Below are 71,364 nucleotides of genomic sequence, written 5' to 3'. Positions count from 1 at the left end.
TCCTTCGCCAGTCCTCATCAAGCCATCATGTCCACTATGTCATCAGGCCATCATGTCCACTATGTCATCAGGCCATCATGTCCACTATGTCATCAGGCCATCATGTCCACTATGTCATCATGTCCACTATGTCATCAAGCCATCATGTCCAATATGTCATCATGTCCACTATGTCATCATGTCCAATATGTCATCATGTCCACTATGTCATCATGTCCAATATGTCATCATGTCCAATATGTCATCATGTCCACTATGTCATCAAGCCATCATGTCCACTATGTCCACTATGTCATCAAGCCATCATGTCCAATATATGCTGTCATCTAAATGAAACAGGGTGACCACTAGATCTACAAATAGAAAAAGAAAAACAACAAGAATTGAAACCATCAAGGGACTTCAGTGCTATAGCATTGAATATCCGTATGTCAACAGATAACAATGTGAGTCTCTGCGGCTTTATCATCCAGTAAGAATTCACCCAGACACAATTAAATAAATGCACACAAGTAAACATCTCAGATGTTTTGTAAGTAATATGAAACTTTTATTAGCCATTCTTCCTTGCACAAAAACCTAACCTGGGGCGACAGGGTAGCCTAGTGGTTAGAGCGTTAGACTAGTAACTGAAAGGTTGCAAGATTGAATCCTCGAGCTGAATCTGCATTCTGCCTATGAACAAGGCAGTTTCCCCACTGTTCCTAGGCCATCATAGAAAATAAGAATTTGTTCTTAACTGACTTACCTAGTTAAATAAAAATAAATCAATAAAAATAAAAAACTCCACCAGCAATGTAATGAATGGTGTGTTCATACCAGCTGTTGATTGACATGTGGTATTGACCAGCCTCGAGATCAAAAGTCAAGTTGTCAATCACTGTAACAGCTGTAGTCTACAGCATGTCCATCTGTTGAGCCATGGAGAATGACAGACTGGCATCGTAGAATGGGCAACCATCTTATACAGTAATAACTAGGATAATCGACACTTGTTTTGACAACGGTCAATATGGCCAGCCAGTGGAAGCATAAGTAAAACTTAGGGCTCTATTTCGGTCTGGCGTTAAGGCGGTGCTAGTGTCAAACGCACGTTAGTTTGCAATTTCGTCATATACAAACTGGTGCACTGGCATTTTCCAGCCCTAACGCCAGGTTCAGAGGGGTTGGAAATATTTTGTAGGCGTGTCCTTAAAAACAAAGTACTAATTTCAGGAATATTTAAGACCAACCAAAAGCTGATTTTAGCGGTAACGTAGTTGGTGATGGAATTAATTCTGACAGTGGAAACACAGCCTATCCAGCCGTGATGCACACTGCCCATATGCACATGGAACAAGAGTAGCCTTATGTGCTTTTGGTGCCTGTATACTTTGTATTTAAAAACATTAAAAACAAATGTTTTTTCCCAATTCATTTTATTTGGTTAAAAACCAAGCATAGCCTCCCCTCCTCTCAATGAAGGCTTCTTTTTTTTGTGCTGCCCAATGCAATAGTGAAGTAGTCAAGACTGTCAATAAAGGGTTTGGCTCCTGAGACCACTTGGAAATAAATCTTATTCACCAAAGCTTTATTAAAATATAGTTTGACAGGAGTAAAACAGTGACCTGACATTCCCTTTTTGTCTATGCATTGTAGGCAGGCCTACATTATTTTAGCCATGCAGTTCCCATTTTGGATGCGCGTAAAACCCTCCATAGTCTGCATTGTTTTAATATTATATGCCCACAGGGAGAAATGATGATGCCTGTAAGTGTGACATAACCTATTTAAAACAAGTTGTTGTTTCATTTTGATTAGAATTTGATTCAAATTATTCATTCTCTTTTTAGGCCTTATCATTAATACATTTCATCTTGCTTATTGACAATGTTTGGCATCTCCATGCACGGCCATAATGCAATTTACAGTAGGCATGGCCCCTATATAAGTGTGATTACTATTGAAGCCATTCAATTACTTAGGACAATGTGGACTGTAAATGGGTTTCAGTTAACGTATTTAGCAAAGATAGGTTTACATTTTATTTAGTTTCTGTAAGCCAAACTATAAAGGGCAAACATTGGAATTGGAGTTGATTCCAAGGCAATACACAACTTGAATCAACCACATATTTTGCTATGGAGCACATTCTGATTGGCTAGTAAGGGGCCAAGCCTCGACACACCCCACAACTTATTTATTCATCAAAACACAGCCCTTTCGTGCCAATACTAGCAAATTCGCCGATAATTGTAACAGCGAAAAAAGCAAAAATATCTGACACACCCCTGAACCTATAACGCTACCGCCTGCGCTTAGATTTAACATAGCGTTAGATTTGATAAAATAGAGCCCTTAGTAAGTTAAGTTTGCAATTAAGAAAATAATGACCTCCATAGATTTTCAAGATGAGAGGAGCCTCAACATGGCTACTTGGTAGTGCTCTACAGAGGGCAGGAGCAGCAGGGAGTTTATATAATTGACTTGAAATTGGTCTCCTATGGCAATGAAACATTGTTCCTAGCGATAACTGATTGGAGGAGTGAGTCATGTTTTCCTTTTTGAAAAAGACCTATCTAGTAGGTTTATTACCATTAAATCAGCATATTAGGGCATAATGCAGGGTTTAGGAAGATAACAAGATATATTTTCTAATGCATAGATCTTTTTTGCTTTGACACTTTGCTGTGTGATACAGTAATATGTCTGTAGGTTTTTTATTGTGTGCCTCGCCCCGTGATTTGAGGCTATATTCTACAACAGATTTATGGGGAACTTAAAACTATTCATAAAGTACAAATACTTAATTCCGTGGTTAAAATATTGATTACATTAAACATTAAGTGACACAAATGTAACGTTAGATGTTTACATGCCCTGCTAGAAGGATTAAGATCATACACAGTAATAGTTATAGAACATAACATGCTATCACAATGGACCAAGTACATCCACTGGATGACATGATTGGATGCTAAATTATAATCAATATCTCATGCACTCCCTTTTCATCAATATGTTGAGGACAAGCTGCGAGAACACAGCAGAGGTCCATGCATTGCTCCCAAGATAGAAGACCATTTTGAGAACCACTTCTTCTACTCCATCAGCTAGGCCTAAAAGAAGGGACCACGTTATGATCCTCCTTTACATTTATGCTGCGGAAGCCAATGACATGTTTTTTTATTTACTAGGGCCTAAAACATTTTAAATGAGGCATAACCAAATCTAATGGTATTCAATCTGGGGTACTACTAATGATAATGATAATAGTCTATCCATATTAGAATTTGTTTTACCACTATTTCAATTTTTGATCCCTTTCATCCTACAGAGGGGTACTTCCACAAAATCATGACTATTGTGATGTTTCTTCCTGCAGCATTAAGCAAAATTATGTATATTTAATTGAGTGGACTGGACCCTAAAAACATTTTCAGTAAGGCTGTGTTTGTCTTCAAGGCATTATAAATGTGCTTAAAGAAAGTGTTACCTTTTTTCTTCTCATTCCAATGTAGTAATGTCGACTTGAAGTTTGACCCAGTCTTTTCTTTCCTCAGCTCTGAGGATGTGAGGAGTGTTGAGGGGAACGGTAAAGCAGTCTGTCTGTGGAGTGAATGACGTTACTCATGATAAATTCATAGGAGTGACAGGGCTGAGTGACTCTCCTGCCGTGGGTTAATTTGTCAAGAGGCCTTCTGAAGCTATGAGCCGTGGCAGTGTGACAAAGCAGAATGTCATCCATTTCATCCACTCTGCAAGGGAGAAATAGACCATGAAATGGCTGACTGTTTTTGGATGGCCTTATACATAGCACAGCATATGATATGCTTACCAAATCATCATGTCCCTTTAGAGTAGTAGGAACCATGGTCTCCTCTTTCCCATTGATTTATTCCTCAGTTGAATTCCCCTTTGACTACCAGTTGTTGATGATGAGCCTTGGTCTCGTTTGAAGTATCTCTGTGTGTGTATGTGTGTACATCCATTTATGTATGTTTAAGTGTGGATATTGAGAAATAACAAAAATGAAACGAACACAACTTGTTGGACTAACCTTAACTGTAACACCAGCTTCTCAGATGGCCATCAGATGGGGTGTCTAAATGCACTGCCACAGTCGTCTCGGTAGCCAATGAGAATACAGAGGAGAGCGGTGGAACAGGGTCTCTCCATTAGTCCACATCAAAGGGACGAGGACTCACTCAATCCCTGCCATTCATCTTCCAAGAGTTCAGTGAGGATTCAGAGCAGTGTGCAGGCCAGTGTGTACCCTTTGAGGAAATTAGACAGTGGAAGGCTGTGATCAGGTGGAAAACTTCAAATTGAATGCAAAATTGAATATAATAACTTTTTGTTGAATACAGCCAAGGTCCTATGAATAGTCCGTTTGGATGGGACTCCTCCAATAATTATATGAAGGCAATAAATACAGCAGCTCATTGTATTCAGACCATCCACTTGCACAGTCTTTTGGGTACGCGTATTACTCAGGAACTGTGTGACTCAACACGTGTTTATTTCTGTAGAAAATACTATCCAGGCTTTTCATACAGTGTGAATTTGTCCCAAAAAAGGTTTGCGTTACGATGGCATTCAAATGCCAAAGCACACCTCCAGTAGCCTTTCAAGCTTGTAATCGAGTTAGCGTAGATATAATCGTATTATCACATGCTCTGTTCTGGGATTAATTTGCATACATAGTTGTTTTGACATACATCACACGTAGGATACATAAACTAGGGCCCTGTGTTTTGGATTATCATGTCACAGGATCTAAATTGTAACCTTTATTTTTCAAGCCTTTAACGTAAATGAGAATTACACCAAAAATGAAAGCAATTGTCTAAGGATGGTGCTGGAACATTTGCCATAAAAAGAAAAGGGGACAGTTTGTTGAACAAGCTTTAAATAACAATTTTAAATCCAGGTCACGTGACATGATTGTCTAAAACACAGGGCCCTATATAACATATACACATATCTAATTTTGCATGATTCAATTTTGTGTTCGAACACAACACTTTCCACCCACCCCGAAGCACCACTTCCGCCTACTCAAAACACAGCAGTTGACTGTGATTATCTACTGATTATGTATTTTGCATGCTATCCGCGAAGCAGCTGGAGAGTTTGGGGAAGAGGAGAGGCATTAAGGGCTTGGCGACTCTGGGACCCCTGCTGAGATGAGAGGGAAGTGTGGAGACGGGCTAACCAATCCACTGTGCTAGAACAGGACTGCTCAGTCGCTCGGGGGTTCTCTCTCTCTCCCCCTCCCTCACCTGCCCCATGATAATCATGGGATTGGGCTTCATTCGCCCACTTCCTCCGGCACCGCCCCCAGAGTCCCTCCACCCCCCCTCATATTATTAATCTATCTGCAGAAACTAAGGAGATGCGCACACCATCCATCACAATGTACAAATTCTCAGCGCACCGATTCAGCGTCAGACCTAATTAAAAAACCTTTTCCAACTTGCTTTCTTAGAGATAATTAGACTCATCTCACCAGGACACCTCGCTCACCCAAAGATCCATTTCTTTCTTCAAGGCAGGCTCTGAGAGGAGAAAGAGCGGGTCTTTAACCACTTTCCTTCAGGGGACGAGTCAATAATTAAAGATATCTTGAAAAAAGACGGTCTGATAAAAATAGACTAATATCTTCAATTCGTGCACTGCAACCCACTGGGCACGGACTGGTTTAATCAACGTTGTTCTTAATCTAATTGAATTGTTCAATGTATTTTTACGTGTAAAATACATTGGATTTGAAAATAGTCATCAACTGTTGTTTTGAGGGTCAAATTTCAACCACAGGATTATGCCATCATGTTGACCACATTTCAACATAGACAAAACTTGTAAAAAATATATTGAATTTGTACCTTTAAACAACGTCAGATTTTCAACATTGTATACACTATGAGAATAGAAAAAAAACAACAGGCTGGGTGGCACCTCATACTGGAGAATTGATCTATCTACAGCTACCATTTGGTCTCCCATCCAGAGTTTTAACCAAGCCCTGCATGGCTATGATATTTGTCTATGACTATTACCAATGTGAAATATTGTTGAGAGAACTCCACTTAAAAACTATATAGATTCACTGATGCTATCCAAGTAATTCCAAAGGGTAGGTTTAAAAGGGCAAATCAAATGTGACCATTCATTATCATTCATATATCATAATTAAATGATTTAGGCCTATACAGCATTTGGGTAGTCATCAACAGATATTGTTTCAATTCAACCCAGAATTCAACAAAAATTGATTTGAAAAGAGTTTCAAGCTCTGTTTGATTTTGATCCAACATTTCATTTGTTAACATCTCCACAAGTTAATAGACTATTTATTTTATTTCAAAAGTGATATTGAATTGTGTTTGGTTGTCAACGCAACCAAATATCAACATGCACTTTAAATAACATTTGATTTAGTCCTATTCTATAACTTAAATGTTTTATTTGTAGGCAAACTGGAAATAAAGCCAGACTAAGTCAGTAGCACAGATTGAACAATCCAAACAGAATATAAATCTCCTTCAAATGTTGATGTTTGGTTGCACTGACAACCAAACACAATTCAACATCACTTTTGAAATACAATAAATAGCCGATTAACTTGTGATGAGATAACAAATTATATGTTGGATTCATGATTGCATCTCAAACAAAAATACAAGTTAAAGAATGGGATGAAGCCTGTGGCTCAGACGGAACTATCTAAGCAGTAGATATGTCTCCTGTTGATACACTACATGAACAAAAATATGTGGACACCTGCTCGTCGAACATCTCATTCCAAATTCATGGGCATTAACTTGGAGTTGGTCAACCGTTTGCTGCTATAACAGCCTCCATTCTTCTGGGAAGGCTTTCCACTAGATGTTGGAACATTGCTGCGGGAAATTGCTTCCATTCAGCCACAAGAGCATTAGTGAGGTCGGGCACTGATGTTGGGCGAATAGCCCTGACACGTTCCAATTCATCCCAAAGGTATTTGATAGGGTTGAGGTCAGGGCTCTGTGCAAGCCAGTCAAGTTCTTCCACACCGATCTCAACAAACCATTTCTGAATGGACCTTGCTTTGTGCACAAGGGCATTGTCATGCTGAAACAGGAAAGAGCCTTCTCCAAACTGTTTCCACAAAGTTGGAAGCACAGAATCTTCTAGAATATCATTGTATGCTGTAGAGTTAAGATTTCTCCTCACTGGAACTAAGGGGCCTAGTCTGAACCATTAAAAACAGCCCCAGACCATTATTCGTCCTCCACCAAACTTTAAAAGTGTCACAAAGCATTCAAGCAGGTAACGTTCTCCTGGCATCCGACAAATCCATATTCGTCTGTCGGACTGACAGATGCTGAAGTGTGATTCATCCCTCCAAAGAGCGCATTTCCACTGATCCAGAGTCCGATGGCGGATGCCAGGAGAGTGTTGCAATCGAGGACAGACGATTTTTACACGCTACGTGCTTCAGCACTCAGTGTTTCTGTGAGCTTGTGTGACCTACCACTTCACGGCTGACCCATTGTTGCACCTAGATGTTTCTACTTGACAATAACAGGACATACAGTTGACCGGGGCAGATCTAGCAGGGCAGAAATCTGACAAAATGACGGTGCCACGCATCCAATGATAGTGCTACATTGAAAGTCACTGAGCTATTCAGTAAGGCCATTATACTGGCAATGTTACTCTATGGAGATTGCATGGCTGTGTGCTCAATTTTATACACCTGTCAGCAACGGGTGTGGCTGAAATAGTCGAATCAACCAATTTGAAGAGGTGTCCACATACCTTTGTATATATAGTGTATTTGGTTCTGTTGTCAACCAACACAATTCAATATTACTTTAGTAATACAGTAAATAGCCTAAAACCCCCTAGAGTTGCCATCTGCACCCACGTGTCAATCTAATTAATATAATAATACAAAAATACATCAAATCTGTCTGTTTAAGCGAGAGATATGTTTTTTTGTGTATGGGCTGTGTCTCGACCCACCGCATCTGCCTATGGGCTACGTCTATCTATTCCTAAGTATTTCCACTCATAAACAGAGAAATATACACTGCGTGTACAAACATTAGAAACACCTTCCTAATGTTGAGTTGCACCGCCTTTTGCCTTCAGAATAGCCTCAATTCATTGGGGCATGGACTTTACAAGGTGTCAAAAGCGTTCCACAGGGATGCTGGCCCTTGTTGACTCCAAAGCTTCCCAGACTTGTGCCAAGTTGGCTGGATGTCCTTTGGGTGATGGAACATTCTTGATACACACAGGAAACTGTTGAGTGTGAAAACCACAGCAGCGTTGCAGTTCTTGACACACTCAAACTGGTGCGCCTGGAACCTATTACCATACCCTGTTCAAAGGCACTTAAATATTTTGGCTTGCCCATTCACCCTCTGAATGGTACACACACACACACACACACACACACCTCTATTTGGGGAGTTTATCCCATTCTTCTCTGCAGATCCTGTCAAGCTCTGTCAGGTTTGATGGAATGCATTGCTGCATAGCTATTTTCAGGTCTCTCCAGAGATATTCGATCGGGTTCAAGTCCGGGCTCTGGCTGGGCCATTCAAGGACATTCAAAGACTTGTCCCGAAGCCACTCCTGCGTTGTCTTGGCTGTGTGCTTAGGGTTGTTGTCCTGTTGGAAGGTGAACCTTAGCCCCAGTCTGAGTTCCTGAGCGATCTGGAGCAGGTTTTCACAGAGAGGCTGCTGCGTACATACAGACTTGAAATCATTGGCCACTTTAATAAATGGAACACTAGTCACATTAATATTGCCACTTTAATCATGTTTACATATCCTGCATTACTCATCTCATATGTATATACTGTATTCTATACTATCTATTGTATCTTAGCCTATGTGCTCTGAAATTGCTCATCCATATATTTATATATTCTTATTCCATTCCTTTACTTATATTTGGGTGTATTAGATGCTGATGGAAATATTACATATTACTTGTTAGATATTGCTCCACTGTTGGAACTAGAAGCACAAGCATTTCGCTACAGTCGCAATAACATCTGCTAACCATGATTTCTCAGTTTGGCCAGGTGGCCAGCTCTATGAAGAGTCTTGGTGGTTCCAAACTTTTTCCATTTAAGAATGATGGAGGGCACTGTATTCTTTGCGACCTCCAATGCTGCAGCCATTTTTTTGTACCCTTCCCCAGATCTGTGCCTCGACACTATCCTGCCTCGGAGCTCTAAATCAAATCACATTTTATTTGTCACATACACATGGTTAGCAGATGTTAATGCGAGTGTAGCGAAATGCTTGTGCTTCTAGATCCGACAATGCAGTAATATCCAACGAGTAATCTAAACTAACAATTTCACAACAACTACTTTATACACATAAAGGAATGAATAAGAATATGTACATGAAAAAAAATATCCTTCGACCTCATGGCTTGGTTTTTGCTTTGACATGCACTGTCAACTGTGGGACCTTTTATAGACAATTGTGGACCTTTCCAAATCATGTCCAATCATTGGAATTTACCAAAGGTGGACTCCAATCAAGTTGTAGGAATATTTCAAGGATGAAACAGGATGCACCGGAGCTCAATAACGAGTCTCATAGCAAAGGGTCTTATGTAAATAAGGTATTTCTGTTTTGAATACATTTGCTAAAATTTCAACAAACCTGTTTCGCTTTGTCATTATGGGGTATAGTGTGTAGATTGCTGAGGATTTTATATTTTTATTTAATCCATTGTAGAATAAAGCTGTAATGTAACAAAATGTGGAAAAAGTCAGAGGTCTAAACACTTTTCGAAGACACTGTAGGACAGAAACGTTTATTATTTGACTATGTTTGCCATGTATTAAATCATTATTCAAAGCGTTTGTATGGGCTAATAGCAGTAAGTCCAAATTCAATGTTTCATCCAATATTACTAATAGCTAACTGATCCTTGGTATGACCATCTTATAACAATTCCATATGTTAACCCCAGTCCCGTGTTCTTAGACCTCATTATGGCTATCTTACAAACTAATGTAACAGTCAACCTTAAAATGAGTAACATATCCACTGTAACTATAAATGTCTTCTTATGAAATCATATAAATGCTGCATGTTCAATATAGCGTGCATAGGTCATCATAGGTCTGTGAAAATCTTCACAATTGCTGTAATAATCTGCGAAGAATCTCAAACAGCATTGATCACTTGCACCATGTACCTTAAATGTAATCTCAACCGCAACACAGGTTTTTTTTATTTTATTTTATTTAACCTTTATTTAACCAGGCAAGTCAGTTAAGAACACATTCTTATTTTCAATGACGGCCTGGGAACAGTGGGTTAACTGCCTGTTCAGGGGCAGAACGACAGATTTGTACCTTGTCAGCTCGGGGGTTTGAACTCACAACCTTCCGGTTACTAGCCCAATGCTCTAACCACTAGGCTACGCTGCCGCCCCGCTCATGTGGTTGTGCTATTAGATGAACAGTGATATCACAATTTGTTGTGTAAATAAACAAAATATCTGACATTGTATTCCCATTTGAACTTTGCTGTGCTTTTAAATGGTTGAAAGTGCAGTGATAGACATTTTGGGCGACAACTTAACCAAAAATCATAATTTTTCCATTGGAATTTGGTTGTGCTTTTAGATGGTTGAAAGCATAGTAATAACACATTGGAAATTCAACTGACTTTTGGATGTCTTTTTGAGTCGGTGAATATAGCTTGTAATCTGATTGATCAACGTCTCAACCAAATACTACCCAATTATCCACGTTGAAAGGACGTAGTGTGCCCAGTGGGTAGTAAATTACTTCATTGGGAGGGAGACGGAGTGAGGTTATTATCTTTTTTCGAAGAAGAAGAACGTTAGGCTATATTAATGTTTCGGCTTCTGGGGTCAAGCGCTTGAGGCATTGATATTAATTAATTCATTACAGCGCTGTGAGGAGTCCATTTACAATGCGTCCTGGCAAGTACAACTCAAACTAGTATGAAATGAAGGCTATGAGAGCTATAAGGGGCCAGAGAGCTTGAGTCAGCCTGCTATGAGACAGCTGTGAGGGCTGAATAATTGAAGAGTGCAGACCAGCTCCAAAACACAAGGCCGTGTCCTCCCAGCTGTTTCCCAAGCTGAAGCTGACACTTCAACACTCATCAGCCATGTGCAGTTAACAGGGTCCATCTGTTATTGGAATAATGAACATTGTCTTTAAGCGTGGGGAAATTAATCATTATTGTGTTAATGTCTGACGATACTGGTGATGGAGAAGGTGATAGCGATGGTTTTGGTGATGATGATGCTAGTAGTTTTAATGATGATATGAGGATAATGTTAGCAATGGTTTTGATGATGATGATGATGATGGTAGTAGTAGTAGTGGTGATTTGAGTAGAAAGTAGCCAACTAGGGATGGTAAAGGTTAATCATTCTCAGAACTATTCAATCACTCAATAAAGTAACTTACATATGTCTAGGACAACAACAAAAACATTATTGATAGTTGCATGTACAATAATTGTTGACAGCTCACCATAAACAGATGCCAAATTGAAAACTCATCATTTTAACAGGCCACCGATGAAAGGCATCGAAAGAGCATAACCTCAAAAATCAATACGCATTCGGCCTTTCATTACATAAGTGACATTTGTTTTCATTTCAGAGATATATATTTATCCCACTTATATCCTTGGTCCCAGAGCAAATTCATTTAGTAATGATTACCTGATTCCGTTAAAAACAATTTCCATTCACTTGTTACCCAAGTTGTTGACAAGGACACAACAAGGCTTACATTTCAGCACTTTTTGGCTCGAATCAGCATCTGATGTCATGGTCCGTGTATGGATGCATCAATTCAGGGACGGCCTGGGACCAGAATCAGCGTGGGCATTTCTAACACACTGGCCCATTTTTTTGGGGGGGGGGAGGCCTCCACACAGTCCTGTTTTTCTCCTCGAAGCCAAATAATTATCATTTTGCAACAACAACAAAAAAACAATTTAGATTGGTCCACTGGGCTAAGGATGGACTGGCACTACAGAAACTTAAAATAGGTCCTTACGGGCCACTGCTATCGCTCCAGCTTTTCAACTGAAAATGGACCAGTCTGTCTGGCATTTGCCAGAATTTACCCAAGGCCATCCCTGTATCAATTTCCCATAAGCCCACCAGCGTCTGTCTGCAGCAATGACCGATACCGTGGCTATTTTAATATTTGCAAACATAACAATGCTGCACAATCTGAGGATAGAAAACTGTTCAAGTTTAAATTTGAGCAGGTGTAGCATTCGCTTGACATTATATCCATGCAATTGCCATTATCACATGTTTAAAAAATATTATAATAAAGTTTTTATTGTATAGACTGCACATTTCAGCTGAAGTAAGAGCACAATGCCCGGAGAGTGGTAATGATGCCCTGACTTACTGCAGCTGCTTGTCTTGTTACAGTAAATAAGAGTTCACTTGTCATATCTGCTCTTGTAAGTCGCTCTGGATAAAAGCGTCAGCTAAATTATTCAAATGTAAATGTAATGATGGTTTGACAAAGCAAACATATTTCTCTGTCCACACTTCCATGTGTTGCTATCATGTCTGGACATGTACCTATAACAAGAAGCAGCCAATGAATAAATGAATGTTCTGGAACCAGTCTGGTTCACATTGCCTGTCTAAGGCTGTAACGCGCGAGGAGTAGCCTATTAGCCCTGGCTTTTGATTCCAGACCCACTTTAGGGAGATACTTCCAAAGCTTTGCCGTGCTGAAATGCTGCCCTGCTTTCAAAAGACCCCCTGCTGCTCTTGGCAGAGCGAAGAATCTCTGTGCTAGATAAATTAAAACCTATCCCAATGGTCTCATGGCATTAAACAAAGGCTTCATCACCCTTTCTCAAAGAGCTCCACTAATGAGGACTGTTGTGTGCATCCATCAAACCAAAACAAAAAATATATTTTATTTTTTTATATATTTTGTAACATTTTGTTTTTACATTAGGATTTTGACTACCAAAGGTAGTCAGTCACAGAGGTGGTTTTATAAAGTCTTTAATTGACTTTAAGCAGTTAGTGGTGTTATAGACAAATGGAACCAAATTGTGTTCAATTTGTAGATTAGGGTTTATGTACTTTGTACCCTTTTCAGACTGCCAGAGTAATTATCAATTTGATTCTTTCCTACTTACTTTCTATTTACTTTACATGTCAATAAGTCTGCTGTTTGGAATGTAATTTTACTTGTGAAAATGTGATTGTTTTATCAATTGTATTTTTATGCTTTAAAGACTCTTGTAAGATTAATCTGAATGAGGAGTAAATGAGATCTTAATAATAAAATAGGTACCCAAATTGCTTTGAGTCATTACTGCTTCTGTAGGTTCTAAGTATTTTACAATTAAATGGGCAATTTACAAAAGGTATTTTCAAGGCCACACATCTTTTCAAAGCATATCCTCATATTGAAGACTATAGTCCCCCAGGGGTGATAGGATTGATTACACTGTGCAGTGCTCTCTTAGCCTAATTAAAGATGTTAGAAGAAGTCTCTCAGGGGGAAATTAACTCCACTATTTGAACCAAATGTCATGGCATCCCTGGGATGTGTACGACAACATCCTGTTGTAACTCTAGTAAATCTAATGTTTACCCCATTTTGTTAATACATAAGGCCTACTGTAATACACTATATTGTGTACTCTGTGTGATCAGGGTTAAATGTAAACCAAACCTGTGATCTTGGAGATCTTGGTTTTTGGATCATTTTGGGAGATAATGCTGGAAATTATTGTACTTAGTTGATACATAGTTTTAGGTACTAGAAAACATCTGTTTTACTGCGAAAGATATAGCATCTGTGTTTAAATACCTTATTGAGATCAATATCAGCTGTCCCAGGATATCACAGTATTCCGATGTACAGGAAATGATGTATACAACAATTGTGTTTCGTTCAATACTGTAATACATCTACATTTACACCAGGGAAACACCAGGAAAACATTAGCATAGCTGCTGCTTTCTAAATCAGTCCTCACAGTGTTTTTAACAGAGAACCAGATGGTGGGGAACAAAAATGTATTCAATTACATCGATTCCTCAACAGGTGCCAGTCAAAACGCTGTCACTGATCACTTTGATGACGACAGAACACAGGAATTAAAGTGGTTATTTTACTCTCATTGTTTGGAGTGACACATGCAGCGCTTTTCGACAAACAAATCAATTTCCTCACAACAGCTTCATTTGAATCCAAGTCAATAACACTTTTTTCTACAATACTCTCAGCGGTTCTGGGACCTTTTCTATTGCCATGGAATAAATGTCCCTTTAATTGAATTGGTTTTGGTGCTCTTAAATCTTTAGAACACAAATGAATGTATGCTGTCGGTTGTTAAGTTTCCATCTCCACCCAGGAGTGAAAGGAGGTGTCCAATACTGATTGGGAGCTATTGCCCACTAAACAATTGAAATTAGGAATTTGGTGTACAGATTGACCATCTAATTCAAACGCAATTAATCTAGTTCGTACAATTTATTTTAATTAACTGCAAATATCATTCTGCATGTTTACCTCAAAGAAAAATGTAATGTGGTCAGTAATCAGAAAACAAGATCTAATTAATTTGGTATTTGATTGACTGAATTGATTCCCTGAAGTGTACCTTACAACACAAACACATTTAATACAGACTGGCATTGCTAAGCCATTTTATATCATGTGGAAATAACCTCTAGGAAAGGTGTTTATAATTTATAGGCCGAGTCTGTGTATATAACATCTAGGATAGTTGTTTAAATTGTATAGTGTGAGTCAATATTTACATCGGTAATATCACCTGGTTGTACCTTTGCGTATTTTGGTACTGCACCTTTTATGTTTTTGAACACTTCTTCTTTGTGTACACATGAAAACAAGATAAATTGGATTTTGTCTGGTGTTGTCAAAGTCTAAAGAGCTGCAACGGAATTCAAAGCAGGTAAAGAAATAAGATTGCAGTGGAGAGAAAAGGAGACTTCAATTGATACTGCTTTATTTTTCCTAGGAAATATCTTCTGAATATGAAATGACTATCAATGTTAGATTGAGCTGATCATAGCCCACATACTTCACTCAGCTATGTGCATTTGCATGGTTACAATGTATGGCTGCAATTCCAACATGTAAAATAGTGGCCTCCCACCACGTTCACCTCTTTCAGATCAGTGGACTGTTGAAGATAGGATAGGCACAGTTACCTGAAACGTGTTTAGATCCACAATGTTTGCTTGCTACCTTAGTGCTAGCTACAGGAAATGTAACACTTCATGCCAATAGTATCACAAACAAACCTATTTGCTCTCATGGGGTTACTATCTCATTGTTTCATTAAAGTGGGATCATGACACAGGCATGGCAGAGGCTTTTGTGTTGACACTAGTCACCTAACAGCTTTCTGTAAAGATTGGTGCTCCCCCTAGCACATCATTACCATTTAGAGTAAACAGTTCATCAGTGACTCCATCGAAAGCATAACACCACACCCCGGGTAGTCGCCGCGACCTCCGCTGATACAACTAGTGTCTTATCACAGCTGCACAGGCGGTAGAGAAAAGAACAGGCAAAGGAAGGTACTTCATACGGTTGCCAAAGCTAGGATAGAGGCTCTTCCTGCTCTCTTGTGTGTGAAGAGGAATTTAAAATCTCAAGAGGAATACCTGAGGTTTTGTGATACTTACCAATGGAATTCCTCTTCTTCCTCTTCTTGAAATAGCATTCAAACTGCTTTGAATTTGTCTTGGGATGCACCTTTTGCCAAATGTTGATCTGGTACACTGAAGATTTTGGGAGAAAAGCTTTAGAAGAAGTAATCTGGTGTAAAGTACAAAATATCATCAAAAGTTTTGAATTGTTTTCCATTCATGTTCATTCACAAGCACTATTTCCAAAAATAAACAAAATATAAATGACTTGATCTTTTCGCACGTGAGTAACAAGAACAGTAATTCCTGTGGATCAATCAATGCTGTTGATTCAAAGGATTTTTACAATCATTGTTCATCATGTAGGGTAATAGGATAGAGAGGTTCCACTTCAGCCCCATCCACTGGATCTATAGGTCATTACATTGTGTTGGATGTACTGTACACTCTAGTCTGAGCCAAAATAACATACTTCACATCTTGTTCTCATAGCATACATTCTGAATCTTTAATAATTATTGATCAATCAGCTACTGATGCATGATTGATATTGGCTCTGAGTACCTTAACGTTCTAGTCAGAAGAAGAAAAAGACAGCACAGTCTGAATTTACCTTTCAGTTCACAAAATGTTGGTCCTTCCACTGGCAGATTCCAAGTAGCCATTCTAGTCCACCTTGGCATCTGCCTTGTATCAATTGCAATGTTAAGCAGTTCACATTCACCCGTTGTGACAGCAGCAACCTCTGAGAAACAACACACTAGGCCATTCCAAGAGTCAGTCAATGCAACTGGAGAGTACACAACAAAATACATTACACACAGCATTAACAGCCTTAAGTTATATATATCTTGCCTCTAAGCCAGTCTCTGAATGCATTACTAGATTGTACACAACTGCTGACAGAGCTGAAAAAGAGGTCATTGCAAATGTTGAATCTCTATGGATATTGTGAGCGTTATAAGTTTGAGGTACATACATAAGCCCACAATAGAATGATAATTAAATGCTTTGAACAGTTTTGCTCATGCCCCTTTTGAGTAATCTGCTTCTTTACATTCCATTCCTTATTGCATGATGTGAAATTACTTTTAAAGGTATATATCGTTTATATATTTTTAAAGATTTTGGCTGATTAAAAAACACCATAAGACTAAGAGAAATGTTGATTTGCCTTGCATAATAAATATTGATGGACCCATCCCTCCCCTGTTAAACATTTTGTTTGAAATGTGACAAAGCGTTGCCTGTCCTAGCCTGTGTCCAGAAACAAACCTTTGAGTCTGTCTCAGTTCTTAAATGCTTCAACCAAAAGCAAACATTGAGATCTGCTTGAGTAGCCTCGAATGCAAGGCTATTGGAAGGATTTAACGCTTCAAATCGCAATGAAAAGCACTAGGAAATATCCATACATAAGGTTCCTAAGCTTCTTGAAAAGGGTGCTAGACTGAGCAGAAATGCACCTAATCCACTGATGTTATTGTAGTTTCCTAAAGGAACATTTCAAGTTAAATGTTTTGTCTTTGAGTGCATTTTGTTTGCTTATATTTGAGTGAATGTTTGTTTAAAAAACAGTGCCAAATTAAAGTTTATAATGACTCTGATATTACAAATAAAATACAATTTGATATTCAACTCATAATAGAAAATGTTTCTCATGGATTTCTTTTAAAAAAAAGTGTTGGACAAAGTATGAGTGTAGCTAGCATTATCTTGGTGCTCCAGTTGAGCCATTTTAGAATACATTTGTTAAATATACATATTTAAGTTTACTTATCAGGTTTTTAGTGCATTTTTTTCACTGAGACTGTGAACTAGATTGATATAAAAATGAAAAAATAAGCTATTGGTTTGCTCTTCACAAGTGCTTCACTTTTTAAATGAGTTAGAAATTGGCCAACTTTTGGTAATACAGCAATGGACATTTGACTTATTGTAAATATTAACTTTCAAGCTAGGTAATATGTCAAATACACATTGTTGAAAAAAATACAAACAGATATACTTAATGTTTATACAGAGTTTGGATTGATTTAAAATCATCTAACTTTTTTCTCCAATTCTATATCTGAAATAAAGATAAAATGTTAGTTTTCATTGAAATGTGTGAAGAAAATACTTTTCATTCGTAAGTTGCAGAAATACAAGAAATTATTATCTGTACTTCATCCAAATCGGCAAAGAAATACAACAAAGAGACTGCCAAGTTGGCCACTGAACTCTGAATAAATCATTTGTGTAATTACCCCCGCAATTAGGATTTTATTGGCATTGTTTGACAGATAAAAATGTGGAAAAGTGCCTACCATCCTTATTATCGTCACGTCACCTTCACCAAATAGCTATATCATTTCTTGTGGGAATACTTCAATAATCAATGCTTTGTTTATTTGCATTTTAATTCCATTGAAGGCAGATCTGTTGTGCTCCACGCTTATTCCAATGCCAGCCGTTTAAAAGAACGTTTTTTTCTTCTTTTGGTCGGGCAGCTGCTATCGCTGTTTACCTAGCTGGCGTCTTACTCCATTTGCTTGCTTTGAAACACTGCTGGTCTTTTATCGGACCTTTAAAATCGCTACCCATGAATCTCTTCACTGCGCATGTGTTGCAAAGCCAGGTCTCTTGACAAATCTCTCTGTTACCATCTGTTTCACATTCAATGATTTTGCTCCAAATGGAACCAACTGACTTTGGTGTTGCTTAGAGTTTTTTCAAAAAAAAAAAAAGTTTATTCCGAGCTATATTTAATCATCTGAAGAGTGGCTAATCATGGACCTCTTCTTAGTCCCTATGGTCATGAGCCAAATTGGGAGGATTTAACATGTTTTAAATAGAAACATTAACTATTTGCAAAGTTCCTTTCAAGAAAAAAAGTGTAGTTAATGATCTCGCTCTCAAGTTTTTCATGACATGAGCTGAACCCTATCATGATTTTTCTTTTGCGCTATTATCGCCTGTTATCTCACCTCAATTGTGATCCCATGGTCCTTTACAAAGTGCATGCTGCAAAGGTATTTACATGTGAAGTTGTAAAAAAAAAAGTTACATGAAAAACAGTGGTACACCACTACCACCACCTCGATAACTTGTGGCTTTTAGGGTCCATATAAAATTCATGAGTTGGTGATTTGCGCAACTTTTTTTGTTGTATTAGCCAACACTGTAAAGGCAGAGCAATAAAACACATCATTATTAGGCCTTGCAATTCAATTTGACAAGTTTGACAAGTTCAGTGTCTCAACCATAAACTGCTATAGTGTGCTATTAATTAACGCTATTAATAGATTATTCAGGCCAATCAACTAATGGTTCAGTCAACAACTGATAAAAAAAGATGAATCAGTTGAATCATAAATGTTTAACCAGTGCCTTTAACATGACCATTCAATAACGATTAGATCATTAGCTCCCTTCAAACCCCACAAGTAAAATGTATGTCACATATGAAGTCAACAGTTGACTGACAAGAGGGCTAATTATTGCTTACTCGGGCTACAGCACAAAACAAAGGTGAGGATCACTAACTCCTTGTATCGGATTCATTGGTATTAGTAATCAACGAATAGGGAAAATAAATAAATCACCCATTTGAATTGACCGATAGCCCAAATGATTTCACATGCTATAAGCATGCATAATATTTAATGTCTTCTTATGAGACTATAGACTCATACAGTATGTGCACGTGGTGTCCTTTCTCACTGTCTTTTATGCTGACATGCAACATTTATTCATAGGATTGAGCTGTGATGCTTATTCTACACAACTATAGTGACATTGTTTATTGAAAAGCTGTGGAGGACATCGTGAAAATTGCATCACAAAGGGCATGTGTGATTGACGAAGTTATATCCTATAAGGGCAATCCTTTTAGCCTCTGCTCTTTCATTTTGATCAATAACACAGAAAAAGTTATACTCTATATTTCTCTCTTCATTGTTCCCCAACAGACACCTTGTAACAATCATGGTATGTCATGCCATGTTTAAGGACTAACCAATGAATAAAATATCAGTGAAAATTGCATTTTCCAAATGAATAATGTAAAGGATGACACACTACTAAGGTTCACTTCTCAAGGTTAGACTTGATTGTTTTGTTACTTTCCCTGTGTAGCCTGTGCTTTTGTCTTCTTTTGTTTGAGATGAGAAGATCAAATTAAATCCACTGTTTTCAGTTCTAGCAAAACGTTGAATCCAATATCTCCCGCAACTAACATTAATCGTGAACCTATTTTAAATGGATGGAGTCAGTCAATTTCTATTTCACAGATTTATTGCTAGGTTGTGAATGAGTTGTGAATGAGTTAACATGTGTGATCTGAATTTAGATAAGTGTTGGCATAATGAGCGCAGCAAACATGGTATTTTTTATTGTTCACTTTATCAAGTCCCATACAATTGCAGAAAAGCAATGCAGAGCATGAAGCTGTATTTCAACATATGCATTGCACTGAAAAGATACACTGGCCCTTTAATGAAAAGCCTGCCCACTAGTCATGTGCCAAAACAAGGAAGTCGAAAAATGAACTTTCATTCTTAATGAAATTCTTCATGAAAGCTAGGTTTATTTTTAACCAACTAATTTCAAAACGCCTAGTATATTTTCGAAATACTGTGTACCGTTAAAAAAATCACTTGCAATAACATGTTCTGGGAAAAAATTGCAGTTGAAACTGAAAGCTAACGTTATTTATTTTGCAAAACTTTTGTCAAAATGCATCTGTGTTTTATATTGATGTTTTTGTTGCCATTTGGTCACGCAACATTGCCTCTTGTTATAAACACATGGCAATTCGAGCATGCTACAGCGGCAGGTAACTACATTATATCATTTTGTTCTTATTGTTGCAAATAAGTTATACATTTGTAAGAAAGACATTCATGAAGTTAGCTAGCTAGATCTGTCCTGCCAGCCCAAGAGATGAATGTGGCCCTCTAAAATATTTCGATTTTATTTTCTGAGTTGATGTGGACAATCCAAGCTGTCGAAATATCACCAGTTGGCATACTAATCCTTGGCAACTGGGGGGGATCATTGACCAAATGGTTCTTTGGCAACCTAGGCCTATTCCTTTTTATGGGCAATCCCTTGAGATGGTCATGTTATCTGGCAGGATTGGGACTGTACCGTCTGGCACTCTGATAATATGTGACCAAAATCATGTCTAAATACTGTGAAAAAGTTAAATATTGTGTGCTTCTCGGTTCTACCTCTGCTACATATTTTGTGTGTTGCATGGGAACCAACATATTATTTTATGTACAAATGATGCTCTTGGGACCCATTCATGTTGAATTGGTGAATCAGGAGGCACATCCATTTATTTTTTATAAAGCATATTTTCATGTGTAGACTTATTCCTAGAATGTAGCAAGACTGCAATATTCTTACTAAGTCAAACACTCATCTGTCTGTCTGTGACTCTCTCTCTTAAAGCGTGGAGTGCTCTGCAGGCTGGGGGCTCTGTGCTGGATGCCGTGGAGAAGGGCTGTGCCCGCTGCGAGGCTGACCAGTGTGATGGCAGTGTGGGGTTTGGAGGGAGCCCAGATGAGAGAGGAGAGACCACCCTGGATGCCATGATCATGAACGGGCAAGTCATACCCACTAACTAGTCAGTAGAGTAGGGCTTAGGGGTGTCTAAAACCAATTGATCCCATTTCAGTCAATACAATGTTTAATTAAGTTTTTTTATTTTATTTTATTTAACCTTTATTTAACCAGGTAGGCTAGTTGAGAACACCTTTATTTAACCAGGTAGGCTAGTTGAGAACACCTTTATTTAACCAGGTAGGCTAGTTGAGAACACCTTTATTTAACCAGGTAGGCTAGTTGAGAACACCTTTATTTAACCAGGTAGGCTAGTTGAGAACAAGTTCTCATTTGCAACTGCGACCTGGCCAAGATAAAGCATAGCAGTGTGAGCATACAACAAAGAGTTACACATGGAGTAAACAATTAACAAGTCAATAACACAGTAGAAAACAAAGGGGGGGGGTCTATATACAATGTGTGCAAAAGGCATGAGGAGGTAGGCGGATAATTACAATTTTGCAGATTAACACTGGAGTGATAAATGATCAGATGGTCATGTACAGGTAGAGATATTGGTGTGCAAAAGAGCAGAAAAGTAAATAAATAAAAACAGTATGGGGATGAGGTAGGTGAAAATGGGTGGGCTATTTACCAATAGACTATGTACAGCTGCAGCGATCGGTTAGCTGCTCAGATAGCTGATGTTTGAAGTTGGTGAGGGAGATAAAAGTCTCCAACTTCAGCGATTTTTGCAATTCGTTCCAGTCACAGGCAGCAGAGTACTGGAACGAAAGGCGGCCAAATGAGGTGTTGGCTTTATAGTGGGACATGACATTTTTTGGGAATATTATTAATATTCTTCATTAAAGGCTTCCTGGTTTTGTGTTGATGCAGTAATACAATGGAGGTGGGCGCTGTAGGAGACCTACGCAGAATCAAGAATGCAATTGGGGTGGCCAGAGCCGTGATGGAACGCACCGACCACACACTACTGGTGGGCGAGTCAGGTATTGCAGGATTCAAAATAGGCTTTTATTTGCTAAGGGGACAGACACAGCAAAAACATGACTCCTTTTGCATGTAACTCATCACATATCTTTTAACATACAGTAGCCTCCTACAGCTAACCATTCCATCATATACAGTTAGTAGTACATTGTATTGCTGTTTGCTGCTTTTGACCCTATATTGTTATTTTTAACCCCACTACCATGTTCAACACAGCATCAGTCTTTGCTGAGAACATGGGCTTCACTGCAGAAGACCTTACAACCAACAAATCTATCAGCATTTTCACACAGTGGTTGAAGGACAACTGCCAACCCAATTATCGCAAGGTGTGTGTTTTCTAATATAGCTTTGGTCTGTCATTATCTTGTATGGAAGATGCATGCAGGCTTCCATAATCATATTGATTTATACTGTACTGAAAAAATGTAAGGATATCACCATGTTTGAAAAAGTAATGAATTAAATGGACATCCATGTTATGAATAATGCATTAGGGGACGTATGAAAGAGACTATTGTTTATCCCAACATGCTGTTACCATTGGCACAACCAAAGCCCTGTAGACAATACAATGCTTATGCATATTGGGCTACCGGCTGCTTAAATTACTATTGAGCTGGGTAACCATAGCCAAAAGATTACGGTGCTTAGGTAGTGTGCTGGTCGAAGTAGAAAATATCTTCATTAAATTGGAAGCCTTCTCTTTGCTTTACTGCAAGTCGCTCTGGATAAGAGCATCTGCTAAATGACAACAAAAAAAAAAGTAATAAAAAAAATATCCTTTACAGAACTGTGGATATAATCACAAACAACCTAATGTGTTATTTGTCTATGGCTGCTGTGATAGAACAGTCTTAACCCAAATTGATGTTGACTAATCCTTCCCCTTTAATATCAACAGAACGTTTCCCCAGATCCTTCACAATACTGTGGACCATACAAACCTGGAGCCACACTGAGGCAAAAGAGAAAACGACAGATTGATATACATGCACATGACACTATTGGTATAGTTCATTAAATTAATGAATTGTTTTGTAGAAGTCGATAGTCAACTTTGATCTTCAGATCAGAATTGTACATTTAATATTGTGTACCTTTTCCTGACATTAGGGATGATTGTGATTGGTAAAGATGGCCAAGTTGCAGCAGGAACATCAACCAATGGAGCGAACCACAAGGTCCCGGGGTATGCATGTCTTGTTTAAAATTAAAGTGCCTTCAGAAAGTATTCAGACCCCTTGACTTTTGTTACGTTTACAGCCTTATTGTAAAATTGATTATTGTTTTTTTCCTTAATCTACTCAGAATACCCCATAGTTACAAAGCAAAAACAGGTTTTTAGAAATGTTTGCTAATTTATTAAAAATGAAACAACTTAAATATCACATTTACATAAGTATTCAGACCCTTTAAGCCATACTTTGTTGAAGCACTTTTGGCAGCGATTACAGCCTCGAGTCTTCTTGGGTATGATGCTACAAGCTTGGTACACCTGTATTTGGGGAGTTTCTCCCATTCTTCTCTGCAGATACTCTCAAGCTCTGTCAGGTTGGATGGAGAGTGTTGATGCACAGCTATTTTCAGGTCTCTCCAGAGATGTTCAAATCGGGTTCATGTCCGGGCCACTCAAGGACATTCAGATACTTGTCCCGAAGCCACTCCTGCATTGTCTTGGCTGTGTGCTTAGGGTCGTTGTCCTGTTGAAAGGTGAATCTCCAACCCAGTCTGAGATCCTGAGCGCTCTGGAGCAGGTTTTCATCAAGGATCGCTCTGTACTTAGCTCCGTTCATATTTGTCTCAATCCTGACTAGTCTCCCAGACTGAAAAACATACCCATAGAATGTTGCTGCCACCACCATGCTTCACCGTAGGGATGGTGCCACGTTTCCTCCAGACGTGACGCTTGGAAAGAGTACAATCTTGGTTTCATCCGACCAGAGAATCTTGTTTCTCATGGTCTGAGAGTATTTAGGTGCCTTTAGGCAAACTACAAGCGGCTTGTCATGTGCCTTTTACTGAAAAGTGGCCTCCATCTGGCCACTACCATAAAAGCCTGATTGGTGGAGTGCTGCAGAGATGGTTGTCCTTCTGGAAGGTTCTCCCATCTCCACAGAAGAACTCTAGAGCTCTGTCAGAGTGACCATCACGTTCTAGGTCTCCTCCCCCGATTGCTCAGTTTGACCAGGTGGCCAGCTCTAGGAAGAGTCTTGATTCTTCCAAACTTCTTCCATTTGAGAATCATGGAGGCCACTGTGTTCTTGGGGACCTTCAATGCTGCAGAAATGTTTTCACACCCTTTCCCAGACCTGTGTCTCAACACAATCCTGTCTCGGAGCTCTATGGACAATTCCTTCGACCACATGGTTTGGTTTTTGCTCTGACATGCACTGTCAACTGTTGGACCTTATATAGACAGGTGTGTGCCTTTCCAAATCATGTCCAATCGTTTGAATTTACCACAGGTGGACTCCAATCAAGTTGTAGAAACATCTCAAGGATGATCAATGGAAACATTTGCAAAAATGTCAAACCGGTTTTTGCTTTGTCATTATGGGGTATTGTGTGTAGATTGCTGAGGATTATATATTTTTAATACATTTTAGAATAAGGCTGTAACATAACAAATGTGGAAAAAGTCAAGGGTCTGGTACACTGGTACAGTACTAGTCAAAAGTTTGGACACACACACACACAAAAAAAGCAGCCTTTCAGCTCAGGGGATTTTAGATTTTTTTTAAGAGAAAAAAAAAGTTTGGACACAACAACTCATTCAAGGATTTTCTTTATTTGTACTATTTTCTACATTGTAGAATAATAGTGAAGACATCAAAACTATGAAATAACACATATGCAATCATGTAGTAACCAAAAAAAGTGTCAAATCTAAATATTTTATATTTGAGATTCTTCAAAGTAGCCACCCTTTGACTTGGTGACAGCTTTGCACACTCTTGGCAGTCCACAATGTAGAAAACCCTTGAATGAGTAGGTGTCCAAACTTAGCTGGTACTGTATATAATGAATATAGACGATGAGTATACCTGTACATCTCCTTGATTTGTCCTGTAGGCGTGTAGGGGACTCTCCCATCGCTGGAGCAGGGTCCTATGCCGACAGCACCGCAGGTGGTGCGGCAGCAACGGGAGATGGAGATGTCATGATGCGCTTCCTACCTAGGTATCCATCCAGGCTTCTAGCACAGAGATGTTCGGAAGGATGTAACGTTAAAGAACGTTCAGATAGAAACATATGGTGTAGACAAAATATGATCGTTATAGAAGTGTCAGCTCACTAGCACAGTCAGTGTAGTCAGCTCAGCTATCACCATTGAGACCGTGTCTGTTCCTCGACCTAGGTTGGGCAAAACTAAACATGGCGGTGTTCGCCTTAGCAATCTCACTAGGATAAAGACCACCTCCATTCCTGTCATTACTGAAAGAGATCATGATACCTCACATCTCAAAATAGGGCTACTTAATGTTAGATCCCTTACTTCAAAGGCAATTATAGTCAATGAACTAATCACTGATCATAATCTTGATGTGATTGGCCTGACTGAAACATGGCTTAAGCCTGATGAATTTACTGTTTTAAATGAGGCCTCACCTCCTGGCTACACTAGTGACCATATCCCCCGTGCATCCCGCAAAGGCGGAGGTGTTGCTAACATTTACGATAGCAAATTTCAATTTACAAAAACAAAATGAAATTTTCGTCTTTTGAGCTTCTAGTCATGAAATCTATGCAGCCTACTCAATCACTTTTTATAGCTACTTTTTACAGGCCTCCTGGGCCATATACAGTGTTTCTCACTGAGTTCCCTGAATTCCTATCGGACCTTGTAGTCATAGCAGATAATATTCTAATCTTTGGTGACTTTAATATTCACATGGAAAAGTCCACAGACCCACTCCAAAAGGCTTTCGGAGCCATCATCGACTCAGTGGGTTTTGTCCAACATGTCTCTGGACCCACTCACTGTCACAGTCATACACTGGACCTAGTTTTGTCCCATGGAATAAATGTGGTGGATCTTAATGTTTTTCCTCATAATCCTGGACTATCGGACCACCATTTTATTACGTTTGCAATTGCAACAAATAATCTGCTCAGACGCCAACCAAGGAACATCAAAAGTCGTGCTATAAATTCACAGACAACACAAAGATTCCTTGATGCCCTTCCAGACTCCCTCTGCCTACCCAAGGACGCCAGAGGACAAAAATCAGTTAACCACCTAACTGAGGATCTCAATTTAACCTTGCGCAATACCCTAGATGCAGTTGCACCCCTAAAAACAAAAAAAATGTCTCATAAGAAACTAGCTCCCTGGTACACAGAAAATACCCGAGCTCTGAAGCAAGCTTCCAGAAAATTGGAACGGAAATGGCGCCACACCAAACTGGAAGTCTTCCGACTAGCTTGGAAGGACGGTACCGTGCAGTACCGTAAAGCCCTTACTGCTGCTCGATCATCCTATTTTTCTAACTTAATTGAGGAAAATAAGAACAATCCGAAATTCCTTTTTGATACTGTCGCAAAGCTAACTAAAAAGCAGCATTCCCCAAGAGAGGATGACTTTCACTTTAGCAGTGATAAATTCATGAACTTCTTTGAGGAAAAGATTATGATTATTAGAAAGCAAATTACGGACTCCTCTTTAAACCTGCGTATTCCTCCAAACCTCAGTTGTCCTGAGTCTGCACAACTCTGCCAGGACCTAGGATCAAGAGAGACGCTCAAGTGTTTTAGTACTATATCTCTTGACACAATGATGAAAATAATCATGGCTCTAAACCTTCAAGCTGCATACTGGACCCTATTCCAACTAAACTACAGAAAGAGCTGCTTCCTGTGCTTGGCCCTCCTATGTTGAACATAATAAACGGCTCTCTATCCACTGGATGTGTACCAAACTCACTAAAAGTGGCAGTAATAAAGCCTCTCTTGAAAAAGCCAAACCTTGACCCAGAAAATATAAAAAACTATCGGCCTATATCGAATCTTCCATTCCTCTCAAAAATTTTAGAGAAGGCTGTTGCGCAGCAACTCACTGCCTTCCTGAAGACAAACAATGTATACGAAATGCTTCAGTCTGGTTTTAGACCCCATCATAGCACTGAGATGGCACTTGTGAAGGTGGTAAATGACATTTTAATGGCATCGGACCGAGGCTCTGCATCTGTCCTCGTGCTCCTAGACCTTAGTGCTGCTTTTGATACCATCGATCACCACATTCTTTTGGAGAGATTGGAAACCCAAATTGGTCTACACGGACATGTTCTGGCCTGGTTTAGATCTTATCTGTCGGAAAGATATCAGTTTGTCTCTGTGAATGGTTTGTCCTCTGACAAATCAACTGTAAATTTCGGTGTTCCTCAAGGTTCCATTTTAGGACCACTATTGTTTTCACTATATATTTTACCTCTTGGGGATGTTATTCGAAAACATAATGTAAACTTTCACTGCTATGCGGATGACACACAGCTGTACATTTCAATGAAACATGGTGAAGCCCCAAAATTGCCCTCGCTAGAAGCATGTGTTTCAGACATAAGGAAGTGGATGGCTGCAAACTTTCTACTATTAAACTCGGACAAAACAGAGATGCTTGTTCTAGGTCCCAAGAAACAAAGAGATCTTCTGTTGAATCTGACAATTAATCTTAATGGTTGTACAGTCGTCTCAAATAAAACTGTGAAGGACCTCGGCGTTACTCTGGACCCTGATCTCTCTTTTGAAGAACATATCAAGACCATTTCGAGGACAGCTTTTTTCCATCTACGTAACATTGCAAAAATCAGAAACTTTCTGTCCAAAAATGATGCAGAAAAATTAATCCATGCTTTTGTCACTTCTAGGTTAGACTACTGCAATGCTCTATTTTCCGGCGACCCGGATAAAGCACTAAATAAACTTCAGTTAGTGCTAAATACGGCTGCTAGAATCCTGACTAGAACCAAAAAATTTGATCATATTACTCCAGTGCTAGCCTCTCTACACTGGCTTCCTGTCAAAGCAAGGGCTGATTTCAAGGTTTTACTGCTAACCTACAAAGCATTACATGGGTTTGCGCCTACCTATCTCTCTGATTTGGTCCTGCCGTACATACCTACACGTACGCTACGGTCACAAGACGCAGGCCTCCTAATTGTCCCTAGAATTTCTAAGCAAACAGCTGGAGGCAGGGCTTTCTCCTATAGAGCTCCATTTTTATGGAACGGTCTGCCTACCCATGTCAGAGACGCAAACTCGGTCTCAACCTTTAAGTCTTTACTGAAGACTCATCTCTTCAGTGGGTCATATGATTGAGTGTAGTCTGGCCCAGGAGTGGGAAGGTGAACGGAAAGGCTCTGGAGCAACGAACCGCCCTTGCTGTCTCTGCCTGGCCGGTTCCCCTCTTTCCACTGGGATTCTCTGCTTCTAACCCTATTACAGGGGCTGAGTCACTGGCTTGCTGGGGCTCTCTCATGCCGTCCCTGGAGGGGGTGCGTCACCTGAGTGGGTTGATTCACTGTTGTGGTCATCCTGTCTGGGTTGGCGCCCCCCCCCTTGGGTTGTGCCGTGGCGGAGATCTTTGTGGGCTATACTCAGCCTTGTCTCAGGATGGTAAGTTGGTGGTTGAAGATATCCCTCTAGTGGTGTGGGGGCTGTGCTTTGGCAAAGTGGGTGGGGTTATATCCTTCCTGTTTGGCCCTGTCCGGGGGTGTCCTCAGATGGGGCCACAGTGTCTCCTGACCCCTCCTGTCTCAGCCTCCAGTATTTATGCTGCAGTAGTTTATGTGTCGGGGGGCTGGGGTCAGTTTGTTATATCTGGAGTACTTCTCCTGTCCTATTCGGTGTCCTGTGTGAATCTAAGTGTGCGTTCTCTAATTCTCTCCTTCTCTCTTTCTTTCTCTCGGAGGACCTGAGCCCTAGGACCATGCCCCAGGACTACCTGACATGATGACTCCTTGCTGTCCCCAGTCCACCTGGCCATGCTGCTGTTCCAGTTTCAACTGACCTGAGCCCTAGGACCATGCCCCAGGACTACCTGACATGATGACTCCTTGCTGTCCCCAGTCCACCTGGCCATGCTGCTGCTCCAGTTTCAACTTCCACCTGACTGTGCTGCTGCTCCAGTTTCAACTGTTCTGCCTTATTATTATTCGACCATGCTAATCATTTATGAACATTTGAACATCTTGGCCATGTTCTGTTATAATCTCCACCCGGCACAGCCAGAAGAGGACTGGCCACCCCACATAGCCTGGTTCCTCTCTAGGTTTCTTCCTAGGTATTGGCCTTTCTAGGGAGTTTTTCCTAGCCACCGTGCTTCTACACCTGCATTGATTGCTGTTTGGGGTTTTAGGCTGGGTTTCTGTACAGCACTTTGAGATATCAGCTGATGTACGAAGGGCTATATAAATACATTTGATTTGATGTCAGCTCTATTCATTATATTTCTATCTGCAACGCTCAGAACGTTTTACATCACTGAATTACACCCCAGATAAGACTCACATTTCTGCTTTGTCTACATTTGGGTGTACTTTTTAGTCACAGCTGACATTTAATATTTTAAGGATTAGCAAACGGCTTATCATCGCTAAACGTGCTAGATGCCAAAACCAGATACTAATGAAATGTGTTTAATTTGTTTACAAATGCAGTTACCTGGCTGTTGAGCTAATGAAGACAGGAACAGATCCATCCACTGCTTGTAAGACATCCATCTCCAGGATCAAGATACATTACCCAGGGTTCTTTGGGGCTGTCATCTGTGCCAACACAACAGGCCACTATGGTGAGTTCTCTAGATTAACCCAGTTATGGTTACAATGGTCACAATAAATACTATGATAAATGTAATGCTTGCCCATTGTTCTGTCTTCTTTCTAAGGTGCTGCATGCAACAAAGTTCCTGGCTTCTCCAAATTTAATTTTGTGGTGTACAACTCAAAGACCAAATCTCCACTTTTACAATCAGTTGACTGTTTTTAAAACCATTTGATGTTAATTTGAGGTAATGTGTACCCTTGTGCCACTATCAATTATGACAATCAATACTTGATGTCTTATGAGCCATGGATTTTAAACTAAACTGTTTGAATGTTTTCATAAATAGTTCACATTTTATGAATAAACTCATAATACAAAAAGCTGTGCAGTTCATAACATTTCAAATGACAGCAATGGTTTATATTGAAAGCGAACAATTATTTATTTAATGACAGTGATGGATTTTAATATTATAACAAGGGTGATGCTTAAGAACTTAAGTGATACATTGATTAATTAAAACATTTTACACTAAAATGGATCAATAGCAGTACAAAAAGCAGTGATGTTCAAAACAGTTCTTGTCTTTGTATCTTGCCCCTTTCCTCTCATCAGCAACCAGGAAGGATGGAGATTCCTGGACCATTTTCTGCCCACTGGAAGAAATCACACTGCTTGCCCTTTGGAAAACTGCATACATAAAAGTTGCGGCCGTTGTTTGGTCCTAGTTTGAGTACAGTCCTCATCAGGCAGCGTTTTGCATGGTTACAGAATGGAAAGTGTTTATCAGCCCACTAAGGACATAAGAGGGAATACAGTCATTCTGAGGCACCAGTTTTTCCTGGTCAGTCTAATAGTCTTCCATGTCTGTAAATCAGGATGTACTTGTTTATGTTTGAACAAACACATATCTACTTTTGCTAATGGACATGTAGACCAATTCCACCATAATTCTTACCTCAAAGAATTTGCACTGTGTCTCCCTGGGGAGCGAGCAGGTGTAGAACTGTCTTCCTTTGTTGTCCCCCTGCTTGGTGACCAATCGGAGCACACTGGGCCGCCCATGGGACACACAGCAAGGGTTGCTGGGAGGGGACTGGGTCTGTGTACTCCCAGTTGGTGCATTGTTTTGAGGGGGACTGACAGGTGGAGAAAAGTATTCTTGTTAGATAAATGGTATAACATTCACTGTCAAAGGATCAGCTGTTAATTTAAATTGAGTATGTTTAATTATCGCTACACTTGATAATATCTTTGAATTTAAACCATTCCACATGCATTAGTTGGCATACAACAGTTTCTGTGAACATTTCATTCAGCACACTGACCTACATTCTGGGCTCACTGAGCGGAGCAACACGTACAGTATGGTCACTAATCAACTATTCTGTAAAGTACAGAGAGCAGGAGGCTTTTCCATCCCAGTTACCCACACAAAAGTCAAACTACCTTGTTATAATATTTTACTTATGAATACGAAAGCACCACCATTCACTCACCTCAAATTATGGTGGGTTCCGTTTTGAGGTTTGTTACTGACAGAAAAGGGACTGTGATCAATTCTCATTTTCTTGTGCGGCTGACTGTAGGAGACCATTGTTGATTCCCCTTTGGAGAGCTCCCCGCTTTTGTCCTGCCAGCCACCAGAGGCATAATTTGGACTACTTCTTTTTCCCTGGCAGACATTGTGTTTACTTAAACCTCTTGCTGTGGAATTTAACTGACTGTTGGTGGAGGATAGAGGAAGGGGAGAGTTGACGCGGCTCGCCTTTGGGCTGAGGTCGGTGAACATCAGGGTGGTGTTCCCGAATGCGGCCCTGCGGTTGACTTTCAGGCCCTCTTGTGGTTTGGAGAAGGCATTGCAGGGGTACTTGATCAGATCTCTGGTGAAGGGTGAACTCTCGGGGCTGGCATTGTCTTTGGGGACTGTGGAGGGGACAGTGGGAAAACTGTTTATTTTATTCAACAACATCAATTAGATTCACATTCGATTCTGTAAGTTTAGAGCTGGATTTTTGGCCTGAAGGGTAGGGTAACTAAATTGAGATTCAACATTGAGAATGCTTTATTAGTCCAGGAGGAGGCTCATTCTGGGTCAAGAAACCTGCACACACACATAAAACCAGACCTAAATGTGATTAGAATTGGTTTGACACAACCACATTCGTCCATATAAGAGTAGTTGACTACTCACGCTCAGGCCTAGGGGTCAGGCAGGCATCACAGGCCTTGCTCATAGGCTGGTTGATCAGAGTGCAGAGTTGACAGGCCCACTCCTCTTCCTCCCTCTTGGCCACATGATCGTTGCTCCCCATGCTGCCTTGGTAAGCCCAGCCAACTAACGTGTTCCTGGTTGGGAGCTTGCTAAAGAAGAGGAAGTATAAAGGAAGACAAGTTAAATGTGAGTCGCAAATACATTGAATTATTGTCCACCAGTACTTTTTACATTCAGATTGTACTATATATGCAAAATTCACCTACAAGATGCATAATGGCTTAAAAAAGAAAATATGCAAGCTTAATTTAAAAAAATTCAAAAATAACATTTTTACCTGTTTACCCCTGTGAATCTTGGATTTCTCTCCAGCTGACCTGCTTTCATGCAGCATGATTCAAGCAACGTTTGAGCCCACCGCGGGTGGCCAATGATCAGAACCAATGTTAAATTGTATGCCAGTACATGTGGGGAAAATTCAGAGGTGTCGGGGTCCAAGGCTTTCATCTCAACTCATTTCTAGTTTAATTCAAATCCTGTGACTTTACCTCACGTTAACCTCACTTGGGTCCCCAGTCTGGCAGCGGTCGCAGAAGTACGTCATCCTTCCGTTGTCCCCGAGGCGACAGACGGTGACGGCCCCATTGCACTGACCACACTGAGGCCGTTTGTAGACCTTGTAGTGTTTGTTGAGAGCGGAGCCTGTCTTACGGCACTGAAGGAAACAGAAGTGAAACAAAAAGGGACATGGCTGATGAATACATGGTCTTTATACTACTGTAAAGCATCTTTATTCAATTAAGAGGTCATTTAGCACATAGGATATTGCTTTCATTACATTGCTAATTGTAGTCTACCTTGTAAAATAGGAGGGTGAAATCTCGTGTCATTTTCACAAGATGGTGGACCTGGGTATCCGTGAGTTGATTGACCTGAAAGATTTGGAAAATTGTGTCCACGCCATTTACTTGGTTCCATTCTAATTAGCATTTTAGCAAATCTTAACCATTTAGCAAATTATAGCAATGCAATACACTACTCAGTCACCACAGTGCTGAATAAACTCATCCAACATCACTTACTGAATGGATTCCATGTAGTTTGTAATGCATGCTAAATAGCCTAGAGGCAATCCAAAACATGACTGGACCTTGCTCATTATGTATAGGTATCGAAAATGATGGTGTATCAGCTTTACCCACTTTAACAGAAGGGTGAAGACCGGAGTCAAACAGGGCTTCGTTCTTAATGATGTTTCCCACTCCTGGCAGGACGGCCTGGTCTAGGAGTACGTCACACAGCATCCTGCAGCTCTGCCTCCTCACAGTCTCCTCCGCGTGGGAGAAGCTGAATTTACAGGAGCAAACATCCAGACTCTCCATAGCTCTCACTCTCTGTTCACAGTCCTCCGTCAGTCTGCAACAGAGTTGTGGACTCAAGTCTGACTCGAGACTCGACTTGATATAAAATAACTCGAAACTTGACTTGGACCCTCAAGACTCGGGACTCGACTTTGACTTGAGGTTGATAATTTGAAATTAATCTGGCCAGGTTTTGAGTCTACATGCAGCCAGAGAGTTGCAACACCGTTGCCCTTCAAAACAAAAACTGCAACAAATTGGCTAGTAAACTGCACACACTGCACTCTGATTGGACCAGCAAACTGTCAATCGACACAGATCGGCGAGCTAGTGAACAGATTGCTGATTTGCTGTACAGTTATTGGATCGGGTACAGTGCAAACATCAAATTGTCGGGACAAGATTGCCATAATAAATATGCAGCCCCCCAAAAATGTGTTGATCAAGAATATTAACTGTTGGCCTCCTGAGTGGCGCAGTAGTCTAAAGCACTGCATCGCAGTGCCACTAGAGATCCTGGTTGGAGTCCAGGCTCTGTCACAGCCGGCCGCGACTGGAAGACTCATGGGGTGGCGCACAATTTTCCCAGCGTCGTCCAGATTAGGGGAGGGTTTGGCCGGCAGGGATGTTCTTGTCCCATCGCGCAGTAGCGGCTCCTGTGGCGGGTCGGGCTCAATGCACACTGACACAGTCGCCAGGTGCATGGTGTTTCCTCCGACACATTGGTGCGGCTGGCTTCCGGATTAAGTGAGCAGTGTGGCTTGGCTGCGTTTCAGAGGACACATGGCTCTCGACCTTCGCCTCTCCCGAGTCCGTACGGGAGTTGCAGCGATGGGACAGGACTGGAACCACCAATTGGATACCGCAAAATTGAGGAGAAAAAGGGGTATAAAAATAAATATTAATCGTTTACTTTGCAAGTTCACCAGGAATTGGCAACAATTACTAGCACAGGCCTACTGGTCTTTTGGTATGTAACAATCGCTTGAAATTAATAATCAACTTATGAAGCTTGCATTTGGAATTGTTAACATGAATTATTACTATTGAGAAGACGCACAATAGGCAAGGCTCTTCACTTGCGCTCTCCACACTCCTGCCAGTGGAGTGCTTTTCCCCCCGTTGAAAGATTGGCTTTCACATGTTTAAAATGCCCTATGCATTTTAAACATCTCTTTATAGTGTGTGCACATGACAGTTTGCAAGACTCATGATGTAGAAGTTCTAAGTTCTGTTTATTTGATTCAATGTATGGTTTCCTTTGTTCATATTTCCCAGAGTTATGTCAGAGTTCCGTGTGTCTGTGTCCTATGTCTCTGTCATTTTTGTTGTGCGTAATCGGAGCGCACGTGTCTCAGTGTGCATAGAAATAGGCTATGTGGCCTGAGCTCAATGCTTTGGAGTCAGAACGATGAATAAGAGAAAATGATTGTTCCATGTATCCATGGTGTTGAAAGATTATTAAGTCTGATTAAGACAAAAGTACCAATGTAACAATGGATGTGGAAATCACATTTTATATTGTAAAACAAGTTTATTGGTTGTAATTACCAATTGAAAAATTGTTTGGTCCTGGGGGCCAAGTGCTTATATTATGTAGGCCTGTTTCAGCTCCTGTTAGACAGATTCGATTTGGTGTCTCAAGGGGAGGCAGTACAGCCTTGCCCTCTACCTGTGTACATTCAGATAGGAGAGGTTAAGCCTGATATAGAGGCTATTTCTTTTGGGCTACTGCCCATGTATATTTGGTCAATCTACTTATATATTTTGCATGATATGGTGCTCTCATCATTAGATCACCTAGACCTGTAAATAAATCGACACTCTTTCTGGTAGCCTCAATAAATAGACAAATGCATAGATGTTTTTTTCTTGACATGAAAACTTGTGACTCAACTTGCTGTTAGAATGCACAACTTGGATTTGACCCGATCTACTTGGGACTCAATTTGAGACTGATCTTTTGACTTGAGACCTGCTTGTAACTCAAATAATATAGTGACTTGCCCCCCCTCCCGTCTGCAATCGTGTGTGTGTGTGTGTGTGTGTGTAGAGAACACCATGTCATGTTAGAATGATTACAATCAAAGGCTGAATTGGAACTATAGGTTGATGCCAGGAGTGGAAGGGTAGTACCTTGATGCCTGCTGCAAGTGCAGGCTTTTGTTCCAGCCCAGTGTGAATTATCCCCCATACCTGATTTCCACAGTAGTGTCAAAGAAGGAGACTGTGTCATTGGTCAGGTGGATCTCCAGCACAGGGGGTGATCCCTTTCTGCTTTTGATGTCAGTGGGGTTGATTCGCATAGAGCCATCCATACCAAAGTGGACTCTGCCATTAGAAGAGAGATAATGACAAATGTAAACAGTTCAGAAATGCATTTTACATGGGTGGTATGTTAGACATTTAATACCAGAATTGAATCAGTTGATTCCTAACAATAAAATGACATCACCCCTATAATAGCAGCTAGCTACCTCAGAGCTCTTTGGCCAAAGTACATGAAGAGTTCCTTTCCAAGGGTCTCAACTCCTGTGTATTGACAGCCCATGAATATCTGGAAGGAGATCGTATTTGTGGCATTCCTCTGCAAAAAATAACGTTCGTTACAATCACCTAAAGTTAGCTAGCTACAACAGCAGAGATATAACTGGTAACGTTACTGTAACTTACTTGTGTGTTTGTCGTCAAGCTTCCCCTGAATTCTTTCACCTTCTGTCCTCTTTGGACCTTCGAACGGATCTTTTCTCCATTCAATGTGCATCCTGGACCCTCAACCATTTTACCTTGGTATCTAAAGTTATTGTTGCAAACTATTTGATTAAAAAAAACATACAACAAGAAGCTGTGCTTACTGAATTTTTACAAAACCAAAACATCTGGATTCCCGCCATATGATTTCATCTTCTTCATCTATGGTATGAAGGCGGTCGTAAAACAAGGGTTAGAGGTGCATGCCGCCACCTACTGTACGGTTGGTAAACGACAGAAAAAATATTATTTGTATAAAAACCAGCATACAAAATACAAAAATAGACATATTAAAACCCGCCCCACTCCTTCAGTCACATTCTTACACAGGCTCAGGGGCCTGCTTCTTTGACAGGATTTCTTTCAATGTCTAACTGTAAACTCACTGACTCCCAAAAAGCATTCTGCTGCACTCATAATGATTTCAATTTGTGCGGTGCAGTTTATGCCATTGCAATAAATGCTACAATGTCCAGCTTTTTGATATTGAATTTTAACATGGTCACATGATTAAAACGTGCATTAAAGTTACTCAATTTTCGCCATAATGCCATAGAAGAAGAAGAAGATTTAAATCACAGATGGCACAATGAACCAGATATGTCACCGGATGTATAAGTACGAAGCATCCAGTTGGTGTTTCCACTCACTACCAAATATGGTGATGAGAGGAAGCCCACTAACCAGATGAGGGAGAAGACGGAGCGAGATGATTAAGGCCAACTATCAGCAAATTTGATCTCCATACAGTTTTGTGTTTACAAAAATAGATTCTGTAACTAACAAAGTGGACTGTATTTTGTAGACCATTGGAAATGACATGCTCTGATCAATCTTGGGTTATTTATAAAAATCTTTGTTTAAATGTGCACATTGTACATTCCTGGACGTCCTATGAGATGCATGGGATCCATCCAGTCATTGATGTAGCAAGATGCACTGTAGCTTGTAGTAGAGAGTAATGTCTTTGCCAGAGAAAACTTTACTTTGAATACAAGTATGCCCTAAAAGGAAAAACAGGTATGTCTTTCAATAACTTGAAAAAAAATACTTCATTCTTAGCTTGAAATTATAATTGTTTTATTCAGAAATGTTCACAATCAAATAGGAACATTTTACATACAAAACAACACTTGAATCAATAAACAGAACAAGCAACTAGAAAAAGCATGAATATATCTCTCAACCAGCTTCATGAGGTAGTCACCTGGAATGCATTTCAATTAACAGGTGTGCCTTGTTAAAAGTTAATAAGGATCCGCATCTTTTTTTCAATTTTCGCCTAAAATGACATACCCAAATCTAACTGCCTATAGCTCAGGACCTGACGCAAGAGTATGCATATTCTTGATACCATTTGAAAGGAAACAGTTTGAAGTTTGTGGAAAATGTGAAATGAATGTAGGAAAATATAACACATTCGATATGGTAAAAGATAATACAAAGAAAAAACAAACCTTTTTTAACTTATTTTTGTACCATCATCTTCGAAATGCAAGAGAAAGGCCATAATGTTTTATTCCAGCCCAGGCGAAATGTATACTTTGGCCACTAAGATGGTAGCAGTGTTGTAGACAGATTCAAATAAAGATTGAATTTCTGTTCAAAATTCTGTATCAAGACTGCCCAAATGTGCCTAATTGGTTTATTAATAACTTTCCAAGTTCATAACTGTGCACTCTCCTCAAACAATAGCAAGATATTATTTCTCTGTAATAGCTACTGTAAATTGGACAGTGCAGTTAGATTAAAAAGAATGTAACCTTTCTGCCAATATGAGATATGTCTTTGTCCTGGGAAATTGTCTTTTTATTTACAACGTCATGCTAATCACATTAGCGCACATTAGCTCAACCATTGTGAGGGTGGGACACCGATCTGTAGAGATGGGTGGAATTTCTTTCCTTCTTAATGCATTTGAGCCAATCAGTTGTGTTGGGACAAGGTATGGGTGGTATACAGAATATAGCCCTATTTGGTAAAAGACAGAGTTCGTATTATGGCAAGAACAGCTCAAATAAGCAAAGAGAAACGACAGTCAATCATTACTTTAAGACATGAAGGTCAGTCAATACGGAACAAGTTTCTTCAAGTGCAGTTGCAAAAACCATCAAGTGCTATGATGAAACTGGCTCTCATGAGGACTGCCACAAGAAAGGAAGACCCAGAGTTACCTCTGCTGCAGAGGATAAGTTCATTAAAGTTACCAGCCTCACAAATTGCAGCCCAGATAAATGCATCACAGAGTTCAAGTAACAGACACATCTCAACATAAACTGTTCAGAGGAGACTGCGTGAATCAGGCCTTCATGGTCGAATTGCTACAAATAAACCACTACTAAAGGACACCAATAAGAAGAAGAGACTTGCTTGGGCCAAGAAACACATGCAATGGACATTAGACAGGTGGAAATCTGTCCTTTGGTTTGATGAATCCAAATTTGAGATTTTTGGTTCCAACCACCGTGTCTTTGCGAGACGCAGAGTAGGTGAATGGATGATCTCTGCATGTATGGTTCCCACCGTATAGCATGGAGTAGGAGGTGTGAGGGTGTGGGGGTGCTTTGCTGGTGACACTGTCAGTGATTTATTTAGAATTCAAGGCACACTTATCCAGCATGGCTACCACAGCATTCTGCATTGATATGCCATCCCATCTGGCTTGCGCTTAATGGGACTATCATTTGTTTTTCAACAGGACAATGACCCAACAGATTTCCAGGATGTGTAAGGGCTATTTGACCAATAAGGAGAGTGATGGAGTGGTGCATAAGATGACCTCCACAATAACTCAACCCAATTGAGATGGTTTTGGATGAGTTGGACCGCAGGGTGAAGGATAAGCAGCCAACAAGTGCTGAGCATATGTGGAAAGTCCTTCAAGACTGTTGGAAAAGCATTCCAGGTGAAGCTGGTTAAGAGAATGCCAAGAGTGTGCAAAGCTGTCATCAAGGCAAAGGGTGGCTACTTTGAAGAATATAAAATATATTTAGATTTGTTTAACACTTTTTTGATTTCCACATGATTCCATAGTTTTGATGTCTTCACTATTATTCTACAATGTAGAAAATAGAAAAAATAAAGATAATCAAAACCCTTGAATGAGTAGGTGTGTCCAAACTTTTGACTGGTACTATAAATATAAACGCAGGAAGAAAAAAAAACGTCCTCTCACTGTCAAGTGCGTTTAATTTCAGCAAACTTAACATGTGTAAATATTTGTATGAACATAACAAGACTCAACAACTGAGACATAAACGGAACAAGTTCCACAGACATGTGACTAACAGAAATTTAATAATGTGCCCCTGAACAAAGGGGGGGGGTAAAAATCAAAAGCAACAGTCAGTATCTGGTGTGGCCACAAGCTGCATTACGTACTGCAGTGCATCTCCTCCTCATGGACTGCCCCAGATTTGCCAGTTCTTGTGAGATGTTACCCCACTCTTCCACCAAGGCTCCTGCAAGTTCCGGGACATTTCCGGGGGGAATGGCCCTAGCCCTCAGCCTCCGATCCAACAGGTCCCAGACGTGCTCAATGAGATTGAGATCCGAGCTCTTCGCTGGCCATGGCAGAACACTGACATTCATGTCTTGCAGGAAATCACGCACAGGTGGCATTGTCATGCTGGAGGGTCACGTCAGGATGAGCCTGCAGGAAGGGTGCCCATGAGGGAGGAGGATGTCTTCCCTGTAACGCACAGCGTTGAGATTGCCTGCAATGACAACAAGCTCAGTCTGATGATGCTGTGACACACCGTCCCAGACCATGATGGACCCTCCACCTCCAAATGGATCCCACACAAGAGTACAGGCCTCAGTGTAACGCTCATTTATTCAACAATAAACGCAAATCCGACCATCACCCCTGGTGAGACAAAACTGCGACTTGTCGGTGAAGAGCACTTTTTGCCAGTCCTGTCTGGTCCAGCGACGGTGGGTTTGTGCCCATCGGTGACGTTGTTCCCGGTGATGTCTGGTGAGGACCTGCATTACATTAGGCCTACAAGCCATCAGTTCAGCCTCTCTCAGCCTATTGCGGACAGTCTGAGTACTGATAAAGGGATTGTGCGTTCCTGGTGTAACTCGGGTAGTTGTTGTTGCCATCCTGTACCTGTCCCGCAGGTGTGATGTTCGGATGTACCAATCCTGTGCAGGTGTTGGTAGAAGTGGTCTGCCACTGCGAGGACGATCAGCTGTCCGCCCTGTCTCCCTGTACGGCTGTCTTAGGCGTCTCACAGTACGGACATGGCAATTTATTGCCCTGGCCACATCTGCAGTCCTCATGCATCCTTGCAGCATGCCTAAGGCCCGTTCAAGCTGATGAGCAGGGACCCTGGGCATCTTTCTTTTGGTGTTTGTCAGAGTCAGTAGAAAGGCCTCTTTAGTGTCCTAAGTTTTCATAATTGTGACCTTAATTGCCTACCGTCTGTAAGCTGTTAGTGTCTTAACGACCGTTCCACAGCTGCATGTTCATTAATTGTTTATGGTTTATTGAACAAGCATGGGAAACTATGTTTAAACCCTTTACAATGAAGATCTGTAATCTGTTGTATTTTTACTAATATCTTTGAAAGAATCGTGAAAAAGGGACGTTTCTTTTTTTGCTGAGTTTTATATATATATATATATATATATAATTTTTAAGAAACACTTTTCTGTAAGAATTATTGTACATATATTCAACATTACTGTCATTAATTAGGAAACAAAATAATATCACATAATTATAAATGAAAGATCGTTATCTGTAATCCAATATTGAAAAGCATCCCATAAAGGTTTTCATTAACTTCTTATGGTGATAAAGGAAAATAAAGGTATCTGGTTCTTGTTATGACTATACAAATCCTAATGAAATCTTGTAACAAATATTTCCTTTCCAAAGGTGAAAGGAAACACATAAGTGATATAATGCATTTAGAATTTATTATTGCATTTTTTTAAATCTAAGAATTGACATCCATTTCAAACACAGATTCAATCACAAAGACCAGGGAGGTTTTCCAATGCCTCGCAAAGAAGGGAACCTATTGGTAGATGGGTAAAAAAAAGAGCAGATATTTAATATCCCTTTGACCATGGTGAAGATATTAATTACACTGTGGATGATGTATCAATTAATTGGATAAAAGTCAATTGCATTCAGTCCACCTTCCTCAGTAGACTTTACAATATCTACTTTTCTTAAATAATTATGATTATTTTTCCATATAAAGTTGAAATTGGCTTGGTTAAAGTTTGAACGTTTGAACACAGAGTTTGTTGTACTGTCCTTTGTTCGAACCTTCCACATCCAAGAAATGTTTGCCCACCCTTGAGCCCCTGGGAATACGGGTGAATTCAAATACTAGGATTGCTCTACTACCGCCAGATGGCGCTATTTTTCCTTATGTCGATTGATGACAAATGATGGCAGCCGGGCAAATACTAGGAAAGCTATTTTGATAAAGAGTCATATCCAAACAAACATTGCAGAAAACAAGGTAAATCAAAACATTATACGGTCATATTTGATGGCAATTTGTTGATTGTTGTCGGACTACATGGCTGATTCAGCCAGTCTGAAAATAACTAAAGAGAATGGAATGAAATACTGGCAAAATCTCCAACCTTCCCAACGAATAGTGGAACTATACTGTTCTCTGCTGCATTTAATCTACACATTTATGATACTACCCTGCCATGCCTTTAACCAACTCTCACTCCTTTGTATCAATAATGCTTTAACAGGTCAGAGATGCTGAAATGGGCACTTTGTCTTATTCATATACAGTTGGAAGCTTCACTTTATTGTTGGCATTTTCCTTGTTCCTGGATTAAAAATGCACTCACAGGGGTTGGGTTGAATGCGGAAGACACAATGGTGTAACTGACTAAGTATCTCATTTCCTTCCTTGTAACTTGATTCTGGACAATGCTCAGATTTAGTAGTTGAATTTAGCACCTAACATGCCTTGGAACCAGTAGTGGACACTGATTACATGATGATATTGACTGTGCTGAAACTTCCATCATTGAAATGACACTCCACTACACCACAATGAGAATTAAACTATTTTAACACAGGCACAGAAATTCAGTGAGGACCACTTGAGAGTGGCATATGATCCCCTCGGTATAGCAGAGCCTGTTCAAAAGAGGGGGCTATATGACAGCGAATCCTTTTGCGTTGCTCCATTATTCCAATGTTTACCTCACCGTAAACATTTACCTCACCGGACTGGCTCTGTTCTCACCGTACTGGCTCTGATTTTGGTCAAGGACACAGTGAGTACCCATATCTCTCTACTGTATTAGTCTATTGTCACAACAACAACAAAAATATTATCACAATAATGATTATTTATAATTTGGCTACTGTGAATAATGCAAATACTCACTTTGTTGACCTGAACATGCAAAGTAGCTGAAACATAATAACTGTGTATACGGTACATACCGGTCAGGCTCATTTCTACCCTAAACTATTAATAGAACGGCCCACCCCCCTTGCCCTAGTTTTCATTCCTGACTGACTGTGGTCTGTAGGCAGACTTGCAGACCAAAACAGCACTTAAGCTTCCCAGTGTCAGTGACAGACAGTGTGCCAACATGCTTGGCGCATGGAAAGGGAGCACCAATGCAGCAAACAACAACACAAAATCAAATCTTGTTGTGCGTTATTAAAGGTCAGTGATGTAGCTATATGTAGTTTACACTAGTTTTCCCAGAACATGTTTTGTTTCTGATTTACAGTGGCTTGGTCTTCCATTAATACATCAAGTAGGTTAGGCTAGTTCAAGAGAAAATAGATTTGACGGTTATTGCCAATGGAGACATATTGGCTCACCCTCAATTGGACAACATGGATCCTTAGTACTCTACCTTATATGAAGTGAAATAGAATAGAAGTGTCATAGATCAGTAATATGGAGAAAGGTAACAATGATGATGCAGTCTGGAATGCATCTGGTGCTATTCTGGATATTGACCCAGGTGTGTGTGCCCTGTGAAATGGAATCATTCATCAAAACTGTGAGACGGTGAGCTGTGGTATGTGACAAGCATTTGTGTTTGCTGCAGGGTCCTGGGCAGACCGCTCACCCTTACATGATGCTGCATGCCAAGGTCGTCTCTTAGCTCTGAGGAATCTAATTTTACAGGTGAGCCAAAGGTAATCCAATTCAGTGTGCACCCACTGCTTACCTTCTGCAATGTACTATGGTTGTGTTCTGCTGCTCCCACAGGGCCACAATGTAAATGTAGTCACTATAGACCATGTGAGTCCTCTGCACGAGGCCTGCCTTGGAGACCATGTAGCATGTGCCAGAGCTCTGATCGCTGCAGGAGCCAATGTGAGTCAATGGAGAAGATCCGTTAATAATCAAGATAACCTTATTTTTTTTAACATGAAACAGTAATAATGTGTACTAAATAATACATTTAAGAAATAACTTAATAAAGCTTTTGTAAAATACATCTTGTTCTCTGTTATTTGTTATTTTTCTCTGCCCCAAAATGGTGCTGCGTTATTCAGCTGAGTGGTCAGAGTTAACATGAGACTCTGTGCAGGTGAACGTCACCACCATTGATGGGGTGACTCCTCTTTTCAACGCATGCTCAGTGGGCAGTGTATCATGTGCAGAGGTCCTTCTGGAGAACGGGGCCAAACCCCAGGCTCTGGTATTTCAGCCCTCGCCCATTCACCAAGCCAGCAGGAAAGGTATGCTCAGTACCCTTATCACTCCAACATCCTTATCTTAATGAATCTAGTATGAACCCAATGATGTGTATAAACCCTGGATGAATGACAAGGGCTGCTGTATTGAAGCCACTGCACAGCCACCTTGGTAATACTCCTCTATTGTAAAAAAGATTTTGCAAGCTAGAGAAATGCATTTATGAATGTCTAAATTAGTTTATTCTATTACAGACACTTAATGCATACTTTTAAATTATATTATGTGAGCTAAACACACATATATATACAAATATATATATATATACATATATATAAAAAATACATAGAAAAAATACATATAAACATTTGCATTTTTTCTGTGAGTACTAATGTTACTGTCCCCACAAAAAAAAAATACTTAAATACATGTTATCTTGTTCTTGAAACATTTAATTGAAATACTGTTGAATTCCATTTATTCCTATGAGGTGTACCAATATGGCGGCCGGTGGCTTTAAAGCCTCTCATTGGCTAATACTTAGCATCAGCAATCCATGGTTTATTTACATCATTGGTATGAACCTTCAAGTGTACTTCACTGACCATTTGGGCTGTATGCTAACTTGGGATTGAGGCAAATACATAAAACTTAAAAATCTGAATCAAAATATCACAAATCAGAGTACAGTTTTTGAGATACACAAACATAATTCAAGTCAGAGTATGTCCCATGGTGCTTAGAGGAATCCTCATATTCCGGGTACAGAAATAATTAGCTAAAACACCAACCGCAATAATTGGAAAGCTGACAGTAATGACTTCCATGTATGTGCCTACGGTCGGTAGGCAGCAGTGGGTGTGTGGAGACTCTAATCAGATGGGGAGCCGACGTGGACTTCGACATTCCTCACCTGGGAACGCCCCTCTACACCGCCTGTGTCTCTCAGGAGATAGAGTGTGTCCAGAGGCTGCTGAGGGAAGGTGAGGCACGTGCACATCTGCTCTGCCAAATCACCATAGCCAGGTATGATGAGAGGAGGAGAACTAGTGGTAAGATTATTACTGTCTCCCCAAGTGGTGAAATGTATTGTACCTGTATAGCACTCTCACTATGGCCACATCCACCACTAATGCTGTAGTAGCTCAGAGTATCTTCCCATTTCTACCTGGATAAAAGTCCAAATCCATCATGTTATGACATCGATAAAGTACTTCTTTCCTGTAACTGAATGACATAGGACTATTAAATGTGTGTTATATCCATACCTTGGTTTACGCCTCCACACAGGAGCAAATGTACAGAAAGGTAGATATATGGAGTCTCCCTTACACGCTGCCGCTGAGAAGGACTGCACTGCCATTGTTAAGCTGTTGTTGGACTTTGGGGCAGATATCCATGCCAGGAACATTGAGTTCCAGAGACCTGTGGAGGCTGATCCCCACAGCAGCCTGACAGAGGGGTTTCTACTGGTCTATGAGGGTAAGTTCTATAGGCCTATTCACAGTCATCCTTAGAAATCAGTGAATTCCTATAGCCAAAGTATAGTAGTGTTATTGGTTAATCACCCAAGTCAAACTAGCTGTCCATTATATGTTTAAAACTAAACCATCATTGTCTGGAATAGAATATCACATGTTCAAGCAATAGCAAACTAGCCGGGCTGTAGTGGATTTGGTTGAATAGCATGATATGTTTTCCCTTCCACCTTTCTGCAGCCACGCCCCAACCATTGAGTCAGCTGTGTGGACAGCGTATCCGTGACCGTGTGGGCCGTGACAGGTTTCACCTCATCAACCATCTTCCCCTTCCCAACGCCCTCAGGAACTACCTCCAGTACAGATGATGAGCTTAGAACGTCACAATCTCAAAGGCTGTGTGGTGGTGGTGGTGGCATCTTCCTGGTGTCAGTCATTCATGTGAACTCAACAGCCTGCAATGATAGAAGGAGCACTACTTGCACTTGAAGCAATGAAATACATACTTGATGTAGCCTATACCAGATTTTAGTATGGTTCAAAAGAAACTGCTAAAATTTGGGGTTGGAGCAATGACCAGCAATCATAGTTTGCTATGAACATTTTCAAGGGAGAGTTTCATTTAAATCCAGAGCTCTACTGTTTAAAGGCACTTAGAAAATGTGTTCCTCATCAATATTTTGCAGCAGGTTTATAAATTAATCTGTGGCTGGCTCATATGCTCATACAATAACACAATTTAAGTGCTTTCATATTATGGAAAATACATTTAATTTGGATTGTTATATTAACATGGTTTATCACGTTATATATTTTAGATTAGACCTGTGCATCCGAAAAAATTGAATTTCACCAAAATCTTTACCATTATCATTGAGAACACTACTCCTACATTCATATCCTCAAAAAATATAGATATAAACTTGCTTGCTTGATGTGTTTTATGTGTGATCTTATTGTCTGAGCTGCTTGCTATTATTTTATTAAAACGTTTTGAATTCCACGTTTTTGCAAGTCTTTCAAAGGCAAGCAGCTCTCTTCAGTGTGCGCAACATTTTCTATTTCCAGTGGGTGGCAACAATGTACCTTCCCGCGATACGTTCACCTTTCCAGGAGAAAGAAGAAGCAAGGCCGTTGCTATGGAACTGTTGATAAACGAGTAAGCTCGTTAGCTTAGCTAGTTCGTTTACCACAAATGTTCTATAAGACACAGTATTATATAGCAACAACTTAACGAAATACTGAACCAGAAAAGTTAGACCAATAGTAACTTATCTTATCATTTTGTAAGCGTGTGTGGCTGGTTCATAGACGCTAGCTGAATTAACATTACAGCTGACAATGGCTTACGCACTGCCTCCCAAAAAGACAGGACTGCCACGAGAAGTTCTGAAGTGGCTCCAAAGCCTGGATTTGTCATTTTCTCCAAAGAATATGCGCAGGTGAGTGTACATTAGCAAATTGCAAAGCGTGTCTATGTGAAATATAACTTGAGAGTTGGTCTATCTAACCAAGTAACCTTAAGGGGACAGTCGGGTAAGTTGAGCTACCTTTGTTTCAAGGAAACAATACACAAGATATATAATTTGACCAAATATTGAGGAAGTGTCAATTTTCATGTAGTCTGTGAAGGAATAAACCACATGGAAAAAGTGGTAAGCAAGTTAGGTAAACAAATGTATATTTTTTTAAATTAGGGTAGATGTTTCATGATGCTTGTATCTAAACCAAAGTAGATCCTTTTAAGATTGTTCTATTGGGGTCTCTATAAGCTTTAATATGACGTTCTACACCTAGCTTGAAAGTGTATCTTGTAGTTGTGTTGGCTATAGTCAACATTTTTGCATTGGGGTAAGTTGAGCCAATGGCTATGTGGTAAATTTATCCAAATGTGAAGTTGAACAAATTGAAGTGTTTTCTTCCCAGGCATATAGCAAGTCATGAGGTAAAAAAAAAACAAAGCATGTGTTAAAAGATGCTTTAAATGATCAAAAGACAAAGAAGCGATTGTTATTGTGTTTGGGAAATAAAAATAGACATGGTTTCAAAAAGGTAACTATAGTGGTAATATTCCATTCATTACAGACATTTTTAGGCAGCTTAATTTACCCTGTACAGGGGCTCAACATACCCCATACCCAGGATAAGTTGTGCCAAGACACCGCTTTTTTTGGATAAGCAATGTTTTCAAAACTGTAATGTTTACAGGAGTTCTGATTATTTCCATAATGAATATACAGTGCATTCAGAAAGTATTTAGACCCCTTGACTTTTTCCACATGTTATGTTAGCCTGATTTTACAATGGATTTTTAAAAAATTACAAAAAACTACAGTTACAGTATGTACAGTATATCTTTTTTTAGCGCCATTTACATAAGTATTCAGACCCTTTACTCAGTACTTGGTTGAAGCACCTTTGGCAGCGATTACAGCCTTGAGTCTTCTTGGGTATGACGCTACCAGCTTGGCACACCTGTATTTGGGGAGTTTCTCCCATTCTTCTCCGCAGATCCTGTGTCAGGTTGGATGGAGAGTGTCACTGCACAGATATGTTCAGGTCTCTCCAGAGATGTTCATTTGCGTTCAAGTCCGGGCTCTGGCTGGGCCACTCAAAGACATTAAGAGACTTGTCCCGAAGCCAGTCCTGCGTTGTCTTGGCTGTGTGCTTTGGGTTGTTGTCCTGTTGGAAGGTGAACCTTCACCCCAGTCTGAGGTCCTGAGCGCTCTGGGGTAGGTTTTCATCAAGGCTCTCTCTGTACTTTGTCCTGTTCATCATTCCTCGATCCTGACTTGTCTCCCAGTTCCTGCCGCTGAAAAACAGCCCCACAGCATGATGCTGCCACCACCATGCTTCACCGTAGGGATGGTGCCACGTTTCCTCTAGATGTGATGCTTGGTATTGAGGCAAAATAGTTAATTCTTGGTTTCATTAGACCAGAGAATCTTGTTTCTCATGGTCTGAGAGTCTTTAGGTGCCTTTAGGCAAACTCCAAGCGGGCTGTCATGTGCCTTTTACTGAAGAGTGGCTTCCGTCTGGCCACTCTACCATAAAGACCTGATTGGTGGAGTGCTGCAGAGATGGTTGTCCTTCATAAGGTTCTCCCATCTCCACAGAGGAACTCTGGAGCTCTGTCAGTGACCATCGGGTTCTTGGTCACCTCCCTGACCATGGGCCCTTCTCCCCCGATTGCTCAGTTTGGCCGGGCAGCCAGCTCAAAGAAGAGTCTTAGTGGTTCCAAACTTCTTCCATTTAAGAATGATGGAGGCCACTGTGTTCTTGGTGACCTTCAATGCTGCAGAAATGTTTTTGTACCCTTCCCCAGATCTATGGACAATTTCTTGGACCTCATGGCTGAGTTTTTGCTCTGACATTCATTGTCAACTGTGGGACCTTATATAGACAGGTGTGCCTTTCCAAATCATGTCATAGCAAATGAATTTACCACAGGCGGACTCCAATCAAGTTGTAGAAACATCTCAAGGATCATAAATGGAAACAGGATAAACTGGAGCTCAATTTTGTATCTCATAGCAAAGGGTCTGACTACTTATCTAAAATAATTTAAAATATAAATCTAAAAACCTGTTTTTGCTTTGATATTATGGGGTATTGTGTGTAGATTGATGAGGAAAAACATTAATTTAATCAATTTTAGAATAAGGCTGTAGCGTAAAATTGTGGGGGGAAAAGGAAGTAGTCTGAATTCTTTCTGAATGCAGTGTAATGAATATAAAAAATGGCTCAACTTATCCCACTCTCCCCTATGTTATGGAGTCACATTTTCCCTTCACCAGGGATTTCTCCAATGGCTACCTTGTGGCAGAGATGTTCTCCTGGTATTATCATGAAGACTTCCCCATGCACTCCTACAACAATGGGACATCACTTCCAACCAAACAGGGCAACTGGGCACAAATAGAGAGGGTAAGAGTTGGAGGGTATGGCCAGGTAGCCTGGTTGTCATCTCTTCTGTTCAGTTATCACATTACACTCCATAGCTAAACAGACTTGAACCCAGCCTAACGGACAGTAACAAAATAGTAGATGTATGAGTACAAATAAACTGGTGGGTATAATCCTATGTCCACTTGCAAAGTCATCAATGTTTTTGCTGTGAGAAGGCTGTCTTTCTATACTACTGACATCCTGTCTTTTCTTTTGTTTGTCATGTTGAATAATGGAGAATCCATTTCTACTCTCTTATCAGTTTCTAGTGAAACAGAACATCCATCTGCAAAAGGAAGTTCTGGACGGGACCATCCACTGCAAGCCAGGAGCAGCGGAGCTTCTAGTGCAAGAGATTTACACCATCTTAACTAACAGGAGGTGGGACATTTATTTAACCTTTATTTAACTAGGCAAGTCAGTTAAAAACAAATTGTTATTTACAATGATGGCCAAACCCTAACCCGGATGACGCTGGGCCAATTGTGCACCACCCTATGGGACTCCCAATCACGGCCTGTTATGATACAGCCTGGAATCGAACCAGGGTCTGTAGTGATGCCTCTAGCACTGAGATGCAGTGCCTTAGACCGCTGCGCCACTCGGGAGCCCTAGCATGCTCAACCAATTCAAATCCTCTCCTTTTCATCAATACATTAGGATTACAATAGGCTTTATCAAGAGAGTGAGACAATGGGTTGTCTGTTTTCCAATTGTTACTGAGCCGACTATCCTGGCTAAAATAAATACAATGCATAGACACTAACTGATCATCAAGCGATTCTCTTCCTTAGCTTTGTGAATCTAGACTGTCTGCTGCACTTACAATAGTTTCACTGGTGAGCATTGTGGTCAGTCTGGTTTAACCAGGCTTTCTTTTACTGCTTTCCAGATCCAGTTCCTCATATTTTTCCATAGAAGCACAAATATCATACCCCCCCAAAAAATGTGTGCATCTGTAACTTTCTCACTCATCATTATTCATGATTCATTCATGATTATCCATAATCATGGTAGCATCTCCATTAATGTAGACATTAATGTCTAATGTCTAAGTTTGTGCCCCATTAATGTGGGCACAAACTAATCTGAAACACAACCAAAACAAACAGCAAATGCATCTAAGAAGTCGGTGGAGTCAGAAGCTTGATGTAATGAATAAAGTGCCTTGTGTGTTATGAATATGGGAGCAAATACTTAACTTTTTACTCCTTTAATACACATATAAGTGAATTTGTCCCAATACTTTTGCTCCCCTAAAATGGGGGGACTATGTACAAAAAGCGCTGCAATTTCTAAACTGTTCACCCATTATGGATGAAAATACATTCAACTTAAAGCTGCCAGTCTGCACTTTAACCTCATTGTCATTGTTTTATTTCAAAACCAAACTTTCATAGTATAAAACCCGAAAGAAAAAGAAATGCTTCACTGTCCCAATAATTATGGAGGGCACTGTAGCTGATAACTTACATACTGTATAACTGTCCAGGATCAAAGGGATCCAGGGCAGGGAGATTGACTTCACAGACAGGGACTACCAGGACCAGCTGCCCATGCTAGCTCGGGCCACAGCCTCCAAGGCCATCAAGAACAACCTGCGGCTGACCGAGGTCATAGCCGAGCCCAACATCTCCACCAATCAGAGGAAGGTGCAGGCCATCATCCACATGCACCTGGAGCAGAGGGCGGCCGAGAGAGTCCAGAACCCCAGTGAGTGCACCAACAATCGGGATAGAGTGGGGTTCTTGGATAGACCATGAGGCTGGTGACATTAGGGTTAGGATTCGACAGGACTATCATGTGATTGTGATTCAATGCTACTGTTATTCAAATACAAATAATGTAATTGAATTGGGATATAAAAAAAAACTGCATTTGTCTCTGGCAGAGCGCTTCAACGTGAAGCCCACCTTGGGAGAACTGGCCGTGAGACTGCCCCCATCTTCTCACCACGGAGATGACAGCTCCGATAGCAACGCCTCAGTACAAAGTGGAACCGCAAGTAAGTCATTCACATAGTTTTTTCACCACCACCAGTTTTACCGTGTCTACACTGTAGTCTCTTTAATTTCTCATCACTTACTTTTTCCTCCCTTCTATAGAGTCACGTGAACCATCCATCAGGAGTAAAGCCAGTGTCCATTTCAAGGAGATTGAGGTGCGTCAGACGGACAGACGCTCGCTGATTGCAATTTAAAAGGCCAGGATATTCAGCCGTTTGGTGTGTATTTGTGAGAGATGCCTCTGATACGATACCTCTAATAAAATTACCTTTATACCTCTATTCCTCTAATAAAAGTACCTTTATACCTCTATTCCTCCAATAAAAGTACCTCTATACCTCTATTCCTCTAATAAAAGTACCTCTATACCTCTATTTCTCTAATAAAAGCACCTCTATACCTTTATTCCTCTAATAAAAGCACCTCTATACCTCTATTCCTCTAATAAAAGCACCTCTATACCTCTATTCCTCTAATAAAAGCACCTCTATACCTCTATTCCTCTAATAAAAGTACCTCTACCTCTATTTCTCTAATAAAAGCACCTCTATACCTTTATTCCTCTAATAAAAGTACCTCTATACCTCTATTCATCTAATAAAAGTAGCTCTATACCTCTATTCCTCTAATAAAAGTAGCTCTATACCTCTATTTCTCTAATAAAAGTACCTCTATACCTCTATTTCTCTAATAAAAGCACCTCTATACCTTTATTCATCTAATAAAAGTAGCTCTATACCTCTATTCCTCTAATAAAAGTAGCTCTATACCTCTATTTCTCTAATAAAAGTACCTCTATACCTCTATTTCTCTAATAAAAGTACCTCTATACCTTTATTCCTCTAATAAAAGTTCCTCTATACCTCTATTTCTCTAATAAAAGTACCTCTATACCTCTAATAGAAGTACCTCTTTGAACGAATATAAGTACAGCAGTTCTCAATGACTATCTTGCAAGATATTACCTTAGGGGTGTTGTTTTACTAGTTATTCACTAGTCCATTAGTTACAGTACTTCAACCATTAGTAGTTGCTCTAAAATGACAATTTCAGGGGGTTACCAGTAGGTGGCGGTGCTGTGTCTGGTTTATAATCATGGGTGAGGCAGGTTGAAAATCAAAGCACGATCAACGGTCATTTTGATAAATGCATTCTGTATTATAGATCTGTGCTTTTCACAAATGTCTGTTAACATTCCATTTATTACCTTCTCAGCAATGACTAACAATGGACAATATATTGTCTGCTCATCTCTTCTGCCTGTAAATTCCCTCATTTCAGGTAGGGTCCTTTATACAGTGTTAGGTAATATGCTTGGTGCATCCATCTCAACATCACGTTAATAATGACTAGATTGTTGTGACTGACTGGGTTTGAACCCAGGTCATCTGCACATCACAAAACTATCTTAGCCAGCTGAGCTAAACCCTAGGTTCATTTGGGAGTTAACACAAGTCTTCAGGTATCGGACATGGTTAATTACCACCTCTCTCTGCCGTATTACACTGGCTCCATCCAGTTTCAGCTAATGAATGATGGGAAATGCAATAGATTTTGTGTGATGAAAGATCCCTAATGTCTTATTTCACCAGCATTTAGATATTGTGCATCATACACCAGATGAAAACCGCAAGGTCCAGATATTGTGTTCTTTGTTTGCACAGCTCATAATATTCCACCTCTGAGAACTTTACAATGATGTGCAGATCATTTCCTCTTTTCCTTGCACCTGTGATAAGACACAGTAATATCACCTTTATAATAGAATGAAAGCAGCATTTAGATAAAGGATCCCAAACACACAGCACATGGCCTGCAACATAACCATGCTTCCAATTATCAGGAAGGTATTTTCTTTATACAACTGATTGGAAAATATCAGAAGCTGATCTGATCTTTTTACTGTCAGGTCTGGTGTCTGGGTACAGTATATCTAATCAAATCAAATTTTATTTGTCACATTGCACTATTGGTTAGAGCCTGTAAGTAAGCATTTCACTGTAAGGTCTACTACACATGTTGTATTCGGCGCACGTGACAAATCAACTTTTGATTTGATTTGAGATACACATGGTTAGCAGATGTTAGCAGATGAAATGCTTGTGCTTCTAGTTCCGACCATGCAGTAATATCTAACAAGTAATCTAACAATTTAACAACAACAACCTTATGTAAAGTGTAAAGGAATGAATAAGAATATGTACATATAAATATATGGATGAGCGATGGCCGTGCGGCATATGCAAGATGCAGTAGATGGTATAGAGTACAGTATATACATAAGATATGAGTAATGTAGTGTATGTACATTATATAAAGTGGCATTGTTTAAAGTGACATTTATTAAAGTGGCATTTATTACATCCAATTTTTAATTATTAAAGTGGCTAGAGATTTGAGTCAGTGTGTTGGCAGCAGCCACTCAATGTTAGTGATGGCTGTTGAACAGTCTGATGGCCTTGAGATAGAAGCTGTTTTTCAGTTTCTCGGACCCAGCTTTGATGCACCTGTACTGACCTTACCTTCTGGACGATAGCGGGGTGAACAGGCAGTAGCTCGGGTGGTTGTTGTCCTTGATGATATTTTTGGCCTTCCTGTGACATCGGGTGGTGTAGGTGTCCTGGAGGGAAGGTAGTTTTCTTCCGGTGATGCGTTGTGCAGACCACACTACCCTCTGGAGAGCCTTACGGTTATGGGTGAAGCAGTTGTCGTACCAGGCGGTGATACAGCCCGATAGGATGCTCTCGATTGTGCATCTGTAAAGGTTTGTGAGTGTTTTTGGTGACAAGCCAAATGTCTTCAGCCTCCTGAGGTTGAAGTTGCGCCTTCTTCACCACGCTGTCTGTGTGGGTGGACCATTTCATTTTGTCCGTGATGTACGCGCTGAGGAACTTAAACTTTCCACCTTCACTACTGTCCCGTCGATGTGGATAGTGGGGTGCTCCCTCTGCTGATTCCTGAAGTCCACGATCATCTCCTTTGTTGACGTTGAGTGTGAGGTTATTTTCCTAACACCACACTCCGAAGGCCCTCACCTCCTCCCTGTAGGCCGTCTCGTCGTTGTTGGTAATCAAGCCTACCACTGTAGTGTCGTCTGCAAACTTGATGATTGAGTTGGAGGCGTGCATGGCCACTCAGTCATGGGTGAACAGGGAGTACAGGAGAGGGCTGAGAATGCACCCTTGTGGGGCCCCAGTGTTGAAGTTTAGGACCCAGTTGCAAAGGACGGTTTGAGACCCATGGTCTCGAGCTTAATGACGAGTTTGGAGGGTACTATGGTGTTAAATGCTGAGCTGTAATCGATGAACAGCATTCTTACATAGGTATTCCTCTTGTCCAGATGGGTTAGGGCGATAATCAAATTGGAGTGGGTATAGGGTGTCAGGTAGGGTGGAGATGATATGATCCTTGACTAGTCTCTCAAAGCACTTCATAATGACGGAAGTGAGTGCTATGGGGCGATAGTTGTTTAGCTCAGTTACCTTAGTTTTCTTGGGAACAGGAACAATGGTGGCCCTCTTGAAGCATGTGGGAACAGCAGACTGGGATAGGGATTGATTGAATATGTCCGTAAACACACCAGTCAGCTGGTCTGCGCATTCTCTGAGGACGTGGCTAGGGATGCCATCTGGGCTGGCAGCCTTGTGAGGGTTAACACGTTTAAATGTTTTATTCACGTTGGCTGCGGTGAAGGAGAGCCCGCAGGTTTTGGTAGTGGGCCGTGTCAGTGGCACTTTATTGTCCTCAAAGCGAACAAATAAGTTGTTTAGTTTGTCTGGGAGCAAGACGTTGGTGGGCCTGGTTTTCTTTTTGTAGTCTGAGATTGACTTTAGACCCTGAAACATACGTCTCGTGTCTGAGGCGTTGAATTGCGACTCTACTTTGTCTTTATACTGATGCTTAGCTTGTTTGATTGCCTTGCGGAGGGCATAGCGACACTGTTTGTATTCGGTATTGTTTCCGGTCGCCTTGCCATGATTAAAAGCAGTGGTTCACGCTTTCAGTTTTCCGCGAATGCTGCCATCAATCCACGGTTTCTGGTTGGGGAAGGTTTTAATAGTCACCGTGGTTACAACATTACGGATGCACTTGCTAATAAACTCGCTCACCGAATCAGCGTATCAATGTTGTTGTCTGAGGCTATCCGGAACATATCCCAGTACACGTGATCGAAGCAATTTTTAAGCGTGGAATCAGATTGGTCGGACCAGCATTGAACAGACCTGAGCACAGGTGTTTCCTGTTTTAGTTTCTGTCTATAGGCTGGGATCAACAAAATGGAGTCGTGGTCAGATTTGCCGAAAGGAGGGCGAGGGATGGCTTTGTATGCATCGCGGAAGTTAGAGTAGCAATGATCCAGAATGCATTATCTTGAGAATTATCTTGGTAGATAATGATTATACACTTGTTAGAAATTGTATTTCAAACCTTTGTAAAGTCAGCTAATACAGTTGAAGTCGGAAGTTTACATACATCTTGGCCAAATACATTTAAACTCTGTTTTTCACAATTCCTGACATTTAATCCTATTAAAAATTCCCTGTTTTAGGTCAGTTAGAGTCCCCACTTTATTTTAAGAATGTCAAATGTCAAAATAATAGTAGAGAGAATGATTTATTTCAGGTTTTATTTATTTCATCACATTCCCAGTGGGTCAGAAGTTTACATACACTCAATTAGTATTTGGTAGCATTGTCTTTAAATTGTTTAACTTGGGTCAAACGTTTCGGGTAGCCTTCCACAAGCTCCCAACAGTAGGCTGGGTGAATTTGGGATTGAGGTTAGGGCTTTGTGATGGCCACTCCGATTCCTTGACTTGGTTGTCCTTAAGCCATTTTCCCACATCTTTGGAAGTATGCTTGGGGTCATTGTCCATTTGGAAGACCAATTTGCGATCAAGCTTTAAATTTCCTGACTGATGTCTTGAGATGATGCTTCAATATATCCACATAATTTTCCAGCCTCATGATGCCATCCATTTTGTGAAGTGCACCAGTCCCTCCTGCAGCAAAGCACCCCTACAACATGATGCTGCCACTCCTGTGCTTCACTGTTGGGATGGTGTTCTTCGGCTTGCAAGCCTGCCCCTTTTTCCTCCAAACATAACGATGGTCATTATGACCAAAAAGTAATATTTTTGTTTCATCAGACCAGAGGATGTTTCTCCAATAAGTGCGATCTTTGTCCCCATGTGCAGTTGTAAACCGTAGTCAAACCATGGTCTTCTTGAGCAGTATGGCGGTTGTGTGGTCCCATGGTGTTTATCCTTTCGTACTATTGTTTGTACAGATGAACGCGGTACCTTCAGGCGTTTGGAAATTGCTCCCAAGGATGAACCAGACTTGTGGAGGTCTACAATTAATTTTCTGAGGTCTTGGCTGATTTATTTAGATTTTCCCATAATGTCAAGCAAAGTGGCACTGAGTTTGAAGGTCGGCCTTGAAATACATCCACAGGTACACCTCCAATTGACTCAAATTATGTCAAGCCTATCAGAAGCTTCTAAAACCATGACCACATTTTCTCTAATTTTCCAAGCTGTTTAAAGGCATAGTCAACTTAGTGTATGTAAACTTCTGACCCACTGGAATTGTGATACAGTGAATTATAAGTGAAATAATCTGTCTGTAACCAATAGTTGGATTTTTTTTTTGTGTCATGCACAAAGTAGATGTCCTAACCGACTTGCCAAAATCATAGTTTGTGAACAAGAAATGTGTGGAGTGGTTGAAAAGCTAGTTTTAATGACTCCAACCTAAGTGTATGTAAACTTACGACTTCAACTGTATGTCTGCTTACTGCTGGCATTCCATCATCATAACGGTTTTCATTGCATAATGATGCTTTTCACTATATGACAGCATTACATACATAGTTTCAAATAAAGAGTTATCCTCATAACCACTTACGAGTCTCTTATCATGTTTTGTGACAAATACCTTTTTTTTCTTACAATCGTCAGCGGAGTTCAAAGAAAGACAGCTTTCTGCTGCTGCCGTTTGCTCTCCACCTAGATTCAGAGCTGTCCGATTCCCCTGATGGAAAATTCTAACTCCCAATGGGCTGCTCTGTTGGTTCTAAATCTCTCCATACCCTGTTCAATGTATAATAGAGCTGTAAACTGAGTGTAAAAGATGACAGCTAGATAAGTGTTTCTGGCTGTGTGCCCAGCCCTCAATGTGGTCTGAGAAGCTTGTGGTTTAGCAGGTCCCTCAAGCCTGACACATATCTATCTGGCTAGAGATCTCCTGGAGAGGATGTGGAAAAAGAGAGAGACCGCATACTGAGGTATATACAGTATGTGGTACCATTTTCTGATTCCATGCATTACCTGTTCATAGCTTAGTGTGTTTAATTGCAGCAATGTTTCAGATAAACCTAAGGGTCAAATGCTATAATGTACTGGCAAATGTTTTGTTGATGAACATTGAGGCTATACGATATTCAGCATCTGCTCAAAGCCGTAAGATGTGCATGTGATCTTTTACTCTTTCGCCTCCAGATGATGTCTATCGTCAAATAATTTGCAAACTACTAGCAGCATTTATTAAGTGAGTCACACTAGATATCTATCTAACTCTCCACAGCAGTTTTGTAAGTTTCTTTCCCTACAACTAAATATAAATTCACTCCCCAGGGCTTCAGTCAAAGGACCCTCATCATGTTTCCATGGTTGTCAAAGTGAAATGAAGCCCTAGACAAGTATTTACCTCTTCACTGGTGTGCTGTAAAATTTGACCTCCTGAATCTTTCAGATTCTGTTGATTTCTCTCAGCTCGACTGGGTGGGAACCAACATTAACACTTACATTAACACATTAACAAACATTAGCACAGAACAACACTCTCTTGGCTTGTTCGGTTGCCCAGTGATTTGTATTGGAATTACTGGGTTTTCAGGTTCAGCAAATAATACAGTAGATTTCAATGGAGAGAAAAAATGAAAATAGTAGGACAGGGATTTGAGACTGATATAATTCACAGCGTCCTAGGGCAAGCAAAATGGTTATTAAATATAGTGATTTTTCAACATTAAAATGTTTGCGATGATGTATAGAGGGAGTGGCTGAGGGTTCAGAGGTGCTGTTTCTATTCTATTACGTTTGTTAGTCTTTCCTATTGAACAATATATGGGGATGGTTGCTATGGCAACTTGCGAGCGCATAGGAACACAGACTGGAGAGCAGCCAGGAGACAGTAATAAGCTTACTGTGAGCTTGTTTGGCTCCTTCTGTTTATAAATTATGATTAACAAAAAACACTGGCATATAATTTCACACACACGCACGTACACATGCATTCATACACAAACAGATTCACCCAAAGACATTTAGTCCCACTTCCACACAATTTCATATATGGCTTGGCAGTGATGAGGAATGCATACTGCCTAGATACCCTCGCAGTGTTTCGCCATCTGCTATTTTTTATCTCCCTCTCTTCCTCCATTGGTACCGACAGTGCTAAAAAGGTGGATGCGAGGAAGGGAAGTGGGCACAGGGAGGAGGGGGTCTGCCCAGGAACATGACTAGCCAGAGAGTGTTGTGGGGGCTTGCAAGCTAAGGATTCCCCCAAACAAGACCCCAACCCCCAACAGCAAATCTCCCACCCTTGTTAACAAAGCAGCCGTGACTGGCCTGTGTGTGTGAGGGGATGGTATTCAGGCCAAGGGTAGGGCGCTTTGTGTGTGTGTGTGTGTGTGCGTGTGTGTGTGTGTGTGTGTGTTTAGCACTGCATCCTTTATAGCAGATGTTAATATAGTGTGTGTGTGTGTGTGTAATGTAATATAGTGTTCTATATAAAGTATCAGTCAAAAGTTTGGACACACCTACTCATTCCAGGGTTTTTCTTTATTTGTACTTTTTGTATTTTCTTTCTACATAATAGTGAAGACATCAAAACTATGAAATAACATGTAGTTAACCAACAAAGTGTTAAACAAATCAAAATGTATTTTATGTTTGAGATTCTTCAAAGTAACCACCATTTGCCTGTATGACAGCTTTACACACTCTTGGCATTCTCTCAACCAGCTTCATGAAGTAGTCACCTGGAATGCATTTCAATTAACAGGTGTGCCTTGTTAAAAGTTAATTTGTGGAATTTCTTTCCTTCTTAATGTGTTTGAGCCAATCAGTTGTGTTGTGACAAGGTAGGGGTGGTATAGAGAAGATAGCCCTATTTGGTAAAAGACCAAGTTAAAATTATGGTAAGAACAGCTCAAATAATCAAAGAAAAACGACTGCGTGAATCAGGATTTCATGGTCAAAATGCCACAAATTAACCACTACTAAAAGACACCAATAATGACAAGATACTTGCTTGGGCCAAGATGCAGGAGCAATGGACATTAGACCGGAGGAAATCTGTCCTTTGGTCTGATGAGTCCAAATTTGATATTTTTGGTTCCAACCGCCGTGTCTTTGTGGGACAAAGAGTAGGTGAATGGAAGATCTCTGCATGTATGGTTCCCACTGTGAAGCATGGAGGAGGAGGTGTGAGGGTGCTTTGCTGGTGACACTGTCTGTGATTTATGTATAATTCAAGGCACACTTTAACCAGCATGGCACCACAACATTCTGCAGCGATACACCATCCAATCTGGTTTGTGCTTAGTGGGACTATTATTTGTTTTTCAACAGGACAATGACCCAAAACACACCTACAGGCTCTGTAAGGGATATTTGACCAAGGAGAGTGATGGAGTGCTGTATCAGATGACCTGCCCTCCACAATCACCCGACCTCAACCCAGTTGAGATGGTTTGGGATGAGATGGACCGCAGAGTGAAGGAAAAGCATAATAAAGTACTCAGGAAATAGTAGGAGAGATTCCTCTCAGGAAAACAAGCAACATTTACAATGACCGACAAAGCCAAATGACAGAGGGAGCATATATAGGGAGTATATATACAGTGATAGGGTGGGGATTGGAACCAGGTGTGTGTAATGATGACGAGACAAGGCCGGGGTTGATGAGTGAAGGACGTTTGCCAGCAGCAAGATCGCAGCATCTAGAAGGCTGGCAATGCCGAACGCCTGAGCTGGACAGGAGTGGGAGCCAAAGCCAAGGCTGGTGTGACAGGCTGGTGTGACAGAAACCCCCTACAGTGAGCTGGGGTACCGTCAAACTGCTCCAGGAGGGGAAGGTGGACTTTGCTGATCTGACTAGGTAATGTAGATGGTGGTGGGGTGGCTGGAATGACTGCGGGGAGCTGAGAAGGTGGTGGTGTAGCCTGCAGCTGGCGTACGGTCCAGAGCACCTCTCCCATGGCAATCACGAGGTGCTCCAGGCACGAGTCGTGGTATAGGAGCTTCGCTCCTATAGCGGAGAGGTCGGATGTCCTGTTGCTTCCTGTTCTCTTGAGTCGGTCATTCTGTCACAAGTGTAGAGAGGAGTAGGCAGGAGGCATTCACAGGTTTAGAACTACTGAGTTTATTAAAACACTATGATTATAAAAGGGGGACAAAAACCAAAGTCCAAAATAATAAAGTACTCAGGAAATAGTAGGAGAGATTCCTCTCAGGAAAACAAGCAACATTTACAATGACCGACAAAGCCAAATGACAGAGGGAGCATATATAGGGAGTATATATACAGTGATAGTGGGGATTGGAACCAGGTGTGTGTAATGATGACGAGACAAGTCTGGGGTTGATGAGTGAAGGGCATTTGGCAGCAGCTAGAAGGCGGTTACGCTGAATGCCTGAGCTGGACAGGAGGGGGAGCCAAAGTGAAGGCTGGTGTGGCAATTCCTCATGAAGCTGGAGAGAATGTCAAGAGTGTGCAAAGCTGTCATCAAGGCAAAGCGTGGCTACTTTGAAGAATCTAAAACCTAAAATATATTTTGATTAGTTTAACAATTTTTGGTTACTACATAATTCCATATGTGTTATTTCGTAGTTTTGATGTCTTCACTATTATTCTACAATGTAGAAAATAGTGAAAATACAGAAAAACCCTTGAATGAGTAGGTGTGTCCAAACTTTCGGCTGGTACTGTATGTGCAGGCAATTCACCACACTTGCTTATTGACATGTTTTATTCAGTTTGGTAATAATCACTTTACTGTACATACTCAAGGCTGACTCAAATTAATTAAACATTTGACTGTTTTTCCTTATCCCTGAGATACACATTTAAACTGTTTTTATTTATTTCATTTCTTCCAATATGTCTGTAAAGCTCAAGGCTGTCAAAAGCCTAACACTTATAAATAAAAATGCAATTACCAATTGGGTGGGATGTGTAGGCTTTGTCCCAAATGGTACCATATTCCCTATGCAGTGCACTACAGAGGCCCTGGTCGATAGTAGTGCACTATAAAGTGAATATTGTTACATAAACTGTGAAGTACAGCTATGTTGTGACATTTAGTGACAGCCTCCCACCACTCCACCATTGTTGCCACTCTGTCTAACCTTAGAAAACACCATGTTAAACAGAAGCTACACTGTAACGTCAGGCCTTAAATTGAGCCCCTTTTATTCTGTAGAAGTGAAATATAGTATATTATTGTGAGAAGAGCAGAGCAGACCTACCCTCTTCATCCCACTGTGTTGCATACAGTTAGGAGGTTAACCCATACTGGGAATAAATATGAGTCGAATATCACCAAAATTGTATACAGAGATACTACAATTTTCAATTCTCTATATTTTATTTTGACAACATGTTAGCTTTCAATTAGCTTTCTTTAACATTTGTTCAGAGATGTGAACAAAGATGACAATCTTAGATGATCTAAATCTAAACTTTCCCAATGGTTGATCAAAGGTTTGAATTTCACTCATACTGCAATGTAAACATGCAATCGTCTGTACCGCTTCCTGTGTATTTAACGCACCATGCTCGCCGACATCAAATCAAATCAAATTGTATTTGTCACATGCGCCGAATACAACAGGTGTAGGTAGACCTTACTGTGAAATGCTTACAAGCCCTTAAATCTATTTTCTTAAAACTGCATTGTTGTTTAAGAAAATATTTACAAAATAAACTCAAGTAAAAGAAAATGACAAAAGATAGAGAAAAGAAGCTGTTAAGGAGCCTTTTGAACCTAGACTTTGCGCTCCGGTACTACTTGCCATGCAGTAGCAGAGAGAACAGTATATGACTTGGGTGACTTGAGTCTTTTACTATTTTTTGGGCCTTCCTCTGACACCGCCTAGAATATACGTTTGAAGTCGGAAGTTTACGTACACCTTAGCCTAATACATTTAAACTCAGTTTTTCACAATTCCTGACATTTAATCTTAGTAAAACTTCCCTGTCTTAGGTCAGTTAGGGTCACAACTTTATTTTCAGCTTTTATTTCCTTCATCACATTCCCAATGGGTCAGAAGTTTACATACACTCAATTAGTATTTGGTAGCATTGCTTTTAAATTGTTTAACTTGGGTCAAACGTTTCGGGTAGCCTTCCACAAGCTTTCCACAATAAGTTGGGTGAATTTTATCCCATTCCTCCTGACAGAGCTGGTGTAGTTTAAGTCAGGTTTGTAGGCCTCCTTGCTCGCACATGCTTTTTCAGTTCTGCCCACGCAGAGGTCAGGGCTGTGTGATGGCCACTCCAATACCGTGACTTTCTTGTCCTTAAGCCATTTTGCCACAACTTTGGAAGTATGCTTGAGGTCATTGTCCATTTGGAAGACCCATTTGCGAACAACTTCCTGACTGATGTCTTGAGATGTTGCTTCAATATATCCACATACTTTTCCAGCCTCATGAAGCCATCTATTTTGTGAAGTGCACTAGTCCTTCCTGCAGCAAAGCTACCCCACAACGTGATGCTGCCACCCCAGTGCTTCACATATGGGATGGTATTCTTCGGCATGCAAGCCTCCCCCTTTTTCCTCCGAACATAACGATGGTAATTATGGCCAAACAGTTCTATTTCTGTTTCATCAGACCAGAGAAGATTTCTCCAAAAAGTACGATCTTTGTCCCCATGTGCAGTTGCAAACCATAGTCTTTTTTTATGGTAGTTTTGGAGCAGTGGCTTCTTCCTTGCTGAGCAGCCTTTCAGGTTATGTTGATATAGGACTTGTTTTACTGTAGATATTGATACTTTTGTACCTGTTTCCTCCAGTATCTTCACAAGGTCCTTTGTTGTTGTTCTGGGATTGATTTGCACTTTTAGCACCAAGTACGTTCATCTCTAGGAGACAGATCACGTCTCCTTCCTGAACGGGCTGCGTGGTCCCATGGTGTTTATACTTGGGTACTATTGTTTGTACAGATGAACGTGGTACCTTCAGTTGTTTGGAAATTGCTCCCAAGGATGAACCAGACTTGTGGAAGCCTTGTAGAGGTCTTGGCTGATTTCTTTTGATTTTCCCATGATGTCAAGCAAAGAGGCACTGAGTTTGAAGGTAAGCCTTGAAATACATCCACAGGTACACCTCCAATTGACTCAAATTATGTCAATTAGCCTATCAGAAGCTTCTAAAGCCTTGACATAATTTTCAGGAATTCTCCAAGCTGTTTAGAGGCACAGTCAACTTAGTGTATGTGGAGGAGTAGTAGGAAGGATCGGAGGACCAATGCCCAGCGTAGTAAGTGTCCATATTGTTTAATAAGAATAATGAACACTGAACAAAACAATAAACGACAACGTGAAATAACAAAACCGAAACAGTTCCGTGTGGAACAAACACTGACACGGAAAATAATCATCAACAACTCAAAAGTGAAAACAGGCTACCTAAGTATGGTTCTCAATCAGGGACAACGATTGACAGCTGCCTCTGATTGAGAACCATACCAGGCCAAACACAGAAATCCCAAATTATAGAAAAAGGAACATAGACTGCCCACCCAAACTCACGCCCTGACCATACTGAAACAAATACAAAACAAAGGAACTAAGGTCAGAACGTGACAGTGGAGTGGTTGAAAAACAAGTTTTCATGACTCCAACCTAAGTGTATGTAAACCTCCGACTTCAAATCAAATGTATATATATAGCCCTTCGTACATCAGCTGATATCTCAAAGTGCTATACAGAAACCCAGCCTAAAACCGCAAACAGCAAGCAATACAGGTGTTGAAGCACGTTGGCTAAGAAAAACTCCCTAGAAAGGCCAAAACTCAGGAAGAAACCTAGAGAGGAACCAGGCTATGAGGGGTGGCCAGTTCTTTTCTGGCTGTGCCGGGTGGAGATTATAACAGAACATGGCCAAGATGTTCAAATGTTCATAAATGACCAGCATGGTCAAATAATAGGTCTGGGACAGGTAGCACGTCCAGTGAACAGGTCAGGATTCCATAGCCGCAGGCAGAACAGTTGAAACTGGAGCGGCAGCATGGCCAGGTGGACTGGAAACAGCAAGGGGTCATCATGCCAGGTAGTCCTGAGGCATGGTCCTAGGGCTCAGGTCCTCCGAGAGAGAGAAAGAAAGAGAGAATTAGAGAGAGCATACTTAAATTCACACAGGACACCGGATAAGACAGGAGAAGTACTCCAGATATAACAAACTGACCCTAGCCCCCCTACACATAAACTACTGAAGCATAAATACTGGAGGCTGAGACAGGAGGGGTCAGGAGACACTGTGGCCCCATCCGATGATACCTCCGGACAGGACCAAACATGAAGGATATAACCCCACCCACTTTGCCAAAGCACAGCCCCCACACCACTAGAGGGATATCTTCAACCACCAACTTACCATCCTTAGACAAGGCCGGGTATAGCCCACAAAGATCTCCGCCATGGCACAACCCAAGGGGGGGAACCAACCCAGACAGGAAGATCACATCAGTGACTCAAGTGAAGCACTCAAGTGATGCACCCCTCCTAGGGACGGCATGAAAGAGCACCAGTAAGCCAGTGACTCAGCCCCTGTAATAGGGTTAGAGGCAGAGAATCCCAGTGAAAAGAGGGGAACCGGACAGGCAGAGACAGCAAGGGCGGTTCGTTGCTCCAGAGCCTTTCCGTTCACCTTCCCACTCCTGGGCCAGACTACACTCAATCATATGACCCACTGAAGAGATGAGTAAAGACTTAAAGGTTGAGACAAAGTTTGCGTCTCTCACATGGGTAGGCAGACCATTCCATAAAAATTGAGCTCTATAGGAGAAAGCCCTGCCTCCAGCTGTTTGCTTAGAAATTCTATGGAAAATTAGGAGGCCTGCGTCTTGTGACCGTAGCTTACGTGTAAGTATGTACGGCAGGACCAAATCAGAGAGATAGGTAGGAGCAAGCCCATGTAATGCTTTGTAGGTTAGCAGTAAAACCTTGAAATCAGCCCTTGTCTTGACAGGAAGCCAGTGTAGGGAGGCTAGCACTGGAGTAATATGATCACATTTTTTGGTTCTAGTCAGGATTCTAGCAGCCGTATTTAGCACTAACTGAAATTTATTTAGTGCTTTATCCGGGTAGCCGGAAAGTAGAGCATTGCAGTAGTCTAACCTAGAAGTAACAAAAGCATGGATTAATTTTTCTGCATAATTTTGGGACAGAAAGTTTCTGATTTTTGCAGTGTTACGTAGATGGAAAAAGCTCTTCTTGAAACAGTCTTGATATGTTCCTCAAAAGAGAGATCAGGGTCCAGAGTAAAGCCGAGGTACTTCACAGTTTTATTTGAGACGACCGTACAACCATTAAGATTAATTGTCAGATTCAACAGAAGATCTCTTTGTTTCTTGGGACCTAAAACAAGCATCTCTGTTTTGTCCGAGTTTAAAAGTAGAAAGTTTGCAGCCATCCACTTCCTTATGTCTGAAACACAGGCGAGGGCAATTTTGGGGCTTCACCATGTTTCATTGAAATGTACAGCTGTGTGTCATCCGCGTATCAGTGAAAGTTAACATGGTGTTTTCGAATTACATCCCCAAGAGGTCAAATATATAGTGAAAACAATAGTGGTCCTAAAACGTGAGGAACACCTAAATTTACAGTTGATTTGTCAGAGGACAAGCCATTCACAGAGACAAACTGATATCTTTCCGACAGATAAGATCTAAACCAGGCCAGAACTTGTCCGTGTAGACCAATTTGGGTTCCCAATCTCTCCAAAAGAATGTGGTGATCAATGGTATCAAAAGCAGCACCAAGGTCTAGGAGCACGAGGACAGATGCAGAGCCTCAGTCTGATGCCATTAAAATGTAATTTACCACCATCACAAGTGCAGTCTCAGTGCTATGATGGGGTCTAAAACCAGACTGAAGCATTTCGTATACATTGTTTGTCTTCAGGAAGGCAGTGAGTTGCTGCGCAACAGCCTTTTCTAAAATATTTGAGAGGAATGGAAGATTCGATATAGGCCGATAGTTTTTTATATTTTCTGGGTCAAGGTTTGGCTTTTTCAAGAGAGGCTTTATTACTGACACTTTTAGTGAGTTTGGTATACATCGAGTGGATAGAGAGCCGTTTATTATGTTCAACATAGGAGGGCCAAGCACAGGAAGCAGCTCTTTCAGTAGTTTAGTTGGAATGGGGTTCAGTATGCAGCTTGAAGGATTAGAGGCCATGATTATTTTCATCATTGTGTCAAGAGATATAGTCCTAAAACACTTGAGTGTCTCTCTTGATCCTAGGTCCTGGCAGAGTTGTGCAGACTCAGGACAACTGAGCTTTGAAGGAATACCTAGATTTAAAGAGGAGTCCGTAATTTGCTTTCTAATAATCATGATCTTTTCCTCAAAGAAGTTCATGAATTTATTACTGCTGAAGTGAAAGCCACCCTCATTTGGGGAATGCGACAGTATCAAAAATAAATTTCGGATTGTTCTTATTTTCCTCAATTAAGTTGGAAAAATAGGACGATCGAGCAGCAGTAAGGGCTCTTCGATACTGCAGGGTACTGTCTTTCCAAGCTAGTCGGAAGACTTCCAGTTTGGTGTGCCATTTCCGTTCCAATTTTCTGGAAGCTTGCTACAGAGCTCGGGTATTTTCTGTATACCAGGGAGCTAGTTTCTTATGAGAAATGTTTTTCGTTTTTAGGGGTGCAACTGCATCTAGGTTATTGCGCAAGGTTAAATTGAGTTCCTCAGTTAGGTGGTTCACTGATTTTTGTCCTCTGGCGTCCTTGGGTAGGCAGAGGGAGTCTGGAAGGGCATCAAGGAATCTTTATGTTGTCTGTGAATTTATAGCACGATTTTTGATGCTCCTTGGTTGGGGTCTGAGCAGATTATTTGTTGCAAACGCAAACGTAATAAAATGGTGGTCCGATAGTCCAGGATTATGAGGAAAAACATTAAGATCCACAACATTTATTCCATGGGACAAAACTAGGTCCAGAGTATGACTGTGACAGTGAGTAGGTCCAGAGACATGTTGGACAAAAACCACTGAGTCGATGATGGCTCCGAAAGCCTTTTGGAGTGGGTCTGTGGACGTTTCCATGTGAATATTAAAGTCACCAAAAATGTGAATATTATCTGCTATGACTACAAGGTCCGATAGGAATTCAGGGAACTCAATGAGGAACGCTGAATATGGCCCAGGAGGCCTGTAAACAGTAGCTATAAAAAGTGATTGAGTAGGCTGCATAGATTTCATGACTAGAAGCTCAAAAGACGAAAACGTAATTTTCTTTTTTTGTAAATTGAAATTTGCTATCGTAAATGTTAGCAACACCGCCGCCTTTGCGGGATGCACGGGGGATATGGTCAGTAGTGTAACCAGGAGGTGAGGCACAGTAAATTTAACACAGTAAATTCATCAGGCTTAAGCCATGTTTCAGTCAGGCCAATCACATCAAGACACAGACACGGTCTCAATGGGGATAGCTGAGCTGACTACACTGACTGTGCTAGTGGCAGACTCCACTAAGCTGGCAGGCTGGCTAACAGCCTGCTGCCTGGCCTGCACCCTATTTAATTGTTGCGCTAGAGGAGTTAGAGCCCTGTCTATGTTGGTAGACTTCAACTGTAGGCGCTGGATGGCAGGAAGCTTGGCCCAGTGAAGTACAAGTGCCTTACGGTTGGATGCAGAGCAGTTGCCGTACGAGGTGGTGATGCAACCAGTCAGGATGTTCTTGATGGTGCAGCTGTAGAACATTTGCCCCCTCTAAGCAGGGCAGTGTAAACAGAAATATCTTGTTGAGCCAGAACTCTTACAGTAAAAATTGTAATAGCATAGCAATATTTTTGAAATAGCTGAAATGTACAGACATTTTCTTTATTTTTGAAACTTGTTTTATTGAGTTTTTATGAGTAGTTGTAGTAACAGGCTGTTACTGTCATGCCCTGACCTTAGATATCTCTGTGTTCAATATATTTAGGTTAGGTCAGGGTGTGACTAGGGTGGGTACTCTAGTTTTTGTATGTCTAGGGTTTTTGTAGGTCTAGGGATTTTTGTATATCTACAGTATGTTGGCCGGATATGGTTTCCAATCAAACAGCTGTTTATCGTTGTCTCTGATTGAGGATCATATTTAGGCAGGCCTTTTTCCCACTTTCTTGGGTTGGGTTCTTGTTTATGTTTAGTTGCCTGTCAGCACTAGTTTGTAAGCGTCACATTTCGTTTGGTTGTTTGTTGTTTTTGTTCGTTCATTAAAAAGAGAATGTACGCATACCACCATGACTTGGTCCGATCCTTATGAACGTGACAGAAGATCCCACCACAAATGGACCAAGCAGTGTGGCCAGGAGGATTGGACTTGGGAGGAGATCCTGGATGGAAAAGGACCCTAGACGCAGGCTGGGAAGTATCGCCGTCCGAAGGAGGAGATAGAGGCAGCGAGAGAGGAACGGCGTCGATATGAGGGAGTTAAGTTGGAGAGGTAGGCCACAGAAACCCCAATATTTTTTGGGGTGGCACATGGAGCAGTTGGCAGAGCCGAGGAGTAAACCAGAGCCAGTCTGGGAGAAGAAGGAAATTCGGGGGAGAGAGAAATGGGGTAGTTGTTGAGTTGGTGGAGGAAGTACGGAATAAAGGAATAAAGGAACGTGTTGTCAGTTTGGTGCCACCTGAGTCAGCTCCCCGTACTCATCCTGAAGCGTGTGTTAAAATTCCGGAACAATTGATGCCGGCTATACACACCAGGTCTCCAGTGTACCAGTGTTCACAACTCAGTGCGTCCTGTGCCAACTCCTTGCACTCTCCCTCAAGTGCACTTTCCCATTCAGGTGTGTCCTGTTCCTGCTCCTCGCACTCTCCATCAAGTGCGTGTCCACAGTCCAGTATGTCCTGTGCCTCCTCTTCGCACCTGCCCTGAGGTGCGTGTCATCAGCCCGGTGCTAAGGTCTCCAGTGCGCATCCACAGTCCAGTACGTCCTGTGCCTCTTCCCCGCACTTGCCCTGAGGTGCGTGTCATCAGCTCGGTGCCACCTGTACCGGTCCCACGCATCAGACCTCCAGTGCGTCTCCACAGTCCAGAGCTTCCGGCGACAGTTCCCAGTCCAAAGCTTCCGGCGACAGTTCCCAGTCCAGAGCTTCCAGCGTCAGTTCCCAGTCCAGAGCTTCCGGTGATAGTTCACAGTCCGGAACCTCCGGCGACGTTTCACAGTCCGGAAACTCCAACGACGGTCCCCAGTCCGGAATCTCCAACGACGGTCCCCAGTCCGGAACCTCCAGCGACGGTCCCCAGTCCGGATCCTCCAGCGACGGTCCCCAGTCCGGGGTGTCCAGCGATGGTGCCCAGTCCGGGGCCTCCAGCGACGGTCCCCAGTCCGGGGTCTTCAGTGACGGTCCCCAGTCCGGGGCCTCCGGCGATGATCCACGGTCAGATTCGACAGAAGCGGAGGGATCAGCGTAAGGAGGGGGGGTTGCGTCCAGAACCGGAGCCACCACCGAGGGTAGATGCCCACCCGGACCCTCCCCTATAGGTTCAGGTTTGCGGCCGGGAGTCCGCACCTTGGGGGGGGGGGGGGCGTACCCGTAAGGCGCCCTGACCTTAGATATCTCTGTTATCAATATATTTTGGTTAGATCAGGTCAAATTTCAGAATACAGAGGGATAGGAGGGACGCCATGTGCGACTGACGTGTTTTCCGTTTGCTCCCGTGGTATTCTTAAAGTTTATGTGAATTTTGCAGCAGAACCGTATTTATTTTGAGATATTAATTTGGTGATCACATTCCGTAAAAACCAAGACTACTTTGCTTCCGAATGTCAGCATGTCGACCAAACATAAGGTCAAAAGCATGACTTTGAGAAAACCCGGCCTACAAGACCCACTCTCATCACCGCCCTCTCCTGAGTCTGAGTGCCCGGGGACGCACACTTTACCCGGGGGTGCGGCTTGGCCTGGTGGCGCTGAAATGAACATTCTCGAGGACATCAAACTACTACGCTCTGAGATAGTTGAAATGAAAACGGAGGTGGTTGCTACGATTGAGGCCCGAATACAGGAGGTTTCTGATACTTTAAAAACAGATTTAACCATCCTGCGGAATGAGACTGTGCCAGCAATCACATCACTCAAAACAACAACGGCGTCACACACTACAACGATTGAGGCACTGGAGACCTCCGCTACAATGTCTCAGACATCCCTGGAGGCTGAAGTGAAACGCCTAGCTGCGGATTTGAAAATGGTGAAGGAGAGCTGTGTGAGTTTAGAGGGATTCTCTCGCAGCAATAATCTGAGACTTGTATCGGCCCGTTTCAGGGCTGCTGAAGGATGTTCTTGCCTTAGATGAAAAGACCCTGATTGATCGAGCCCACCGGTCGCTGCGCCCAAAGCCCCAGGATGGGGAGAGGCCCCGTGACAAAATTCTTCGAGTGCACTTTTTTCATGAGAAGATGGAGATCCTCAGACGAGCCCGTAATACCACTCTGAGCTTTCAAGGACAGAGCTTCTCCATCTACCAGGACTACTCCCCCACTGTTTCCAGGCAGCGCGCAGCTTTCTGACAGGCCAAACAAGTACTTCGGGACCATCCAGGTGTGAAGTATGGACTGCGATTCCAGGCCCGTTTATGACTATCTCATGAGGGTAAAGACTACACATTTGAGTCTCCGGATGAGGTTATGGCTCACATTCAACGTCACATCAAGAAGTCTTGAACATGCTCA

At 41.1% G+C, this 71,364-nt stretch overlaps 4 protein-coding genes across 6 annotated transcripts; 3 read left to right on the top strand and 1 right to left on the bottom strand.

Annotated features, from left to right (window-relative positions):
* Window positions 1–20,163: 20,163 nt before the first annotated feature.
* aga (aspartylglucosaminidase) lies at window positions 20,164–30,357 on the top strand. The gene is made up of 9 exons (XM_020452833.2): window positions 20,164–20,483; window positions 21,107–21,260; window positions 22,097–22,209; window positions 22,427–22,539; window positions 23,115–23,220; window positions 23,327–23,402; window positions 25,286–25,393; window positions 29,869–30,002; window positions 30,099–30,357. The coding sequence occupies exons 1-9, from the start codon at window positions 20,384–20,386 to the stop codon at window positions 30,197–30,199; spliced, it is 1,005 nt and encodes a 334-aa protein (XP_020308422.1). The 5' UTR covers window positions 20,164–20,383; the 3' UTR covers window positions 30,200–30,357.
* Window positions 30,358–30,400: 43 nt separating this feature from the next.
* neil3 (nei-like DNA glycosylase 3) lies at window positions 30,401–36,475 on the bottom strand. The gene is made up of 10 exons (XM_020452831.2): window positions 36,227–36,475; window positions 36,031–36,140; window positions 35,750–35,884; window positions 33,395–33,608; window positions 33,050–33,124; window positions 32,741–32,907; window positions 32,172–32,341; window positions 31,477–31,903; window positions 30,936–31,116; window positions 30,401–30,771 (listed from the first exon to the last, which is right to left on the bottom strand). The coding sequence occupies exons 1-10, from the start codon at window positions 36,332–36,334 to the stop codon at window positions 30,589–30,591; spliced, it is 1,770 nt and encodes a 589-aa protein (XP_020308420.1). The 5' UTR covers window positions 36,335–36,475; the 3' UTR covers window positions 30,401–30,588.
* A 6,162-nt stretch (window positions 36,476–42,637) lies between these two features.
* asb5a (ankyrin repeat and SOCS box containing 5a) lies at window positions 42,638–46,446 on the top strand. Of its 2 annotated transcripts, none has more exons than XM_020509410.2 (7): window positions 42,638–42,975; window positions 43,370–43,449; window positions 43,534–43,641; window positions 43,859–44,009; window positions 44,814–44,948; window positions 45,256–45,447; window positions 45,684–46,446. In XM_020509410.2, exons 1-7 carry the CDS (start codon window positions 42,927–42,929, stop codon window positions 45,809–45,811), a joined length of 843 nt encoding a protein of 280 aa, XP_020364999.1. In that variant the 5' UTR covers window positions 42,638–42,926; the 3' UTR covers window positions 45,812–46,446. The 2 variants fall into 2 exon arrangements, with proteins under 2 accessions (XP_020364999.1, XP_020364997.1); XM_020509408.2 differs by having other exon boundaries at window positions 42,860–43,282.
* A 70-nt stretch (window positions 46,447–46,516) lies between these two features.
* On the top strand, window positions 46,517–52,651 carry spata4 (spermatogenesis associated 4). Of its 2 annotated transcripts, XM_020452661.2 has the most exons (7): window positions 46,517–46,602; window positions 46,812–46,885; window positions 49,241–49,370; window positions 49,654–49,772; window positions 50,884–51,104; window positions 51,283–51,396; window positions 51,497–52,651. In XM_020452661.2, exons 2-7 carry the CDS (start codon window positions 46,878–46,880, stop codon window positions 51,589–51,591), a joined length of 687 nt encoding a protein of 228 aa, XP_020308250.1. In that variant the 5' UTR covers window positions 46,517–46,602; window positions 46,812–46,877; the 3' UTR covers window positions 51,592–52,651. The 2 variants fall into 2 exon arrangements, with proteins under 2 accessions (XP_020308250.1, XP_020308248.1); XM_020452659.2 differs by having other exon boundaries at window positions 46,528–46,885.
* The last annotated feature ends 18,713 nt before the right edge of the window (window positions 52,652–71,364 follow it).

This window comes from Oncorhynchus kisutch, linkage group LG19 (genome assembly GCF_002021735.2).
Source record: "Oncorhynchus kisutch isolate 150728-3 linkage group LG19, Okis_V2, whole genome shotgun sequence".
Classification (NCBI taxonomy): Eukaryota; Metazoa; Chordata; class Actinopteri; order Salmoniformes; family Salmonidae; genus Oncorhynchus; species Oncorhynchus kisutch.
The sequence above is the reverse complement of the archived record's forward strand: the minus strand, read 5'-3'. Positions and strand labels throughout refer to the sequence as shown.

What these genes read in the sequence shown, in the direction of transcription:
- aga (XM_020452833.2), top strand. Translation starts at nt 20,384, where the DNA reads ATGCATCTGTGTTTTATATTGATGTTTTTGTTGCCATTTGGTCACGCA. An exon ending in CGAGCATGCTACAGCGGCAG is followed by an intron (nt 20,484 to 21,106) that starts GTAACTACATTA and finishes TCTCTCTTAAAG; the next exon opens with CGTGGAGTGCTCTGCAGGCT. An exon ending in ATGATGCGCTTCCTACCTAG is followed by an intron (nt 25,394 to 29,868) that starts GTATCCATCCAG and finishes TTACAAATGCAG; the next exon opens with TTACCTGGCTGTTGAGCTAA.
- neil3 (XM_020452831.2), bottom strand. Translation starts at nt 36,334, where the DNA reads ATGGTTGAGGGTCCAGGATGCACATTGAATGGAGAAAAGATCCGTTCG. An exon ending in TTTGGCCAAAGAGCTCTGAG is followed by an intron (nt 35,885 to 36,030) that starts GTAGCTAGCTGC and finishes TTCTAATGGCAG; the next exon opens with AGTCCACTTTGGTATGGATG. An exon ending in GGAACCCACCATAATTTGAG is followed by an intron (nt 31,117 to 31,476) that starts GTGAGTGAATGG and finishes TCCACCTGTCAG; the next exon opens with TCCCCCTCAAAACAATGCAC.
- asb5a (XM_020509408.2), top strand. Translation starts at nt 43,216, where the DNA reads ATGGAGAAAGGTAACAATGATGATGCAGTCTGGAATGCATCTGGTGCT. An exon ending in TATTCTGGATATTGACCCAG is followed by an intron (nt 43,283 to 43,369) that starts GTGTGTGTGCCC and finishes TGTTTGCTGCAG; the next exon opens with GGTCCTGGGCAGACCGCTCA. An exon ending in GTTTCTACTGGTCTATGAGG is followed by an intron (nt 45,448 to 45,683) that starts GTAAGTTCTATA and finishes ACCTTTCTGCAG; the next exon opens with CCACGCCCCAACCATTGAGT.
- spata4 (XM_020452659.2), top strand. Translation starts at nt 46,785, where the DNA reads ATGGCTTACGCACTGCCTCCCAAAAAGACAGGACTGCCACGAGAAGTT. An exon ending in TCTCCAAAGAATATGCGCAG is followed by an intron (nt 46,886 to 49,240) that starts GTGAGTGTACAT and finishes TCCCTTCACCAG; the next exon opens with GGATTTCTCCAATGGCTACC. An exon ending in AGTACAAAGTGGAACCGCAA is followed by an intron (nt 51,397 to 51,496) that starts GTAAGTCATTCA and finishes TCCCTTCTATAG; the next exon opens with AGTCACGTGAACCATCCATC.